The sequence below is a fragment of the Ctenopharyngodon idella genome, chromosome 3 (assembly GCF_019924925.1).
Source record: "Ctenopharyngodon idella isolate HZGC_01 chromosome 3, HZGC01, whole genome shotgun sequence".
Classification (NCBI taxonomy): domain Eukaryota; kingdom Metazoa; phylum Chordata; class Actinopteri; order Cypriniformes; family Xenocyprididae; genus Ctenopharyngodon; species Ctenopharyngodon idella.
In genome coordinates this window covers 21459417-21518150 of record NC_067222.1, presented here as the reverse complement: position 1 = coordinate 21518150, position 58734 = coordinate 21459417, and the positions used below count along the sequence as shown (strand labels likewise).

At 37.1% G+C, this 58734-nt stretch overlaps 4 protein-coding genes across 14 annotated transcripts; all 4 read left to right on the top strand.

Moving 5' to 3' along the window:
• The first annotated feature begins 4338 nt into the window (after window positions 1-4338).
• On the top strand, window positions 4339-14447 carry LOC127508461 (nuclear body protein SP140-like protein). 3 transcript variants are annotated; one of them, XM_051886429.1, is made up of 16 exons: window positions 4339-4620; window positions 5574-5747; window positions 7055-7229; window positions 7589-7789; window positions 8670-8789; window positions 8883-9016; window positions 9957-10013; window positions 10093-10141; window positions 10220-10435; window positions 10550-10689; window positions 10778-10846; window positions 12130-12257; window positions 12354-12462; window positions 12597-12671; window positions 12862-13005; window positions 13265-14447. In XM_051886429.1, the coding sequence occupies exons 2-16, from the start codon at window positions 5586-5588 to the stop codon at window positions 13343-13345; spliced, it is 1860 nt and encodes a 619-aa protein (XP_051742389.1). In that variant the 5' UTR covers window positions 4339-4620; window positions 5574-5585; the 3' UTR covers window positions 13346-14447. The 3 variants fall into 3 exon arrangements, with proteins under 3 accessions (XP_051742389.1, XP_051742390.1, XP_051742388.1); XM_051886430.1 differs by lacking the exon at window positions 4339-4620 and adding an exon at window positions 5222-5383 and having other exon boundaries at window positions 10226-10435; XM_051886428.1 differs by lacking the exon at window positions 4339-4620 and adding an exon at window positions 5222-5383.
• Window positions 14448-15462: 1015 nt separating this feature from the next.
• On the top strand, window positions 15463-24695 carry si:dkey-68o6.5 (uncharacterized). Of its 2 annotated transcripts, none has more exons than XM_051886453.1 (9): window positions 15463-15626; window positions 19634-19812; window positions 20071-20169; window positions 20378-20529; window positions 20647-20694; window positions 20906-21083; window positions 23172-23218; window positions 23712-23793; window positions 24167-24695. In XM_051886453.1, exons 2-9 carry the CDS (start codon window positions 19647-19649, stop codon window positions 24517-24519), a joined length of 1125 nt encoding a protein of 374 aa, XP_051742413.1. In that variant the 5' UTR covers window positions 15463-15626; window positions 19634-19646; the 3' UTR covers window positions 24520-24695. The 2 variants fall into 2 exon arrangements, with proteins under 2 accessions (XP_051742413.1, XP_051742414.1); XM_051886454.1 differs by lacking the exon at window positions 15463-15626 and adding an exon at window positions 16364-16524.
• A 421-nt stretch (window positions 24696-25116) lies between these two features.
• Window positions 25117-32799, top strand: LOC127508465 (nuclear body protein SP140-like protein). Of its 8 annotated transcripts, none has more exons than XM_051886438.1 (16): window positions 25117-25274; window positions 25739-25915; window positions 26104-26205; window positions 26341-26474; window positions 26721-26768; window positions 26934-26984; window positions 29469-29519; window positions 29613-29637; window positions 29715-29903; window positions 30459-30592; window positions 30686-30757; window positions 30865-30983; window positions 31064-31166; window positions 32019-32078; window positions 32179-32322; window positions 32442-32799. In XM_051886438.1, the coding sequence occupies exons 2-16, from the start codon at window positions 25762-25764 to the stop codon at window positions 32520-32522; spliced, it is 1467 nt and encodes a 488-aa protein (XP_051742398.1). In that variant the 5' UTR covers window positions 25117-25274; window positions 25739-25761; the 3' UTR covers window positions 32523-32799. The 8 variants fall into 8 exon arrangements, with proteins under 8 accessions (XP_051742398.1, XP_051742397.1, XP_051742395.1 ...); XM_051886437.1 differs by having other exon boundaries at window positions 29457-29519; window positions 30868-30983; window positions 31067-31166; XM_051886435.1 differs by having other exon boundaries at window positions 29457-29519; window positions 30868-30983.
• A 3796-nt stretch (window positions 32800-36595) lies between these two features.
• On the top strand, window positions 36596-55642 carry LOC127508482 (nuclear body protein SP140-like protein). Its single transcript, XM_051886479.1, has 16 exons — window positions 36596-36818; window positions 40151-40324; window positions 44284-44458; window positions 45517-45723; window positions 45823-45912; window positions 46585-46785; window positions 46885-46974; window positions 47062-47195; window positions 52130-52283; window positions 52404-52543; window positions 52632-52700; window positions 53014-53141; window positions 53240-53348; window positions 53484-53558; window positions 53763-53906; window positions 54123-55642. Exons 2-16 carry the CDS (start codon window positions 40163-40165, stop codon window positions 54201-54203), a joined length of 1959 nt encoding a protein of 652 aa, XP_051742439.1. The 5' UTR covers window positions 36596-36818; window positions 40151-40162; the 3' UTR covers window positions 54204-55642.
• Window positions 55643-58734: the final 3092 nt, after the last annotated feature.

The window sequence follows — 58734 nt, the reverse complement described above, 5'->3', positions numbered from 1 at the left end:
AACAACTTTTTATTTGTGGGAAGCAAGCCATTCTGCAATATTCTTCTGCACTCCAAAGCATTAAATTCTTTTTCACTGTTTTATTATATTACTACATAGCCTAACCATTTTTTAATAGTTTTAGTTAACAAATAACCTTGATTCTGTCACAAACTGTCATTTTAGTTTGCTTGTCATTATTTCCTATTATTTAAATAATAAGCTACTTCATTCTAAACATAGACTACTGTCCATTTTGATCAATGTAGTAGGTTATCCAGCTATTTCATGCTTACAGAAAATGTTCATACTATTATGCAGAAATCGTAATAGTCTGTTTCAAACAGAGCCTCACTTACTTTTTTCATACTTTTAGGGTGCACTATATTAATTAGTAACATCTTGGTAATCTGGTTTGTTTGCGCTTTAGGGTACTTGCGCATCTGTTGCGCAACTGGAGTTGACTTGTGTATGTGGAGATGCAAAAGCCACACGTAAATGATTTTACACTGGGGATCAGCCTCTCTGCGTACGGCAGCGAGCCTCTGAATTAATGATGCGATGGATCGTATCTGCGGCGGCGCTCCATACTTTGGGGATAAAAGCATGTCAAATCTGCTCCTGCCAGTTGGCCGGTGCTTTAAGGGCTGATTTCCCAGGTCTCTTCTTTTACAGCTGCTGTATGTTATGTAAAGGATCTTTTAAGATAAGCAGCGGTCTGGCTTTAGGCTGGTGCCATTCTGTGTATGGCAGTCTGATCATGTGCGTATGTTTTCTTAATTCCAGGATTTCTGACGTCAAGTGCCATTTGATGCAGTCATGTTTCTTTGAGACGGTGCCTGACGTCTCCGCTTTGGCTCTTATGGCTCTTATCGATCAGTTTTTAAATGGTTTGGAAAGAAGTGTCTTATGCTCACCAAGGCTGCATTTATTTGATCAAAAATACAGTAAAAACAGTAATTGTGAAATACTAGCCTATTACAGTTTAAAAGAACTTTTATTACTTTTATTAATGTATATATTTATTGATTTATTGTATTCATTTATTTAATCAAAAGTGACAGTAAAAACATTTATAATGTTTCAAAAAAGTTCTATTTCAAATAAATGCTGTTCTTTTGAACTTTCTATATGTCATCAAAGAATCCTGAATAAAAAATTTTTCCACAAAAATATTAAGTAGCACAACTGTTTTCAGCATTGATAATAAGAAGAAATGTTTCTTGAACATCAAATCAGCAGGCCTATATGATTTCTGAAGGATCATGGGACACTGAAGACAATGATGCTTGAAAGTTCAGCTTTGCATCACAGAAATAAATGACTTTTCTTTTTACTGTGTGTATGCAAATGAGATGTACATGAGAACTAACAGAGGTAATGTCTTGATGCCATGGCTTCGGAAGGCTTGTAATATAGTGCACACGGGAATGACTTGCATAAGGCACAAGACCACAAGTAATGTAAATAGGTCTACATACACTGGAAAATCTAATTAGTTAACCATAGCCTTAAAACATGCAAACCGAATGTTAGCAATGCAATTCGAAGAGAGTTACAGATCAAAGAGAGTGCACGTCACTCCTCTCCTCATAAAAATTGCACTGGTTGTCAATTGCTGCTTGCATAAAATTCAAGGTGATGTTTGTCTGCAGAACAATCACTGGCTCTGCACCCCCATATGCCTACCTCACTACTTCTACTTAGAAGTACCTCACTTTCACAGACCTTTACCTTGACTGTTTCCTGCTAGTGGAATGATCAGCCTAATTCCACCTGAGCAGCTGAAACTTTAGCCATTTTCAAGAAACGACTGAGGACGCATCTTTTTCATCAACACTTGACCTATTAATATTAACAATATAAAAAATTCTTGTGTACTGTGCTGACCTAGTCACAGCACTTGAATTTTGTTGCCCTATTGTTGGTTTGGTTGCTTCTATTGCTTTCCTCATTTGTAAGTGGCTTTGGATAAAAGTGTCTGCTAAATTATTAAATGTAAACGTAAAACAATTCTAACAGATCATAATTCTACATGAAAAGTAGACTAGTCAATGATCTAGTTAGAAGTTAGGTCACTTTTTAAAAGCAACCTTAATTCTCTTCATTTGAAACCACAAATAACTTTATCACTGCATCAGTTGGAAGAGAATTATTGTAATATAAATAAAGTTTCAAGTGTCCAACCAATTTGAACACTGATCACCATAATGGTGACTTCAAGCTAAATCGTTTAAGGAAACATTGTGAAAAACCGTGAAAATCAACATCAATTTATGACGTCAACTTTTGTGATGTTCTCTTAAAATTTTCAGTTGTATTTACAATTCAAAATTCAAGATAATTTTGGAAAATGAGTGAATGCAACTAAGGAGAAAGATAACTGCAGAAGAGGAAAATTAGTGAAAAGTCTATTAGGAACTGCCCCATCACAAAAAAATAATTTTTGCTTGATAAAATGGTACTCAAACCAATCAATTATTTTAACTTGTGTTTTCTGAGTATCAAAGTCATAGTATGTGAATAGTAAAGATTACTAGATTTTTACTTAAGTTAAGACATTGGGTAAAATTAACTAAAAATTGTTCATTGGAACCAACTGTTAAATTTTACAGTGATAAACACCACAATAGATAGAAAAACGCAGCACCTGCCAACAATGCAAGGTTTTGTTCACAGCTGCGTATACATAATTCAAGGTGTTTGTTTGCACATTTTATGACATTTATTACTGAGCCCACATACATCTGTCTGATCTGTCTTCAGACACTGTCTGATGAGTTGTGTCAAAAGTGGCAGATTACCAATTTCTTGAATTTTAAACTAGTGTCAGGGTGATTTTTAGTAGATGTATGAAGTCCTCTGGCAGAGTAACCACAGGTGCAGTTTGTGATGAATTTTAAGCCTTTATTCACTTTAGAATCAAATCAAAACATTTATCAATGCATGCAAACAAAGAGATTTTTATCTGTTCTTGTCACCTCAGAAAACTTATATATATGATGTCCTCTTTAAAGCTTGAAAGTTTTGGGGTCCTATTGACTTTCATAATATACTGACAAAAGCAGTTGTATTAATATTGTTTTCATTTTTTTCTTCTTCTTTTGTGTTCCGCAAGAAAGAAAGGCATACAGGATTGGAATGACATGAGGGTGATCACAGTCTTGGGTAAACTTTATCTGAGCTACTCAGACCAAGATTCTCCAAATGGAGACATGAACTAATTTTTGGAATTTGCATTAAAAATGATCCCAGATAAAGAGCTTTACACCTTATTGTGGGACAGAAGGTAATTGTTATTAAAGTCTTACCTCCTCTTTATTATAATTTAGTCTACTTATTGGGATTTGACATTTGTACCAATCTTTCTGAGACGTTTCAAATGTGAAAAATCACACAGAACATTGTATTTTCCATTTAACTATTCTGAGTTAAAGCTGAAGGGAGTGGGAAAGGACACATCTTCACATCTGTGGAGACAAATGTTTTCATGTTGACATGTGTTGTTGTTTCATGTGAGTTCAAAGTTCCTGAGGCAATTTCAGTTTAACGGAAAGTATTTTGGGCTTCTTTATAATTGCACTCTTCTTCATAGAATTCTTCTTTTGTGTTAGAAGAAAGAACTCATGCAGGTTTGGAAAGACACGAGGGTGAGTAACTACTCCTTCACCACACATAACAACACACTGTGGAGACTGACAGTGACTCAGATGTGCCACTTTTCTCTGCTTCATTTTTAATATTTTAGTTTGTCATTCTCCAAAACAGCCTTCTGGGTTCAATGAAAAGAGATGAACAAGTAAAGGTTGTGTGTTGTTAAAAGGAAATATTGACTTCCTGGGATGCAGGGGATTGCCTACAAAATAATGTAGGTATAATTTTGTATAAAAACTCTCAAGCATTACAGGATGGGAGTTTTATGACTTTATTTTACGGCTCTTATTAAATCATGAGGTTAATATAGGCTACCGACCTATTTGAGCTATTGTGTTGTTATAAAATGTACTGATAATAACACACGTAGTAGGTACAAGTGAAGGAAACATGACTTAAAAGTTAGCAAAAAAAATAACTTCTACAGCAACACTACAGTGTTAAACACCATCGAGGTAATGACGCCAAAATAATGCAGTAAACATTAACTAAACAACATAATATGCAACATAAACACTTCAATGTAGCCTACACAACTGATAACAATAATAAGAGAAACTAACTAGGAGTTCGCTTATTTCTATAAGCCTACATTTTTCAAGCTTTATTTTTACCAATAACTCACTGTGTATTTGGAAACATTTCTATTCTTGATAATTTGCGCCCTCTGGTGGACAAAAAGCAAGTTCCTATCAGCACAGACGCTTCAAAAACTAAAACTGTTAGGAAGAAGTTCAGTTAGACGATTAATAATGTACATCTAGTGATTAAGTCACAATTAGGTGTGAGTTTTACATGTACACGATGATGTTGAATCATCTAGGCTACTGTAAAGGGTAATCACTACTAATATTTGAGAGCTTTTATCATTAATTTGCAGGTGACCCATTCAGTGCAGGAAGCCTCAGGCAAGATTCTGGTTGTCGTGTGCATTGCTTCGGGCCCCTCCTTACTATTGACCTGCCCGACAGGTCAATAGTATCACAGGTAGGGTCATTTAAATATTTTAATCACGTTATCCAGACCAGTGCGATCATATATTCTTTCTCTAGGATGCTTTGTACGATATGCCTTATTCTCGAACAGTTTAGGCTGTTTGGCTCTACGATTTACTTAAGCTTACGACGCTTTTGGGAAACGCTACGCAACCCTGGTCTGGAGTGATGTCTGATTCGTGAACGAGTCGTTCTTTTGAATCGAAACAAAGAATTTGAGGATATGGCTGAAGGGGCAAAAAAAAAAGTTTAATGAAAAATGACCTGAATAACATATAGCAGAAATGTTATAAATAAAATGCACTGGAAATTTGTATTACAGTTAGTATATCAACAGATGTGGTTGATAAAACCATGTTTAGTTTTAATAAGATTTGTGCAAAAACTTTTTTTTCCATCCAAGTGAAAATTAATGTTATCGTTCGCATATGTAGTTAACAGAACTGTGACGCATGAAATTATATGAACATCCTTATTAATAACCAAATATACACGCCTTGGCGTTGTTTTATGAACAAAAGATTCTGTTCGAAAGAACCGATTATCTGAACTGTGTCGAACGTCCATTCCTGCGTTTTGAACTTTGAACGGGTTTAACGTTCGCTTTCCCTACATCACTTCCGCATACTGTAAGGTTTATGAGCCAGATTGTCCCATACAGGCGGGAGATTTGGAAACAACTGTTTCTGTTTCTGACCTGCTCGTGTTAAGTACAGAAATATACAAATCCCTCGTGACAGCTCGGCCGTCGACAGGTACGCAAGAGTCAAATATGCAAATGATGCGTTTTATGCCAGAAAAAATCTGTTCTGGCCTATTCTGTTGGAGAAGTGTGAGACATTGCTTCGTAATTATGTATTTGATAAAGAACTGTATCTGTTGTGTTGCTGTATTATTCTGCATGCTGTTGTAAAGTTGCTAAAAACACTTTATGTCGCACTGTAGATCTGTGAATTAATGGGAGTCAGCGGCCAAATGGACCCGTTAGACTTTCTAACGAATGAAGAGTTGCTACTTTTTCTTCGCCGAAAGAAGACAGAGATTTCGTGCATAGAACAACCGCACGCATTTCTCACTCAGCTGCGCGACCACGACCTGATGACGGAGAAAGTCTTTGAGGCAGGAACACGCCCACCCTACATACACTCCTTCTCTAACACACCCATGCATTAAAGGCTGGAAGTATCTCTTTTATAGTCATTCATGTTATTGCTAGCACTAGCAAAACGCTTCAGTACCATGGTTTTGTGGACATGATCATTTTTGGTCATGTATGGCAATAGCATGCTTTTTGGACATGGTACAATAATAGTATTGTTTCTGGACATTAAATCACGAATACCATGTTTTAAAGGCATGTACTATGGCAGTGCCTTGTTTTTGGTAATTGTACTATAATAATACTATGTTTTTGCACATAAAAGTTACTAGAAATGGTACTTTTTAGTAATTTTTTTACTGTTTAAAAATTTGGTGTCAGTAAGGTTGTTTTATTTTTATTTATTTTTTTAAGAAATTGATAATTGAATTCAGCAGAGAGCCATTAAATTGATCAAAAGTGACTGTAAAAATATTTATAATGTTACAATTTTGTATTGTATCACAGATTCCACAAAAATGACTATCTTCAGCAGTGATAGCTAATAATATTAAAGGGATAGTTCACCCAAAAATGACAATTCTGTCATCATTTACTCACCCTCAGGTTGATCCAAACCTGTATAAATTTCTTTGTTCTGTTGAACACAAAGGAAGATATTTTGAAGAATGTTTGTAACCAGGCTGCTTTGGGGCACCATTGACTTCCATAGTAGAAAAAAAAAATACTATGGAAGTCAATGGTGCCCCAAAAATGTTCAGTTTAACACATTCTTCAAAATATCTTCCTCTGTGTTCAGCAGAAGAAAGAAATGTATGCAGGTTTGGAACAACTTCAGGGCGAGTAAATAATGACAGAATTTTCATTTTTGGGTGAACTATCCCTTTAAGCATCAAATCATCATATTAGAGTGATTTCTGAAGGATCATGTGACACTGAAGACTGGAGTAATGATGCTGAAAATTCAGCTTTGCCGTCACAGGAATAAATTACATTTTAAAATATATTAAAATAGAAAACAGTTATTTAAAGTTGAAATATCTCACAGCTTTTACTGTATTTTTGATCAAATAAATACAGCCTTGGTGAGCATGAGACTTCTTTAAAAAAAATCTTACTGACCCCAAACTTTAGAACTGTAATGAATGTCAAAGTACCATGGTGTTACCGTCACTTTACAGTGGCACATCCACTGTAATTTGTCGAAAGCTGTTGTAAAAACACACTGCAGGTTTACCTAATTCATTTCATTATTGTGCAGATGTTATTTTAAGCACAGTGACATCTGACCTTACTTCTTTTTTCCTTTATGTCTTTCTCTCTGTAGAAGGTGAAAGGGATGCGCACCCGTGAGCAGAAGCAGAAGGGCGTCTATAATGTTCTGGACCGGCTGGAGAAAGAGATGCCCCAGTGTGTGCATCAGTTCTGGCGCTGTGTGTTCAAACATCATATCCTGCAGCTGTACCCGACGCTACAACTGCTCAGAAACAGCCTGCTGGACGGTCAGGGGTTTTCACTATTATCAGCTTAGAGCTTAGACCTGGAGGCTCATGCTGCATTATTACGCTATTATAGATCAAGAATGTGTTCATGTTTACAGCAGTGTTATTTTAGTATCATTGAGATACTTTTCATTAATATTTTGATATTTAATTTTATATTTTCCATTTTCATTTTGCTTACATTTTTAGTCATTTTTTTGTGTTTTTTTAATGTCTATATACAGTAGTTTTTATACATTTTTATTTTAGTTTTACATAAAATTAAACTAAATTAAAATGATAAATGTTGGCTTGGCAGCACAAAAGCAAACTAGTTTTTTGTGGTTTTAGTTTCAGTTTTAGTATCTTTTTATTCTCAGGCACCTTCGAATTCTATGAGAATTGTCTGGATGTTGAGACACAGACGGAGAAGGGTGAAGGAAAGGAGGAGAAAGGAAAGAAGAAGAAAAACACTAGAAAGAGAACTAAAGATGATAGAAGTGGTGAGGATAGTGATGATCCAGGTCCTTCCTCTGCATCCACACCCACTCGGAAGAAAACAGCCAAGAAACCCTCATTCTGTGAGTCCCTGAACTACAGCAGGTCCAAGTTCTCTCTCTGTTCACTGATGCTTGGTGTTAAATGATAATTAGCCCAATATTTACTCACCCTCAAGCCATCCTAGGTGTATATGACTTTCTTCTTTCTGATGAACATAATTGGAGATATTTTAATAAATATCCTGACGCATTCAAGCTTTATAATGGCAGTGAACGGGACCCACGAGTTTGAGCTGAAGAAAGTGCCTCCATCCACATCCATCCATCATAAATGCACTCCACACGGCTCCGGGGGGTTAATAAAGGCCTTCTGAAGTGAAGCGATGCATTTGTGTAAAAAAAAAAAATCCATATTTAAACAAGTTATGAAGTAAAATATCATTTAACTAACGGAAAAAACAAAACTGGCATCGCATCAGTTACACATTTTCTGTAAGTTGAATAGGGAAGGTGTAGGACGTAGCGTAAGCTTTGTGAATTGCGAGAGTTTTACACTTTCTTCGTAAGTTGAATACGGAAGGCGGTCTGGCAGAAGCTAGATATTTTACTTCATAACTTGTTTAAATATGGATATATTTTTTTTACACAAACGCATCGCTTCACTTCATCAGGTCTTTATTAACCCCTCGGAGCCATGTGGAGTACACGTTTATGATGGATGGATGTGAATGGAGACACTTTCTTCAGCTTTATACTCATTGGTATCACTCACTGCCATTATAAAGCTCGGATGCGTCAGGATATTTATTAATATTTGTCTGATTATGTTCATCAGAAAGAAGAAAGTCATATACACCTAGGATGGCTTGAGGGTGAGTAAAGCTTGAGCTAATTTTCATTTGAAAGTGAAGTAATCCTTTAATGCCTGTATGATCTGTGTCTTTTCCTCTCCTTTTCTCAGCAACTCCTGTGAAGAAAGGAGAAAAAGCGGAGATGTGGTTGTGGCCTATTTATAAAACTCAGCTGCCTGTAAACTGTGGGGACAAAGAGGGCACTCTCTATCGGGACAAACTGCCTAAAGGTTCACCATCTTTCATTTTTTGCTATAATATTACAGTATGCATTTATCATACTTTTCATGGGTCTGGATGCATGCTATCTTTCTCTCCTGTAGGAGAGAAGTGCATTTTGTCCCAGGGACACTGGTTCACCCCATCTGCTTTTGAGAAGTTTGGGGGAAAGGAAAGGTGCAAAAACTGGAAAGTCAGCATCCGCTGCAGAAACACACCGCTTAAGAAACTCATAGAGGTAAATAATGCAGACACAGAATGTGTTTTATTGTCTAAACCATTAACATTTTCAATAATGTTTTCATTTACATTTATATTTATTCATTTATTATATGTTTCATCATAAGTTGTCGTATGGGAAACGCACCCCTGGTAATTACAACAGACTGATATATTTAAGCCAATATATAATAGCAAAATGATCATGGCAACCCATATTATTTCTAGTTTGTCCTATACAAATAAATAGTTTATTAGCATTTCTTTATTGTTTTATTTTTACTCTATATTAAATTTTCTTTCACATATAGTATTAATATAATTTAAGATATAAAACGTTTTGGTTGTTATATTTATTAGCTAATATTTCCATGTTTATGCATCCCACAATATACAATAGATATGAATATAAATATACATGCACAAATTAACTTTTTAGCTGTGTTTTATTTTATTACTTCATCCAAACACCCACCATTGTTTTGAAGGATTTTTTTCTTAAGGTGCAATCACAAAATATCATTGTTCAGCGAATTTTTGCAGGCAAAAATCCAGCCATTTCAATAGGAATCCACATGATTGGGAATCTCACGTGAGGGTGAAAGATTTCCGTACGCAGATTTCGCATTGTGTTCAAGATGGTCATGTGAATTCACCATGTTGACATCGCTACACTAGTAATGGACAGTAAACATTTTTTGCCATGCGAAATTTTGTTAATGTGACCACACCTTTAGTGTGAGGGAAAATGCACCTTTTCCTGTTTGAAATAATATTAGGTTGTAAAATTGTAGCAACTTATAGCCTATACTAGGCATGTGCTTCTAATACAAAACAACAGAAGTACAGTACATAAGTTTAAAACATGCGAGGTAAATACTGTACGTAGCTACATTAAATACAGCAGACCCCTCAGATAAATGTGTGATCTGACATCACTTCCTTTCTCATTCTTTCAGGAGAACCATCTTCAGTGTCCACCGATGGAGAGGAGAAAGAGGAAATGTGCCCCAAAAGTACTTTATCTCTCTCTGTACGATGTCAGGTTTTGTTTTTTCTTTGACATTCACTAAGTGACTATGTTCCTTCCTGCAGAGCATGAAAGTGCTGTTTCCTGTCATCTCACCCGAGAGCTCCAGTACAGGTGAGCACCGATCATCCACGCTCATTCACATGCTCTCTGCTGTCTGTCTGAATGCAGCGATGTGTTTTATTCCTCAAGACTCAGAAACCAGCACTTCGGATGAGGAAAGTGATGCTGAAGATTTCGAGGAACAGAGAGGGAGAGGAGGAGGAACAGAGTTTAGAGGGAGGGTTGAGGATGAGGAGGAGGAAGAGGAAGAAGAGATGACAGATCTGTCAGTTTTCCAGGCTCCCTCTTTACCAGTCACCTGTGTTTCGCTTACTGGGACTCTATACAAAGACAGGTTTGCATCAGGTACGTTACTGCAGTGTGTGTACTGCAGCAGTCTGTGCTGAACTCAGTATGCAGTTTGTTTTGTCTGTATCAGAGGTTTGAGTGGGAAGTGTTTATGTTTACTTCATGTTGCAGGGAGTCGTGGGAAGTGTATAAGGACCGAGGAAAGCTGGTTCACTCCAGAGGAATTTGTGAAGCAGGAACCAACTCTCACTGATGGACACTGGAGAAAAGATATACTGTGCCATGGAAAAACTCTCAACTTTTTACTCAAGGTATCAAACTGGATAGAACATTGAATGATACAAAAGAGAAAAATCATGATTATTTATGTATTTGTTTATTTATTACTTTCATTTTTAGAAAGAGATCCTGCGCATCCATTCTCTTCTGTGTGAATGTGTGAAATGCAGTGATCAACCAGAAGACCTGGTAAGAAACATCTCCAAAACGGACAAGTCTGTACATAATCAGTCATCATAAAAATAATTAATGACATTAACATGGGGCCTGTTTACACCTGGTCACTTCATGCGTTTTTGCTGATCAGATAGCTATCTGATTTTTTTATAAAACTTTCCCTTTACACTTGGCCACATAAATGTGTCTCCGCAAAATGAATATAAATCCGAGCTTCAATTCCTGTGCTATAAGCAAATTTAACGTCAACTTACATTTTAGTTCACGTCAACGAAAGCAACAGATATGAGCTGCATTTTATCATCAGCTAATTTCAAGATCAAAGACCGCAATAGGAGAAAGAGCGGCATCAGCACTGATAAGACGTTTACATTTATTCATTTTGCAAACGCTTTTATCCAAAGCGACTTACAAGTGAGGAATACAGCAAGCGATTCATCGTGAAGAGGCAAATAAACACAAGAAGTGCGCACAATACAATGTTTCAGACATAAGCTAGAATAGGGAGGGATTAAAGGGAAGTGAAAGCATGTTTTTTTTTTTTTTTTTTATGACGAGGTTAAGTGCTCACGAAAGAGATGAGTTTTCAGCTGTCCTTTGAATGTTGCCAGGGATTCTGCATTCTGGATGAAGGTGGGGAGATCATTAGGGCTGCCCCTGACTTAAGATTTCTCTAGTCGACTAGTAGTCGTTCATTTCAGCTAGTAGTCGACTAATCGCACGTTTATGTTAATTGAATTACTTAAATATACTGGGGGATGGAATATATGCCTCGTGCTCAAGCGCATGCATAAAGCTTGCCGCAAAGCACTGGCAAAAGTAATGATTATGAATGTGTCGGAAAAAATATCAAGTTTATTTAGCCTAAGTTTATTATTATAAAATAACATTTTAATTGTTTATTAATGAACTAGTGCTTTCTTAGACAGTGTTAGATGAAGTTGACGATGCTGACTCGTCATCTCCGCAGTAATTCACCTATTGAGAGAAATGCACTTTTCATATGGATTACATTATAAGTATTTGTTTTCGATTTGAATTGGTTCGTTTAAAAGTAGATGTTTCAAGCTTTCTATAGATATATTTCCCATGTCTGTGAGGCAAGTACCCTATATGCTGACTTTCAGTTCATTTATGTGATGAGCTGCTGTTCAGGGAGACCAAGACAGCAAAAAAAAACACATCCTGTTTGTTTCATTATTGTCATAAAAACTGACACATCAGCGAAATGCCTTTGAGCTTATTTCTGTGGTAATGTTAACATGTTATATCATGTTGTGTCGTCCTATAACTAGATGGCACAGAAAAATGACGATGTTTGCTACGTGTGTCACTCTGTGGGAGATCTCGTGTGTTGTGACGAATGTCCACGAGCTTTTCATTCATACTGTCACCTACCAGCTGTGGACGAAGACTCACCTGGGTGAGAGAGAGAGAAACAACAAATACAATTATTAAATCAGCAAGTATGTGTGTTGTACATTCATCCTTCTGCGTATGTGTGTGTGTTTGTTTGTAGGGAATGGATTTGTACCTTTTGCGTGTTAAGAACCAGTCAGCAATGGCGTGACTCCAGTAGCATGACTGAACAAGAAGCTTTCAACGCTCCAGTTTCGCAATACAGATTGGTAAACAAACGCAGAAATTGGCACCTTAATATAGAAGATAACCACAAATATTTAAACTGCCTAGACTGCTCACTAGGTTTAGAAACAGAACAATTATTTATAGGCCTAATTTTTTGTGTGTTTGTCTTCTTTAGCACTGCCACTATCTCCTGTTATGTGTGTACAAGGAGGACACTCAGAGGGTGTTTGTAGAGGATCCACGCCAAACAGTAAGAGTGTCTCCTTATGTCAACCTGCACTCTTTTACATACACTTCAAAATTTCTTTTCTTCTCATGCCTTAAATTAATTTAATACAATTATTATTTGATTATAAATAGAATAATAGGGAATTCAGGTTGGTGAAATTTAAATTTAAAATGAATAAATAAAAGATTAACCAGATTTTTTTTACTTCCAGGTGTCCAGATACTCTCAGTTCATTTCTCAGCCAATGTGGCTGGACAGAATAAAGCTAAAGCTGGAAAGTGACGAGTATCAGACGGTTGAAGCGTTTGTCTCTGACTTTCAGCTCATTTTCAGCAATTGCAGCAGATTCAATAGGGTAAGATTCACTGAAACACACAGGACATAATTATTAAAGCACCAAAAAACAAACAAACAGATCAAACGCTCATTAAAATGTAGTTGTTCTGTAATGTCTTATGTATGGACAGATATATTTAACATTATTGATTTTTGTTTGATTAACATGATATTGTGATGATTAACATGATGCATGAAGAGAGGATGCTTGTTTTTTTTGTTGTTGTTGTTTTTTTTTGACATTTGTTTTATATTTTGTTCTCTTTTGCTCTCGAAAGGACAATGAGTTTGGGCAAATGGGTGCCAGGCTGAAGGAAATGTTTGAGAAGGAGTTCCAGAAAATCTTCACAATCCAGTAACAGCTTGATCTGTGTAGTTTTGAATATGCATTAGATGTCATTATAATGTATATAAGATGTATAATATTTCTTATCCCGCAGCCCTTCATAGGACAAGCAGGATAGAAATTGAATGGATGGAAAATTTAGTATATAACCGCAGGTATTATGGTATTATGTCATTCATATCATGGGTAACGGATGGGAGTTTAATTATGTCAGTACAAAAGATCTGCTACTATTAGCTTTTTCTCTTCCTCCTTAAGCCTGGTGCACACTGTGCGATTTATAATAGTCCTTTACGAATGTTGCTTGTCAGATTGTACGAACATGATCCTCATGTCACACTGTGGGATCTCAGCCGTCATTTATGTCAGACTGTACGACAGTAAAGACGCGTTAAAAAAAAAGTTTTACATCATCAACCCACACGCATTCGGTGACAGTGAGCTGCATTACACGCGGGACTGAAATGATGGCTAACAAAGAAATCCCTAGCGTTCATTTTGATCACAGCTTAGGACAATTTGATGTTTGTCGTAGGAGAAGTCACACTGCAGGACTGTGTGCCAAATCTTCTGACACTGCCAGAATTTCGTCGGAGGTAAAATTTGATCGCAGCATTAATCGGCTGTCTGTGAACATGTCAAATTAGCAATCAAAGACTACAGATTTTAGACTAGGATTATAGGAATCTTTTAGGATTCCTAAAATTTGTCTCAGACGACCAAATCGTGGACAAAATCGCACAGTGTGCACCTGCCTTTATACAGACCTTATTCACTGTCGGTGACCATGTACCTTAGGAAGTGTGCCAATTCTGTAATTGCATAAATAATGATCAGCAGGTTCACAATTAAGTCAAATATTTTTTATATATACATTTCAGTATTATGTGTGATTTTAATAATTTGCTGTTTGTTTGTTTTTTATAAATAATGTCTTTATGTAAAAAGTTGGAGAATGTTTTTTCATGTTTAGAAAGTCTGAACAAATTCTTACTTTATGAGTTAATGTGAAAAACATGTTGTCATGACTTATTGATCATATAATTTTTTACAGTGTAGGGTAAGATTCACTGAAATACAGAGAAGCACCAAAAAATAAACAAAAAAAGTACAAACTCTGTCCACAGATTTACTGATGACAGGCGTGATCTGGTGAGTTGAATTCATCAAAATGTATGTTATGTATAGGTTTCGCTAGACCCTTTTTACTGGGCCTGATACCTAAAAAAATATTGCCTAATGAGATAGAAAATAGGTTTTCCTATTTATTAAACATTACATTTACATTATATAAATTCAGTGCAGGGTAGTAACCGATAACATGTAATCTGGATTACGTAATCAGATTACAAAAATGTAGTACTTGTAATTAGATTATATTACCTTTTAGAATGCGCATAATCAGATTACAGTTACTTTTTATGGATTACATGATTACATATTATTCACAATGGCAGTAAATTATTCATAATTCTCCCTAATTCTTCTTTCTATTCTTTTATACTTTCCTTTCTAGTCAGAGTAGTAGCCTTGTGGGCAGTGCTTTGATAAATGCCGCAGCTGTGTACAATGCTACTATTTTGTACTATTTTAATAAGTAACATAGCCTACCCTTACTTTGTCTTGCGTACAGGTGTGCTGAATTCCTACCCCTGCCAAATTATTACCCCCCTCGTATTGGTAGGTTTAGGATTAGGTGTGGGGGAGGGGTTAGGATTAGGCAATCAGATAGCGACTTCAACGAAGTCATCAGTGGTCTTACCTGTAATTATATCCTTATTGTAACAAATGCTATAGTTAAACAATTACAAGAACTATGTTACTTTTAAGGCCGAGTACAAGTTAGAAAGAGCTTTAAAATATGGACCTTCTTGCATTGTTGACTAAACAATTGGTTTTGTTTAAGAATATTGCACTTTCTATGAATATATGATTACTGTACTCTATATTTCTATTACATTTGCATAATAAATCATCTGCTAGCTACAGCCATGGTAGGTCTCTGGCTAAATACTGATACCTAGTGATCAAAAGCAATAGCAAAAGTAGCCTAATAGGTCAGTATTATTAAATTGCAGACAAAGATTTTGTATGTTTGGTGCGGAATGGCTGCGGTAGGGGGCCCAACCTCATATTCTAGGACCTAAAATTGCTAGCGGCGCCCCTGCATCCTCTTCAGTAATACACGCCCCCCTCCCCGTGCTTCTCCTCCCACTCCCAGCCGGGATTCCTCTCGTGTGCAGCAGCAGTCAGACGACACTTCAGAATACTCCGCTGTAGCTGTGGAGTTTGAGGTAAATATCAAGCTCATGCTTGTTGCTGTATTAATGAGTAGTATTTGAATCTGTGTTTTGTTGAAAAGGGCATCCCGTTTTCCAAGTTTCATTTACTTGGCTATATTATACTTTATATTATACATTATACTTTTTCCCAAAACAAACAGTCCAAGATGCAAGATTCTGTTTCTGTTAAGGGTCGTTCACACAGAACGTATCTTTGCATTTCTCTGCGCTGCTTTTCCGTTGTTTTCCACGTAAGCACGTGGAAAGACGGGCGTCTCGCGTCTTTTGCAGCGTTTGGCTCATGACACGGTGTTGTAACATCACGGCGAACAAGTTAAAAGTTGTTCAACTTTCAAAACAACGCGCCTCGAGAAATTCCAAGGTAGTTTGATCAGACATTTCCGGTTCGACATATCCGTGTTTTTGGCGGGGCTCCCCTGGTAAAATTTGCCTTCCAGGGGCTAAATATCACGTTATTTGGGGTCGATTCAACCCGCGGCAACAGTGTAAAGGTAGCCCAATTCCGCGGGAAAACAGCAGACTTGGCAACACTGCCTGGCCTGTCCCCGACTGACACCGATTACCTGGTCGCATCGTTCTGTGCTGTGTTCGAAATGCCCACTATACCCTCATTCACTATTCACTAACTCTGTCATGAAAACTAGCATGTATAAACCTTAATTAAACAATTTAATAATCAAGCAAAACTGCATTTATATCTGTAGCCACACTGGGAAGTTGCGGGCGCCATCTTCTGGTCAGACGCGGGAATCCACGCCGCACGCGTCAGCGGCGCGTGAGCGTCGCGTTAGCAGCGCGTGAGCGTGAACTGCAGCTGCAGAGACGCACGAGTATTCACACTGGAAGCGTTTGTACAGCGTCACAGCAGCGGCTCCAAGCTGCATATAAAGTGAGCATTACTTTACAAAGACAGCTATAAATTTGTTTTTATAAGTTGGTCATTTATAAACTTGATAGTCTTGAAAGTTTGTTAACATGCAAGGTGTACAACACTCGCATATAAACGTTAAATAAAAATAAATAGCCTTGAGTTATCCATTGCTGCACACAAATGAGGTAAGCTTTGTGTTTTACATCATCTGACGCGTGAACATGTTTACAACACAGCAAACTCAGCGAGAAAAGCCAGCAAACTCGGGTTTGATTTGGGTATGCAAGAGCCTATATTGCTGTCTGTGTAATAACTAAAATAATGTTTATATATCATATTTTCTGGCTAGTTTAGTTTAGTTTTTTATAATACACCATACTTTAACCCAAACTGAATAATTAAAAACTAGTTTAAATGAGTAAATCTTCTATAAATAATTTTTAATATTAATTTTCTTTCCTGACATACTTCAATTCTTGTTAAAACACACTAGATATGCTTATTCTGTGCATTTTGAGCACTTTTTGTGTGAAATCATATTTATTTTGTCCATCAAAGGTGTACTTTCACTTTAATTGAGCGTTAGCAGCGCAGCAAAAATAGACCCAGCGCCGAAACGATCGCGGCACTGCTGCTTCTGCTCTGCTCCTGCAACGCGCTGCCGCGCAGCCTCTGCGTGCGGTGTGAATGCTCTCATCTGTTAACATGGGCGCCGAAAAAAATACGCGCTGCTTACGCTCTGCTGACGCGTGCGGTGTGAACCCGGCCTCATATTGCATTGTGGGTATTCTCTAGCCATTGAATGTACATCGGTTGTACACTCGTTTTTGCTGTGCATTAAATGGGATTGAACGAGTGCACTTGGTAACGTCAACTATGGTTTCGGACACCACTACAAATGGCTGTCTCCTCAAATAGTGCCCTATTTAAGGCTATCGGGTGCGATTTCAGACACAGCCCTCGATTTTGCACACACGAGTTTTAAAGTGTTAGTTTGAATGTAGTAACACACATTTGTGAATTTGTCAAATAGATGGGTAGTTGTGCACACTTTAATAATTAGCACCAGGCTCACTCATTGGTTGTTGTGTGTGGGTTGTGAAATGCTTGAAAACTGTGAAAAGAAAGTCTCAAAATCCAAATGAATCAAATGAAATTGACTGAGAAAAGACGTCAATGAATGCACACGTGTCACCTGATCCACAAAATGCACATCTTCTTTGTTGCATGCACAAATTATGATAACAGTAATACAAAAGAAAACATTTGTATTAAAAAAAAGTCTTATTTCTACAAAATATGAAATTTCTGTCATTAATTACTCACCCTCAATCGTTCCACACCAGTAAGACCTTCGTTCATGTTCGGAACACAAATAAAGATATTTTTGATGAAATCTGAAAGGTTTCTGTTCACCAAGAGAAAGCAACGTAATTACCACTTTCAAGGTCCAGAAAAGTAGTAAAGACATCGTTAAAATAGTCAACGTGACTACAGTGGTTCAACCTTAATGTTATGAAGCGACGAGAATACTTTGTCTAAAAAAATTAAACAAAAATAACAACTTTATTCAACAATTTCTTCTCTCCCCTGTCATTCTCCTATGCTGTTTACATTGTATACAGTGCGGGCTTCCGGGTTCTGTGACAGAACGCTGGCTCATTATTGGCCGGCGCTGTACACATGAGCGAGCAGCACGACGCATGTGTGTAATGCTGACACTGGAGTCGGCCGATAATGATTTGGCGTTCTGTTGCAAAACCCGGAAGCCCGCACTGTCTATACATCGTAAACAGCGTATAGGAGAATGACGGGGGAGAGAAAAAATTGTTGAATAAAGTTGTTAGGTTTTGAAACCCATGGCTTTTCCAGGTCTAGAAATTACACATTCATAACAAGGCTATCATTATATTCAGGTATATATTCAAGACTGTGAGAACCAAATATACACCGATCAGGCATAGCATTATGACCACCTTCCTAATGTTGTATTGGTCCCACTTTTGCTGCCAGAACAGTCCTGACACGTCGAGGCATGGACTCCTCTAGACGCCTGAAGGTCGTGCTGTGGTATCTGGCACCAAGATGTTAGCAGCAGATGCTTTAAGTCCTGTAAATTGCGAGGTGGGGCTTCCATGGATCTGACTTGTTTGTTCAGCACATCCCACGGATGCTCGATTGGATTGAGACCACTGTTCCTTCCTTGAACCACTTTTGATAGATACTGACCACTGCAGACCGGGAACACCCCACAAGAGCTAGTGATGTGACATTTGAACCGAGGCTTCGGAGCTTGTGCCGAGCATAAATGGGCGTGCCAGATGAAGCCTCGGTTCGAGGCTTGTGTTGGTAACGTAGAAATCACGTGACCAATGTCAAACGAAACCTCACTTTCTGTCCAATCACATGCGCAATTCACTTTGAGTGTCGGAAAGTTTGAACCCCCAGATCTTACTTTACGAGTATGTTTTCATTCAGACTTATTCAATTACATTTTTAAATACCCAGTCATAAGTAATATGAAGAATACAAAATATTTTTCTGGAAAATAAGATATTTGCCATATGCAATTCATATAGGCTATGTGTACATTATTTTTCTATTACATCATATTGATATTCATACTGACATTAAATGCTACAGTTTAATGGGTAAATGATTTTATCACAGAGAGAAATTCAATACACACAGCACACACACGCACTGTTAGGCTTTTATTTGAGCGTAACATTAAACTATCTATGGAATGTGTGGTGGCTGCTTCATCCGACGAAGCTTCTTTCACAGGGTTTTGGCTGCTTTATTTTTTACTAAACACCAGATGGCGCTGTTTTCGACACTCTCGAAGCTTTGAATCTTTTCACGGAACAATGAGGGGAAAGCCTCAGTGCTTCATGAGGCTTCATTTGCCCGTCACTAACAAGAGCTGCAGTTTTGGAGATGCTCTGACCCAGTCGTCTAGCCATCACAATTTGGCCCTTGACAAACTCAAATCCTTACGCTTGTCCATTTTTCCTGCTTCTAACACATTAACTTTGAGGACAAAATGTTCACTTGCTGCCTAATATATCCCACCCACTAACAACCAATTCTGAATATTCACGAATAAATGATGGCTGTGTTTTAGAGACCCACTGGACATGGATTTATTCAGAGATTCAGAGCTGGATTTGGGCGGGAATTCAGAATCTCACTGGCTGAGCGAGATGGAAAAAAGTAAAGGAAAACAAAGGGAAAAAAGAAAGATGAATCAAAAAAATGGTAACAAGAAGAAAAAATTCAGAAGTAAAAACTCTAGCCTTCCAGGTAAGCATAATCCAATGAGATACAGAATACCTATTTTAAACTTTGAATAAAGATGAAATAAGTTGAGGCTCATTCACAAATCCAATCAAGTGAAGTAAATATGACATAACATTTGCCTCTCATAGACCTAAAGAAGATCAATGTTGCATCAGTTACGAAGCAGACTAAGCCAGAATGTGAAGTGAAGGAAAACTGCTCAGAAACTGATTGTCATGGATCTGAAGAGTAATTTCGATCTTTTATTCTATTTCTTTTAAGACCTAAGAGAGGTTTTTCAAGAGGTCAGAGATAAGAAACAACTGGCTGTTCGTTGTGGGAAAATGGCAGGTTGTCTTCACAGAACAAAGTATGACATTGGTATGTTTTAGGAAGCTTTATTTTTTACATTATGAGATCAAATTCAATTGCATGTTTGTCGTCTGTTAAAAGTGAATAATACACCATATTTTTTAATATGTACCTGAATGCTAGTCTACTGTGATCCAATGTTTTAACAAACCTACATGTATTATTTCAAATATGCACACCTATTCACATGTTCTGTATCATGTTTCTCCGTCTTAAGGAGAGAATTGTATTTTATGTAGAGGGAAGTGGTATAGTCCCAGTCAGTTTGAGGTGATTGGAGGAAAGAGGCATAACAAGAAGTGGAAGTTTAGCATCTATTACATGCCATCAAACGGCTTTCAACAAGTGCAACTACTTGAACTCATAAAGGTATGTATTTATGTAGTCTGGATGTATGGATGGTATGAATTTGTTACATTTTATGAACGTATTTGAACCTCATTTTACTGGTCCTCATCTGATTTAAATTAACTCTGTTTTTCTTAGAGCGGGGTTCTTCCAGAGTTTGGACACCTGAGGGAGTCATTTAAACAGGTATATTGTTTATACAGTAACAAAACAAAAGTAATAAGCCCATAAGCCATTAAACAAACCATATTTATATTATGTTGTAGTTCAAACTCAACATTATTTATTTGTAATATGTGAATTTTTGACCTTGTTTGGTTTATAGATGACTTTTGACAATAATGACCCATTAAGGTGTGGCATGTTTTAATATCACTGCCACTTTATTTTACCATAGGTGACGCAGACCAACAAAGGCAGTGCAAACTCTGTGCAAAATATGATGAGGAGGAATGAATTAATGAATGCCTTAAAAGGTTTTCCAGAGTCCTGGAAAAGATTGTTTGCCAAGAGCATTTCAATACCTGTGTGTGGAATTGAAGAGAACACACTACAGAGGGAAACAATCCAGCCAGGTGAGTTTGGATTAGTATTGTACATTCCTTGTCTTTTACCACCCACTGCTACTTATACTAATGACAGAAATAAGTGCAGTTAGAGTAGCAAAATATATGGGAGAGCATTGCTATGGTGTGACTATATTGCATTGCAATAGGTAACGCTTCAATTTTAAAGGTAGGGAAGACAATTTTTTTTAATAAACACTTTTTGTTATTCTGGTTGAAACTCTCTTCACATCCTGATAGCAATTAATAACAGAAGTGGTCTAAATATAAAAAAATATATACATATATCATCTGTGGAAGTCTCGGGACCAAAAAATGTTCGTCCAATCATTGCATTCGGTCCGAATGCAATGATTGAACCACAAACAAACAGCAGCCACCTTTTACAGTTCCTCCTGTACAAAAACATTGAGCTTATGCTGCTTTCATGCCATGTTGTAACCATAGAGAAGGCAACCCGTGATGATCTACTCAGAGCTGTTCACTTCTTCATACTCGAATTTATGCGTGTCTATGTCAACAAGATCAACGCTGAAATGATTCTGAAGTTGTTTACGTTCATTATTATTGTAATGGTATGTGCTTTGAGACATGAGGTCATTTAACGCTGTCTCTTATGATGCCTAGCTGAATCTGCTCTGCTTGTCATGTGTTTAGGAGGAGGCGTGGCTTTGTAGAGGACTCTGAAGGGATGATATGATCTTATGCTTTTAAAGCTAGCTTGCTATTGCTAGCTGCTCCAAAATTGCCTACCCTACCTTTAATGCTGAATCAAAACTAGTTAGCACATACTTTATAACTGAAAGGGTTTAATAACAGTATTTGGTAATGGTTACACATGGATTGATTACAAAATAGATGTATAAGATAAAACATACAGTTAATTGTACCCAGCATGTATGTAAAATTTTACTTGAGGGAGAGAGACAAAGTCTAAGTTTATAAAGGAAAAGAGTGAAAGGCCCTGTTTACACCTGATATTAAGGTGCATTTAGTCAGTCGGATCACAAGTGGACGACGCGAAATACAGGTGTAAATGGGTTCTAAAACATTTTGACTTTGTCCACTTTCGACCACTTCCAGAGGTTAGTCAAAAACGCATTTGACTGGATTGCTTTCGTAGTGTAGATGCTCATGTGGTCGAATGCTTTCGAACAGCTACAAAAGGCCGCCTACTGACCTAATGCATAAACAATGGAAGCACACTAGCCAGACAGGATTTAAATTTTGTCGGCTGAAGACCCATGTTTGGTTGGAAGACAAAAATCGTACCAAGCACAATAATCTCTCTTACCATTCCAGATTTCTATTACGCTCACCGTGTTCATCCGGTCTTGCGGCTATCAGAGCAGAAACGAACCTCCAAATGTTTTCCGTCATCTCCTTTAATGTTCATATGTAAATTGTGTGAGCTTCTTTCATTCATTAGATCAAAAGATCTGAAAAAGTGGACAAAAGAGATGGATTAAAACACCAGGTGTAAACTGGTATGTGTCTCCCTTGTCTACTTGTGATCCAATCGACCAAAATGCATCTTGATACCAGGTGTAAACACTACAGGGCCAAAGAGAGATGTCATTGAGGAGTCTGGCTTATGGCCTTTAATCCAGTTTTCCAGGAAGGTAGAGATCAGGTAGAGAGAAAGAGCAAAGACCCAAGAAAAAGAGCCAAAGAAAACAAACCGAGCAACAGTTACAATCTTCATTGATTCTTTCCTTGATTGTGTGACTAAAAACCAAATGAGAGACATTCAAACTGACCACTCGGCAGATTACAGCTTCCCCCTGTGACAGTTACACACATCTTGGCCTGTAGTCCTTGATCACTGTCATCACTTCTGTTACTTTAGAGGCCAATTAACACTGCGCCAACAGACGGCAAAAAGACACTTCATCGGGTTTTGTCTGATCAGTCTTTTACCTTTGTCAGCGTTGGTTGGCTCTTGTTTTTGCCGATTGAACATGATGAATCAGCATTTGTTGGGCTGTGGAATGTCTGAAAGTTAAAGTGTCAATGTTTTATATTTATATTTTATGTGATCATCTGCGTTAACTGCCCCTAAAAATTATATGGCTTTTGTTTTTCTACCACAAACAGGCAGTTCTTCAGATGAATCCGAATCTGTTGCCGAAAGAGTAAAATTGGTGAGATTTGTATGTATTTACTGATATATTGAAAAACAATATTATTGTATATGTAATACATTGTAATATATTGTATATGAGTTTAGCATATAAATTATGGTGATGATGTATCATCTAAAATATTATTAGGAGATATAAATGGAAATATTTATATACATGTATTTAATAATAATAATAATAATTATTATTAATAATATTATTATTATTATTGAAGGGATGTCATAACAGCAGTAGACTCTGCGTAACAGCCTGTTGTTGAATCAACAACTATATAAATTATAATAATTCATCTATAAATAACAATAAGCAACAATATGGCACTAGGGTAATTCTGCTCAAATTTTGAGGTAGTCATTATATCCTAAATAACTAACTTTAACTTTACCATTTACTTTCTACCTCAGTTACTGAAATGTACCCAGTTATTTTGCCCACATATCTCCCATTAACAGACTTAAAACATAATTTAAATATTCTTTCTTTTTCACAACAGAAAAGGAGAGAATCTGTGATGTCAACTGAAGCTGTCAGTAAAAAGACCACAGAACCAGTAGGATCTACTTCCAGTGACATAGGTAAGTGAGCTCCTTATCTCCTTATATCATGATATATATTTTTTATATTATGAACTTTGATTCTTAAAATCCCCCTTTTTATTAGACTATGAAGGTCTGTGACTTTGGTCACTTTCACATCTCTTGTTTCTGCTTTTCATTAGAATAAGAATATTTAAGTATTGCCCAACTGCCTTGCTGTTTTTTTTACTTTAATGTATTTTCAAAGTTCAGACTTTGTCTAATCGATTTGTGTGTGCTACTCATCCTCATGGTTTATCTCAATCAGATGATTTAATTCGTGACTGATAATTAATTGTGTTTGTATTGTTACATGAATCATACCACAATGAAATGGTTTTAATTCACACTCTTTGTGCTTCCCCAAACCAAGATTCACCTGCACGTCCTGTTGATCCGTCAGAACCTGGAGTCTCTCCTGTCGTAGAGGAGGCCGTCCAGACCACAGATGACCCAACCGGAGCAGCACAGCTCAGCTTCAGCGCTGCCCCTGCTGAATGGCAGAACCCTATTACTTCTGAAGAGACTCAGGAAACAAGGCAGCTGCAGTTATATGAATTTCTGGCAAAACAGTTTAATACCATCAACAACACCCTGCAATCAATTGATTTGTCTTTAAAGAAGCTGGTGGAAAAGCAGTCACATGACACACTGCCTCAATACATCAGTGTAACTCCTGCTGTTATAGAAAATCCTCTGATTCACTCCTTAGTCAAGCAAGAGTAAGTCACGGATGTTGTAACGACTTGATTGGGATTGTGATGGAAATGATGGTTTGAGATTAGACAAAAGCAGGTGAAGTAGAACTGATAATTAAACATGTATATATCTTAGCTAGGTAACTAATACACCCTTTTCTTTTAATGTGCAAGAGCCAAGAAAATAAACATCTCTTTTGATAATCATTTGCTGTTTTTTGTCACATATAACAACATGAAAACACAGAAGACAAAAGTTTTTTTTCTGTCACTGCTTGATGCGAATGCACTAGGTAAAAGTCTCTGTTCATTTATCATTTTGTTTATTCTTCTCTCTGTTTATGGTCTGTAAACTTTCAAACTTTCTTTTCAAAAACTTAAAGCTTTTCCAAATCGTTGTTCAAATTTTGTCATGACAACCATTGCTTTTCTAATTAATTAGTTATTAGTAGAAGTTATTTTTTATTTAATTTTAATTCTACTAAAATTTAGATTCGTTCATTCTGCATGCTGACTCAATTCAAACTCAGCAACTGACTTGGAATTTAAAGAAATTTGCAATTCAGTTTTGAATGATGCACAGGTGTTTGTTTTCACTTTAATTTCATTTTATTCGTGTTGTTCCCCTTAGCAAGAAATCAGGTGGAATAAAAGGCAGACCTACTGAAAGGTGTGGTTAGGTGAAGCATGGAAACTGAAAAGAGATTAGACAGTGTGTAAGTCATTGCGCGTGCGTGTGTGTGGGAGAGAGAGAGAGAAATACGGAAAGTCGTGGAAAGCAAGGTGAGTACATTAATGTAATTAGTAGTAATTCCATTTTTAATGTTGTAAGTATTTTCTGGTCTGATGGTTTCTCTTTTTTTTTTTTTTACTTTGTCACTCAATTTCCAAAACAAGAGTCCAGGAAGCAACTTTTAGTTTCGTTTCATCGTCAAGACTCGCTTTGAACATTCATTAGATCTCAATCTCATTATAATCTGTAAGGTCTAATATTTCTTATATGACTTGGGCAACTTTTCTGCAAAAAAACAGTATAGAGGATTCCGTCGTAGGCTACATTAAAATAATGTACCATACATCGTGATTTTAAAAGACAATAAATGTAATCTTACTGTTAAAGTAGTGTACAATTACTACAGATAACTAAAAGCAATTTATTATGATGCAGATTTCTTTTAACAAGACAATACATTTTATGAACAAAATCAACGATTTCCTCTATTAAAACATGTAAAATCAATGTTAAGTGTGTTTCAGAGAACCACAGGACATGGAAAGAGAGTCGATCACAGACGCTGAGTCTGAATCAGAATCAGAATCCGAATGGGATCCAGAGAGCAGCACAGAATACGACAGTCTGAGTGAGAACGACAGAGAAAAGAAAGGAAAACGAGGGGGGAAAAGGAAGATGAGGAAACGAATGTGTAAGTAAACAGGACCAACTTCCTTATGGACCAACATGATCCAAGCCAAAAGTACCAAAAGAAAGAGCCAAATTAAGCTTTCCAAAATACATTACATTACTAAACAATTAGATGAACCGAGGAGAGATCAATTAAAAAGATGGGTGATGTGAAGCTCATTCATGCCTGACATCTGCCCTGTATTTCAGACTCCAGCCAGAGTTTGAGACAAACAATTGAAAACAAACTCGAACTTCCCGTCACATGTGGAGCTAAAGATGGTGTCCTTTATGTGGAGAAATATAATGACCGTAAGTGCAGACACTAAAAGAAAGCAATTATGAGTCCCTTGTTGAAGGCAAACATTATTCTGGATGTTCAGAACACCCAGATGGCATTCCAGTATAGTGGTTGAATAAACTGTAGCTGAACTTCTCTGTCTTCAGTGCAGGCGTGCATCTTCAGTGAAGGCCAGTGGTTCAAGCCTAGTGACTTTGAGAGATTTGGAGGAAAGGCAAGGAGCAAAAAGTGGAGGAACAGCATCTTTTACAATGACATTCCACTCCAGGAACTCATAAAGGTGCATAAGAACAGCTTCATTACTAACAGTTTGAACTAATGCACACCTAAGTTCAGTTGTAATTACCATTTAGTCATTGTTAATATGCCCATGATTTATTATTATTATTTTTTTTTTTTTTTAGCAAATTATTAGTAAATCCAAATGTTTAAGTGTCAATTCATTTGAAACATTAATAACACATATCAGTGTGTTGATTATAAGTTGAGCATATCTTCTATCTTTGTCTTTCCTTTCTGTTAATAGGATGGATTTCTTTCACCCTTTAAGAAATGTGGAGTTCAGAATAAACAGGTATGGATGTTTTGGCATCTGGAACTCCCTGTCTTGATGCAAAGAGGAGAAGACTTTTTTCACAACTCTAGCACAAAACTAACCACAAAGTGTGATACATATATGTTTTGAAATAACAGATATTATATCCTGTATATATTTTCACTTAATGTCTGTCTGCTGCAGAATGACTCTCCTGAATCCTCACCAGTTACTGACCGGCTCAGAAAAAGGAAGGTTAGATGCTGATATATATATATATATATATATATATATATATATATATATATATATATATATATATATTTTTTAATACAGTCATGTGAAAAAAAAAAAAAAAAAAAAGTACACCCTTTTGAAAAATTCTCTGGTCGTTAGCAGGTCTTAAAATTAGGCAAATACAACCTCAGGTGAATAACACCACATGACATATTACACCGTTATTATTTATTTAACTTAAAATCAAACCAAAATGGAGAAGCCATGTGTGACAAACTAAGTATACCTTATGATTCAGTTGCTTGTAGAACCACCTTTATCAGCAATAACTTGAAGTAATCGTTTTCTGACTTTAACAGTCTCATATCATTGTGAATGAATTTTTGCTCCATCATCTTTACAGCATTGCTTCAATTCATTGAGGTTTGAGCGCATCTGTTTATGTACAGCTCTCTTAAGATCACGCCACAGCATTTCATTTGGGTTGACTTTGACTGGGCCATTGCAACACCTTGATTCTTTTCTTTTCTCAGTCATTTTCTTGTAGATTTGCTGGTGTTCTTGAGATCATTGTCCTGTTGCATGACCCAGTTTCGGCCAAGCTTTAACTGTTGATCAGATGGCCTCACATTTGACTCTAGAATACTTTGGTATGAAGAGGAGTTCATGGTCGACTCAGTGTGCTTGACATTTAGTATCATGTGTTTGTGCTGATATGCTGTGTTTAGTTTTCACCAAACTTGGTGCTGTGCATTATGGCCGAACATCTCCACTTTGGTCTCCTGTCCAAAGGACATTGTTCCAGAACATGTTAACTGAGGCCTCTAGAGTCTGAGATGTAGTTTTTGCACTTTCTTTGAGCAGTGCACCGTCTAACCGTATAATCTTCCTCACTGTAGAATGATAGACTTCAAATTGTTTGTACATTGCCTTATAACCTTTCCCAGACTGATGGGCAGCAATGCCTCCTTACCATTGTGTTAACACACACCTGAATGCTCTAGACCAGCAAACTGCCCAAACTTTTGCTTTATAGAGGTGATCACACTTGCTAATGATCAGTTAATCAAATGCCTTTGATTAGCAGCACTTACTGCTACTTACCCTCTTATCGAAAGACGCAAGGTTGTACTTAGGGTGCGTCTCAATCAGCTCCCTAGTTCAGTAGTCACGGCACTGATTAGGGCCACACGAAGTTTGGAGGTCTGTAGCTATTGACTTTGCAGAAAGTTGGCGACTTCTACGCACTGTGCGCCTCAGCATGCACTGACCCCACTCTGTGATTTTACGTGGCCTACCACTTTGTGGCTGAGTTGATGTTGTTCCCAATTGCTTCCACTTTATGATACCACTAACAGCTGACTGTGGAATATTTAGTAGTGAGGAAATTCCATGAATGGACTTATTGCACAGGTGGCAACCTATCACGGTACCAGACTTGAATACACTGAGGTCCTGAGAGCGACCCATTCTTTCACAAATGTTTGTAGAAGCAGTCTGCATGCCTAGGTGCTTGATTTTATACACCTGTGGCCATGGAAGTGATTGGAACACCTGAATTCAATGATTTGGAGGGGTGTCCCAATACACCCCAATTTTTCAGGGGCGTCTTCTCCAAGGAGGCAAGGGAAACAGTGCCTCCTCAAAAAAACTGGATGAGAAAATAACACTGTCAAACAGCGACACCCGCAGGTGAAGTTGCAGCGGGGAGTCCATGTCTCTTGTGCCTCCCTTCAGCTCATAGAAACAAAGCAGAGACCCCAAAATTGCGGTGGCTTTAGTGGGGGGTAATTGAGAATGAATGGGGGATGTCACGTGAGAGGAGGCAGTGCCTCCATCTCGCTATGATTGGATATGATCGGTTACGATCGGACATGATTGGTTTGTGCGATAAATCCGGGCTCTTGTTTTCGTGTGCGTTCTCATCGAATCGGCCTGAATGAAGACAGTGATGGCGTTAATGGGAAGACTAATTAAAAAGTAAACAACTGTCACTTAGATGTCACCGCTTTATCTCATGTCAAAATCAAACTTGAAATGGCCTGAAAACATGATGACTGTGGGGGTTTTTAGTGAGCAATCAGCGTGGTGAAATTAAAGGTACATCTTTGTGTCTGAGTGGCCAGTGTGTACAAGCTTGATGACTGCTGAAAATAAATTGACTATTAAAAAGAAAAGCTGAATATTAGTTTATAAAATATTATATATTGTTTAAATTGTTACTGCCTTCAGTTATTATTTTTAAATAAATGTAAAATGTGTAAAAACACTAACTTGATAATTTATACTTGGTTTTAATAAATGGAACATCACGTAGTGTAAAATACAAAATAGAATTTTATTTGGTCTCTCTTTTTATGTAATGTTAACTTAACCAGGGAAATTGTGTAACAGGGACATAAATGAGGACGTTGTCTCCTCATTTTAAAACACCACCGCACACCACTAATATATATATATATATATATTTCCATTTCCTCTAAATGTCAGTATGTTGCACAGATTGACTCTCCTGAATCCTCACCTGTTACTGACAGGCTCAGAAAAAGAAAGGTTAGTTCCTGATATGTTGACTTTACATTGAGGGAATTTTACAGCTGTACTCATGTTCCACATCTCTGACATGCATCTTTTCTATTTTCACAGTGCAGGAGACAGCTGTTCGACTCTGGTCAGTATAGTAATGATCCAAACCCATATGTATGTATGTATTTCAGTGTTTCCTGAGTGTTTGTGCATTTGTTGTAGAATCCGAGGAGTCGATTAATGGCAGTGAAGATGGTGACGGTGACAGCAATGATGGCAATGAAGTTTTTGATCTTGATGATGATGATGATGATGATGATGTTATTGACATGAGCAAATTTGAAGGTTCAACCCTCCCTGTTACCTGTGGTTCTGACTCTGGCATCCTACACAAATATCGCTTTGCCAATGGTGTGTGAGTGGGCACATTTTTAAAATTAATTTCTAAATATATTAATATATTGTGTGATGGTCAAATATGTTTTATATTTAGCGGCTCCAAAAAGTATCTGGAAACTTCAGGCACACCTAAAAATGTCTGATTGTCATTGCATTAGATACAAATAACAAACCAAGTGTCATTTATTCAAAAGAACGATATACCACAAATATACTTTGAGAAACAAATCCCACAAAAATAGTTTGTTTATATTTAAGTGAAAAGCAAAAGACATGTACTTCAGACAATAACAAATGTTTAGGTAAAAACATGTCCATAGTTACTACATCTATGGTAGATTGTGTATATATATACACTAAAAAAATCACCAAGATGCCAGCTGATTAAAAGTCTCTGAGCTAAGTAAGTGAAGACGATTTCTGGCTGCATTTAATTGCAGGTGCCACTGGTTTGATATTTTGTGTCTATTGCAATGACATTCAGACATTTTAGGGATGATGCATAACTCTTAGAGACTGTTAAACTATGGTCCAGACTCAAAGTATGGTTCAATGTTGTTATCCCAGGGCATCGTGGGAGATGCATAAGAACAGAAAACTTCTGGCTCACACCCGAGGATTTCATCAGACTGAACAAACCAGATGGAACATGGAGGAAAGACATTGTGACCTATGGGATACCTCTAGGGAAACTTATAATGGTAAAAAATGAGTCATTGTGTCAGAAAGTTCACATTTAAAGCTCTTTGAAATAATTTGACTATTAAAACACTGTGTTCTCACGTTCTTTCCAGAAAAGAGTTTTGGAACCGCATATGATAAATTGTGATTGTGAGATTTGTGAGATTGAACAAGATCAATACCTAGTAAGACATCATCACTTACAATTACAGCCACGTCAGAACGTCAACATGACCACCAAACATTTCAGAATTGTTTAAATGTTTAATTTCTTTATGAACTCTTGTCCCAGCAGAATGATGACGTGTGTTTCGTGTGTGACTCTGGGGGAGATCTTGTGTGTTGTGACGAATGTCCACGAGCTTTTCATTCACACTGTCATCTACCAGCTGCAGACGGAGACTCACTTGGGTGAGAGAGAGAGAAATCATGCTGGTTTAGACAAACTAAACAGCTGACTTTGTGTAATATTGTGTGTTTTGTCTGTACAGAAGCAAGTGGAGCTGCACATTCTGTGTGATGAAGAAAACAGAAGATTCCAGTCAAAAGACCCAACAGGAAGTTTTGAGCAGTCCAGTTTCTCAGTACACACTGGTAAAGTCATATATATCACACACTCCACTCTTCCACCAAGGCACTAGCAAGGTCTCACTGTAATGACCCTTCACAATAGATAATGCTTTACAATGAACTCTGTTAGAGAGCTACATATGGAAATTTATCTGTTATACATTACAAAATACATTATTCACCTGTTGAGTAATAAAAATGCCATCTCCGTTTTGCTTTAACAACATTTCAGATTCAGGTGATTCCCTGGAGGTTGGAGATTCAGCTGCTATAAGTCAACCTTTCTCGCCCGTTGTGACAACTAACCTATGCCACTGTATAATTTAAATTTAGTTAATTTCAAACAAAAGAAAGTTACACAGTGTACCTTTAAGTTATTGTAAATGTAACCTAAATTGTCTTCCGCCTGTAAACTGTTATTGTCTTAAGGACTGTTCCACAGGTGCATGTGCAAAAATAGTTTATGTTTCGTCGAACAAGTATGAACGTTGATCATTTGGCATTTACACCTTCATCCAGTTTGACTCCTGTGTGATCGTTTAGAGATCTGATCACACATATCCTGGCAAAATGCAAATCGCCACTTACATATTACATAAGATTGCATTAACTGAAACAAGTCTGAAAACAGTGCTGTGTTTGGTGAGAGAAATGAGAAAAACAAGATTCCAAGTGTAATCCAGTGAAATAATTCAATAATTTTGTTGATCCGGTGAACAAACCATCATAGTGCAGTTTCAGAAGCAGAAAAAAAAAAAAAGAGCATAACCTCATTACATATTACTTGTGTAGCTGAAGCTTTTACACCTTCATTAGATAATGCACACACACTACACTGTTTTACAGTCTGTTTTTCTCTGTATTTGATTGTTTCAGCACTGTCAGTACCTGCTGTTACACCTGCTACATGAGAGCATGACTGACCCCTGCACTAATGTAAATCTCATCTTTAGCAGCTTCATCTTCCTCTTTGTCATTATTTAAAGCTCTTCTATGTGGTGTACATGTATGTGACGTCTGCACTGCTGGTGTTCAGGTTTCAGGATACAGTAAAAACATTTATGGTCCCATGATGCTGGGCAGAGTGAAGCTGAACCTGGAGAATAACGATTATCAAACAGTGCAAGAGTTTGTCTCCGATATTGAACAGATTTTTAACAACTGTTGCACCTCCAGCGGAGTGAGTTTTATTCAAACTTTATGCAACTTTTTCCCTGTGTTGCAAGAATCTTAACTGTTTACCATCTCATTTTATATACTAAATTCTGCCTTTTCTCCCCCTCTCTCTTTTCTCTGTAGGATAATGACTCCAGTAAAATGAACTCTCGGCTGAAGGAAGCATTCAAGAAGGAGTTTAAAACTGTCTTTAAGCTCTTATAACATCATGCTGTGGGTTGATTGTCAATGTGTCAAAAAGTTAATATCAGTTTTTTAAATTAAAAGCAACAAGAGGACATTCATTTTAATAACTGATAGTTGATGATTTGAATGACAGCAACCATGGTCAACCTCCAGTCATTTAGCCTGTCCATGTCAATGTTCCTTAAAGGGGTGGTTCACTGTTTTTTTTTTCTAGGCTTGATTGAGTTTATGGGGCGCAGTTTAACATGTCTTAATGCTTTGTTTAAAAAAAAATAAATAAATAAAATAAACGCTGTATTTTTCATATATTTTACCTTTATTCTACACCGCTGTTTTCATTGTCATTTGAATGGCCGGTTTGACTTCCTGATTCTATAATACCACTCCCTCCGAATTACGCAATGTGCTCAGATTGGTTAGCTGGCCCAGTGTATTGTGATTCGCTAAAGCATCTGGAAACGCCACGCCCCCTACCATTATTTAGTTGTTGCATGTGCTTCGGTGGAAATGTAAATTCGTCTATGACGTCTATATTGCCGTATCAAATTGAGCCCAAATCAGACCCAGATAGCAGTGATGAAGAGGGTCAAGCAGAACCTCTGCAAGCACGGTTTTTAAAGGACGTTTATGAATGGTAAGTATTTTCGGTTGTATTTGTGTCAGTGTTCAGATATGCTGTCACTTGTAAATGTTACTGCTGTTTATATTAGCTTTCAATATACGGTTTTATCCTGATTAAAGCTTTACTGTAGCTGAATACATGACTGAGTAGTAGCATTTTTGTAAAGGTATCGTTTAATTTATAGCATGAACAACTGTTTGTCTATGAACATAGAAGTTTGTTGGTGTTTGTTGAAGTATGCAATAGAATTTAGCTAACGGGCTAGTGAAGCAAAAACGCGTTGGTCTTTGTTTACGTCCTTGATGCAAGCAAAAAATAGCAACAACTATACATTTAAAAGACATGTACAAACAATAAAACACAGTTTGGGGCCCATAAACAGCAGCTTCTGCTTTTAAAGTGGGAACTGCTTCATTTTTCAGTAATAGCCTTTATACAAATCCAGCATTGAACTCGTGTAGATTCTGGAAACTGTCTACTGTGTAGACAATATCACTGATTATAATGGGTTCTGTTATCTTTTGACGCGTCCGGTGTAGACAACTCTTCCGCTATGCCGCACGACATGGCCTCGCCCGCTTTGTTGCGTGTTCCCGTGGGCAGGGTTTATGTTAATTGCAGGTTTTATGATGTTACCAACCCGGGAAGAAGCTTGTTGTAGTCCAAACCGGTCATAATTGAAGGCATTAAACTGCCATAAGATTAAAAGACAATATCTCCTTTTGCATTGAACTTTCAGCGCTGTAACTTTGCAGATACTGTTTATGCTCAAGCAGCAACATTACACACTAACTAAAGTTAAAAAAGTGAAATCACATTGAACCACCCCTTTAAAGGTGAAGTGTGTCATTTTTGTGGCCTTAGCACAAAGTAAATTTCCTGGATAGTCAAGTGGGTTTCCTAAACAGTCATTACATTTATTTTTTATTGTTCATCTTCCACAGCCCTGCTCCAAACTCACAGTATTGGTTGAAGTTCTTTGACCACTCAAATAAACACTGTACTGTTTTAAAAGCACTTCAGTGCCGGCTATTTGAACTCTTTTGGAAATTAAACTAAAATGCTTTATTTATAGTTGACTCTACATAGCCTATTAAGCTGGGATTGGAGAACAAATTTCAATGTCAAAAAAAGTACACATAATATGTACAATGTAAATGAATACAATTGTAAGTGATCAGGTGGGAATTGGGAAGGCAGATTTACTCAAAGGTGTGGTTTAGGTGGAGCAAGCAAAAGGAAAGGAGACTAGACCGTGTTTTTGTGTACATACTTAATATTTTCTTTTCTGTCACTGTGTGCTTGAGGCAAATACAACACAACTTCAGACTTTCTTTTCAAAACTTAAGGCTTCTCTAAGCCAACATTCAGTTTGTCTTGACAACTATTGCTTTTCTAGTTAAAAGTTATATGAATTTCTTTGAATTCCTGTTTATTTTAATTTTACTTTCTTACATTTAGCATTCATAATATGAATTAAAATTTAACTCAATTTAAATTCATAAATTGATAATACATCTGCAACTGTATTGTGTAAAATTGTGTATTATATGTCTGTACCTTTTGGTTATTTATTGTGTATATATTGTGCAGTGGCGTGCACAGACCTCCACGGGGGCGAAATCACGTTCCGGGGGGCGGGAGAAATGGGAACGCTTGGGGCAATGGCTGATCGTGAAAGTGAAAGTGCCCTTTGCGGTCGCATCGCCCCCGCGTTCCTATTTCCTATTTTTTTTTTTTTTTTTTTAATCGTGGGGGACCCCCCGCCCCCACGGAGGTCTGTGCACGCCACTTATGCATGCTGCGTTCACGCCACCTCGTTTTTACCGGAATCTAGAGATGACAACACGTGACGTTATATTCGGAGCGCGTCCTCGCACTATATACTATATACGTCCTCGCACTGGGAATTATGCGTTTCTATGGTATGGAAGCACACGTGTAGCAATATTTAATTTAAAATGCAATATGTAAACTGCCAATGCATTTCTGTATTTAAATTTACATTTTCCATACCATATATGCAATGTTTGGAGCAAAATTATCATTCAAATTCAATAATATAATTTACATTAGCTATTTCCTTTAAATTATAATTTAAACATATACTTTAACGCTTTATAAGTTGCAAATTGAAATGAAAATGTATTACAGAAATTATTATATATGTTTAAAATGTTCAAGCAAAAATTGTAATGGACTACAGATACAGATGGACTACACGTCGTTTTATTAATATAAATTATGCGTTAAACAATAATCAGAACGATAAAAAGAGAAAATCATACAACCACTGATAGAGCAAGCAATAATCTCGGACAGCTTGTCTAAGATTATTTTTATGAGTAAGTAACCTGTTGTAAAGCACCGCTCACTCGACGCGTCTGTTTCAGCACTTCTACAGACACGCGAGCGCGCATTTTCATTTTAATTTTGCAACTTATAGAGCGTTAAAATATAGCCTATATTTAAATTATATTTTAAAACTAGTGTAGGAAATAGCAAATGTAAATTATATAATTGAATTTGAATGATCAGTTTGCTCCAAACATTGCACATACAATATGGAAAATGTAAATTTAAATACAGAAATGCATTGCCATTTTGCATATTACATTTTAAATTGAATATTGCTACACGTGCTTTCATACATACTATGGCACCACTATCAACACCTAATGCTGCCTTAACGTGCTATCGGAAATTTGATAATTCCCACTTCTGAAGTCGTGGTTATACGAGCTCAGCGCATTCAAGTTTCGAAATGGGAGGGCGTTCATGTGCAATTTTTTACCTAGGACTAGTTCTGTGCGTACCCTGAGATAAAATCCTGCAGGCGCCCCTGGTTTCGTGTGTACGCAGATATTTCTTGAGACGAGAAAAAATAAATAAATAAATAAATAAATAAAAAGATCGGATAGGGAAAGCTCTGGTTTCGTGTGGATGTAGCCTAAGGTTGCACTATGATTCTTTAGCCTGGCGTCGGTTCACCCTCCGCCTATGCTGTTTGATCAGCCCTTTCATTCTAACGGTCTTTCTTCGTAGTTATATGTGTTTAAAAATTAAGTGGTGCAACACAACTCGATTTAAAATAAAACCCAGATCAACAAATCCTTGATTGGTGTTAAACTTGGCTTAATTTATAATGGTGCAACCCACCCTAGTGTTTCTCACGTTAGCTTTTTAAAAAATCTTCCCGCTGTTTTTAGTGATTGAAATCACTGCAGGTGCTCTATATGGATCACAAGTGCCCAAAACTTGCATCTTGTTCACATATTTTTGTTTTTAAGATGGAAAATTGACAGGCTTGTGCTGCAGTTACATGACTGTTTTGCCCTCCAGGGCTCCGCGACAGTCACGTGACTGAAAACTATGAATAAGAAAGATCATTCTCGTCATTATTTGCCTTGCTTCCACCGGCTACAAGCGACAAGTACCGCCTACTTCAGGTAGTAAACGACAGCCGACGTCCGTTTTTACTGACAGGTGTCGGCTGCCAGCTGCCGAATTTTTTTTCTTCGCTGTACCAACATTCGCTTTCCCAACATCACTTCCGTATAATTTACGAGTTTAAGAGCCTAATTGTCCCATACAGGCGGGAGATTTGGAAACAGCTCTTTGTTTCTGTACTGCTCGTGTTAAGTAGGATACAGAAATATACAGATCCTTCCAGGCAGATCGTCCATCGTCAGGTATGCAAGAGTCAGTTATGCGAAATGTTGCGTTTAATGCCAGCCAAAATCTGTACATAACATTTCTGTTAAAGAAGTGTGAGACATCTTAATTACGTATTTGATACAGAAGTGTATGTTGTCCCTGGTGAAAAAAAAAAAAGTATGCCAAGTACACTTGCAGCCAGACTAATTATCAGTATACTTAAAGTGTGTTAATGATTAGTTAACTTGAAGTGTGCTATTTTGAAACAACTAATTTTGTGTTAAGTATATTTTAGTTGTAATTAAGTTGTGTTTAAGCATAACTTGAAGTATATTTAGTGTACTTTTGTGTGCTAAATTGGAACAACTTCAAATATACTTAGTAGCTACACTTTAAGTATATGCCTGTGTAGGGACTAATTGCTTGATTAATGATATTAAAGTGTACTTTATTTGTGTTGTAAGTATATTTTATTTGTGTTATAAATATACTTTGTGTTATAAGTATACTTTATTTGTGTCATAAGTATACTTTATTTGTGATTTAAGTACATTACAAATTAATTACGAGTGTCTTCTGAACACACAAGCAATATACTATGAATAGGCTATATTATTTTACATGTAATAGTATAGGCTACTGTGTACTCTGTTACCTTTGGCTTATTCCAAATACTAAAAATTACACAATTTGTAGTCAATAACAATAGACTTTGTTATTACTTAGCTATACTTTGTACAATATATAGTAGCTAGTCAACATTTGAAGTGGATCAAAACCTTTCATCAAAGTTGTCCTAAAACCTTCTTCTTAGGACTTTGATAAACTTTTTTACTGACCCTCTATAGACAAATAAACAGAGCTGGATAGATAACTTATGAATTGTAATCAGTTACTGATTACAAATTACATGACAAAATTTGTAATCAGTAATATAATCTCTTAGATTACACATTTTTGGTAACATAATCTGACTACTTTTGGATTACATTTAGATTACTTTTGTGCTAACCCTTATTTGATGTCACATATATTGTAGGATAATCTTGTACTATTTTGACAGATACAAAGAAAAAAATATATTTCAAAAAAATATATTCTATTCACCAACAAGAGCCTCAACAGATTCTTTTTAAAGTGCAATGTATGGACAGTCAATACTTCAAAATACTAACACTAATGTACCTGTTAGTGTTTGCTGATAATAACACTTAATAAAAGAAAATCACATCTTACGATTTTAAAACATATTTACTTAAAATTAAGTAAATTTAGAAAACAGCAACATTACAAAAACAAATATTGTTGTTTTTGTTGATTTCTGTGCACAATTACACACCCCTCCCCCTCACCGCCGGAAAAACTCAGAATCACGAACGTATATAAGCGGCAGGTTTATTATGAAAAAATATAAACGTTAATCAATGAATTGTGAACAATTTACTGCCATTGTGTAAATTATGTAATCATGTAATCCATAAAAAAGTAACTGTAGTCTGATTATGAGTATTTTAAAAAGTAGTTTACTCTAATTACACGTACTTGATCTTTGGAATCTGATTATGTAATCCAGATTACATGTAATCCGTTACTACCCAGCTCTGCAAATAAATTACACATTATATTCCATTTTCTGATGAGCTGCTCATTATTACACTTGCGTCTGATGGCCGCTTACACATCAGAGGTGGTTGACTGCAGAAACTCGTGAAGAACAGCATCTGTTAACATAATATAGATATAAGGTCAGACAAGCATGTTCAACTTTTTATTCACGTTTACAATAGTCTGTCTTAATCCTACATTGAAACATGCTATTTTTGAAAAGTAAATGTGGATTAGCAGTGGGGAACTGTATCAGTACTCTATGTCGATATTGTTTCCTGTATATTGTCAAGCATATACAGACTCTTTGTGAATTAATATCGTACAGAATACGGGGCGATTTGACCAATCATATGAACGGGGCGTTTTGGTGCTGCATACATGTGCCATAAACCACCACGCACAAACTCAAAAAAGAGATATCAAGCCGAAACCTCGTTCTCCGATTGTTAAAGCAAAACTAAGCATCGACAGTTTTCGTTTGTGAGATTGAGAAGAATTTAGAAATCGGAAATAACTGGTAGACTACATTACCTCCAAATAGCAGGACTTTTTCTCCGGTTCTTTCCGGGATCGCGAAGGCCATTTTGTTCATATAGCCATCATATTGTCGTCGCCATCAAGGTAAGGCTGCGATGTCACTTGATTGAACTGGTCCGAATTCCCAAGATTGAGCGATGTATTTTGCTTTCAATGTTTTATTAAATAAATAATGCATTGCGACGTTGTACTTCATCTGCAAGCCTCCTGTGAGTGAGCGAGGGGGATTCAGACGAGTCACGTGACGTCTGCAGCTCTGTTGGCTAAAGGCAGTAAGCAACAAAACATACTTCACTACAATACACTACAACTTCAGGATATTAATTTATTTATTTTTTAAATATACTTTCAGTGCATTGTTACAATGACTATTTTGAGCATACAGTTTAAAATATATTTTAAAGTAATGTTCAAATAAGTACACTTAAAAAAATACACAGAACGTTCATTTTAAGTATATTTTTCTAAAATATATTTTTAGAAAATATACTGGATTACAATTATTTTAAAGTATGTTAAAAGTTGTGAAAATAGGTAAAAGCATAAATATATATCGTGTCGTAGCCTTGTCGTAAACATTTAGGATAGAAAAGCTCAACAGTCAGCAAAACCAGGTAAGTTCATAAATTCATAGGGTATGTCAGGTTTTTATGATTGGCAAACTTAGTTGGACAATTTCATTTAAAAACCTGATGACTGTAACGTTATAACTATAGTCAACTGTTGTTAGCTAACGTTTTACATAATGTTATATTAATATGCAAATTAAACACAAACAAACAGATCCAACTCTGAAATGGCAGTTAATTACAATAGTTGATTAACGTTACGATCTTCTACAGGTGTTATTCCAAGTTCTGAATAACGTTACATGCCAAGAATTGCATGCACCTCCAAGTACAAGTTTGAAAACGATATAATTTTCTTTGTGGGGTTCATTAATGGTGATAAGTAATTCGGCAGAACAGGTGTTGTAGGCTACCTGCAGAGATCTCCATCCATCTCTTTTCTCAGCATAATTGACTGTTACCTCCCGCGAGGTGCATGCAGAACTCGGCATAACACTGTTAGCGGTTTCGCACCCTGGCCTGAATGCGCGCGCATCCAGTTTTGTTTATACAAGAAACCCGTCTATAAAGTATACTTTTTTTTCACCAGGGGTATTGTATTATTCTGCATGCTGTTGTCAAGTTGCTAAAAAGTGCTTTATGTCACACTGTAGATCTGTGAATTAATGGCAGTCAGCGGCCAAATTGACCCGTTAGACTTTCTAACGAATGAAGAGTTGCAACTTTTTCTCCACCGCAAGAAGACAGAGATTTCCTGCATAGAACAACCGCACGCATTTCTCACTCAGCTGCGCGACCACGACCTGATGCCGGAGGAACTTTTTGAGGCAGGAACACGCCCACCCTATACATACTTTTTGTAACCCAACTACTATGCATCAAAGGCTAGAAGTATCTCTTTTATAGTCATTCATGTTATTGCTAGCACTAGCAAAACGTTCCAGTTCCATGGTTTTGTGGACGTGATAATTTTTGGTCATGTATGGTAATTGCTTGCTTTTTGGACATGGTACAAGTAGGGGAGACCGGGGGCAATTGTAAAAAATTTGGTAATGTCGTTATTACTCACATTACTCATACATTGAACGTTGGTATGCTGCCTGTTATTATTTTTTTAATTAAAAAATAATAATAATCTGTAATAATAATAATAATAATATGTTTTACGTTATTGGATAATTTATTTCTTCTTTATCTATCTATCTATCTATCTATCTATCTATCTATCTATCTATCTATCAAACTAAATCTATCAATCTATCTATACTTCATAACTTTATGAAATTTATGTATAATCATTCATCAAATTCTAACATAACTGAGTGATTCTAAAAAGAAAGAAATTATGTTAAAAATTTAAATCGCCAGTAGGCGGCAGCGATTCGCTGTTTTAATGAGTGAGCCACTTAAATCGTTTGTTCAGCCAATTCGTTCAAAAGTCAGATTCATTTAGGAAGAAAACAAACACCGGTGTGAATACTTTTGTCATCGATAATTACAGACACTATTGAAAAATGAACTAAGCAATTAATTAACTCCCCTTGCTGTTTTCCTTGGTCTGAACCTCGGCATACTGTGAAGAGAGAGAGAGAGTGTACAGGGCCTACTCAGTAAAATGGATCTCCAGATTGAGAGGCAAAAGCACTTTTCTTAAATTATTGGAAAAAATAATCTATTTTGATGTCCTTACTAAGCTGGACACTATTTTGATGGTGTCGGGGGCAATTGTAATGCAGTGTGACTGTACCACCCCGTGACAAGCTACCCTGCTAGCTAGAAACAACGTAGCTAATGTTTGACAAAGATATGAAATGTTAGACAACAGAATGGTCATCAAAACAAGACAGATTTAAATTCATAGATATTAATGGTTAAGACAGTATAAGGAAAATACTGTAGATGAAAAAAATTACTTTTATACCTCAAAAAATTATTTTTTGCAGAAAAACTTTAACAAGTATGATTTAGAAGCTTGTCCTTTGGCATGCAGAGAGCGATCTCCACAGAGCACATGCAAAATGAGTTTCATGGTTCTGTCTCATTTCTGATTGGTGTAATTTGAGATGTTACAATTGCCCCTGGTCTCCCCCTACTGTTTCACTGTTTCTGGACATTCAGCCATAAAACCATGTTTTAAAGGCACGTATAATGGCATTACTGTTTTGGTCATTGTTCCGCAATACTGTTTTTGCACATGCACATGAACAGTATGTACATACATATGTACTGTACCATAACAAAAGTTTGGGGTCAGTAAGTTTTTTTTTAAAGAAATTAATATTTTAATTAAGCAAAGAGCCATTAAATTGATCAAAAGTGACAGTAAAAACATTTGTTACAATTTTTTTTTTTTTTTTTCAGATGAAATAAGAAATCCATATCTCAGATTCCACAAAAATAGCTATCTTCAACATTGATAGCTAATAAATAATAATAATAATAAATGTTTCTTAAGCATCAAAACAGCATCTTAGAATGATTTCTGAAGGATCATGTGACACAGAAGACTGGAGTAATGATGCTGAAAATTCAGCTTTACCATCACAGGAATAAATTACATTTACCATACAGTATATTATAAAAAACAGTTATTTTAAACTGATCTCAGAACGTTACTGTTTTTACTGTATTTTTGTTCAAATAAATGCAGCCTTGGTGAGCATAAGAGACTTCTTTCAAAAAATTAAAATAATACAAAAAATCTTACTGTACCCAAACTTTTGAACTGTAATGAATATCATCACTTTAACATCACTTTACAGTGGTACATCCATTATAATTTTTAAAAGCAGTGACGTCTGACCATACTTCTATTTTCCTTAATGTTTTGCTAGGCCCTGTTTACACCTGGTATTAGGATGCGTTTTGGTCGATTGGATCACAAGTGGATGAGATACACTTAAATGTCTACACCTGGGTAGGGTTGCACCAGCCGTTCATAAGTTCTTTCTTAAATTGGAACGTAAAGTCCACACTAGCGGCTTAGTAACTACTAGCTAGTTTGTAACTAACTCTGGACTTTATTCGGTTGCACCATTTGTTCTTAAGGCAGAACATAGTAGCTTGTAAGGTCTCCGTAAAGTAATGCGTAGTTGCATAATATGACGTTTACCCTCAGTTATCCTTCAAATACGTGAGCAGAAGTTGTTGCAATGCCATGAATTTCAGTTTATCCTTCATTCTGACTTATTTTGCCTCACGTAGCTAACGGTACAATAGCCTACTACTTAATTGTGAATATGTTTTTATATGTAAATAACATTCAGAAACTGTATTTGAAACGAAATTAATAAAGATCAATAAATAAATACTGATACAAAAAACATAAGAAATGATATTTATTGATTATGACTGATTTTATTTTACATGCACAACACGGATTGATGGGACCGATGCACACAGCGGCATGCTGTTTAGGACGGGTTCGTGTTGAAGAGAGGCTAACAAAGTAATCTTTTCACATAATGTTCTCTCTCTTAAAATGTAAGCGAGTGTGAATGTCAGCAGCATCATATATGCCTAAAGAATGAAATCTGTGAGGTAAAACAAGAGCTTATTGATGCACTTCAGTCAGTCTGCTATTTTATTCCAACCGCTACTCCTGATAGGAGGCTTCTGTAAATATGTAGTGTATACGTAGAGTTACGCTTCAACTAAGTTTACAGGTGCAACACAAAAATATTTAGTAGTGCGTAAGTTGTAACTTAGTGCCCATTTATGTCAAAACTAGACTACGTTGTAACTTACGCACAGCTGGTGCAACCAGCCCCTGGTGTTTTAATCCGTCTCTTTTGTCCACTTTCAATCACTTCTGTTCTGATTTCTTTGATTTCATAGACCCTCCCGGTCTATGGCCAGGTAAATGTATTGGCTTCTTCAGAAGTTTTGATTTAATAGGAAAAATTACCATGCGCAATTTACATATGAACGTGACCGGAGACTACGGTAAGGGTTACATACAGAGAGCATCAGCTTTCATTTCTGGCTGCTCTGACAGCCGCGAGACCGCGCTGAACACGGTAAGTAGAAAACAGAAATGTTTAGAGAACATTGTGCTTAGTATGTATTTCATCTTCAAACCAAACTTATCTATCTGGCTAGCACACTTCCCGTAAAGCTGAAAGTATACTTCGTTGCCCAGTCGAACACACAGCCTTGTAAAGTATACTTCATTTAAGTCGTACGTGTACACAGGCGTTCGACGCATGCGCAGTTTTGAGCAATCTCTCACCATGAGTTACAACCCATGTAAATATCTTTGTATTCTTTCTTGCTAGAGTTGTACAAACGAGGGTACTTTCTAACCTCTTCGCATAATCTCGTCTATGTAGGCCTCCATTGTTGCTGTAGCTTGCATGTGTTCCGGACTGTTTTGTTTATGCAGCTTTTCTTCAAATACCTTGTGAATCGATGCCCCCAGGGCATGGTTGCCGCCTTGTGGATAAACTAATTATTGAAAAAAATATTAAATGCACATATGTGACCTGCGCATACAAAGCAGTTTACACTGACTTTTGCGTACACGTAAAAAGTGAAGTATACTTTGGCCTTAATGTTTATTGTGTCAGTAGGCGGAGAGTAGGCTGTCTTTAGCAGCTGTTCGAACACATTCTGCAATCCGTTTGAATGCGTTTTCGACTACCTCCGGAAGTGGTCAAAAGTGGACAAGCTCAAAACATTTTACACCCCATTTACACCTGTATTTAGCGTTGTCCACTTGTGATCCGATCGACCACAATGCATCTTAACACAAGGTGTAAAACAGGGCCTCTGTTTTTGTCTGTAGAAGGTGAAAGGGATGCGCTATCGTGAGGAGAAGCAGGAGCGCGTCTATGATGTTCTGGACCGGCTGGAGAAAGAGAAATCTCAGTGCATGCATCAGTTCTGGCGTTGTGTGTTTGAAGATCATATCCTGCAGCTGTACCCAACGCTACAACGGCTCAGAAACAGCCTGCTGGACGGTCAGGGGTTTTCACTATAATCAGCTTAGAGCTTAGACCTAGAGCAGGGATAGGTAACTTGGAGGGCTTGGAAGACTATATTGTGTAGGTGCGGGGCATTTTGTCTGCTGTACACAACAGACCGCTGCACTGAGACGGGGCTGTTTATCATGAGAGTGCGGGGAATTTCGTCAAAATTCTTTCTTTCATTGCTGCCGTTCGGCGTCGTGGGCAATGGGGGAATGTCGTCATCCCTGTGATACTGGGAGGCCATAATAGGCACCGACTGCGCTGCTCTGAGGCAGGGCAAGTAACGCAGAATTGTCCTGAAAGGGTTGGGTGAGAGGAATACGGACGCTTAGTTATCACCGGGGTCCATAAGATCCACCACTGTTATTGAGGGCAGACGGACTCACGCAGCGCTGCTCCTGAAAGGGCATCATCCAGGCAGAAGCACCGTGGTCCGGAGGCACTTTTCTGATGACCGTCCCCTGAATGAGCATACATCAAAGGCGAGCTGTAGATGGCTTCTTGTAGCTGAAGGAAAAGATTTTGAGGCAGTGGTGTTCAGCGCCGCCCTATAGTGTGGGGGAGCCCGCCTTTATTTTGCACACTTGAACGCTATTGGCTGGCATAAGGCTTTAGTAGATTTGAGGAAGGAGGGGAAAACCCCATAGCGCCATCTTTTGGTGACGCAGTGTCAAGAGACCGACTCAAAAGGGAACCGAAGTTGTCTATCCCTGACCTGGAGGCTCATGCTGCATTATTACGCTATTATTGATCAAGAATGTGTTCATGTTTACAACAGTGTTATTTTAGTATCATTGAGATACTTTTCATTAATATTTTGATATTTATTTTTATATTTACCATTTTCATTTTAGTTTTTAGTAATTTTCTTGAATGTTTTTGTCATTTTTAATAGTTGTTTTTTTTAAATGTCTATATACATTTCTTAGTTTTAGTTCTTTTAGTACATCAAGTTAAACTAAATTAAAATGACAAATGTTGCCTCGACAAAAAAGCAAAGTAACCTTTTTATTTTTTTAGTTTCAGTTTTAGTATCTTTTTATTCTCAGGCATCTTCAATGAGTTCTATGAGAATTCTCCGGATGTTGTCTTATCACGGACAGATAAGAGTAAAGGAAAGGGGGAGAAAGAAAAGGAGTGGAAAAACACTAGAAAGAGAAATAAAGATGATGAAAATGGTGAGGATAGTGATGATCCGGGTCCTTCCTCTGCTTCCACACCCACTCAGGAGAAACCTGCCAAGAAACCCTCATTCTGTGAGTCCCTGAACTACAGCAGGTCCAAGTTCTCACTCTGTTCACTGATGTTTGGTGTTTAATGCCTGTATGATCTGTGTCTTCTTCTATCTTTCTCAGCATCTCCTGTGAAGAAAGGAGACACACATGAGCTGCCTATAAACTGTGGGGATAAAGAGGGCACTCTCTATTGGGACGAACTGACTAAAGGTTCACCATCTTTGGCCCAGTTTCACAGACAGGGCTTAGACTAAGTCAGGATTAGGCCTTAGTTCAATTAGAATATTTAAGTAGCTTTTATAAACGTACCCTAGAAGAAAGCATTACTGGTGTGCATCTTGAGACAAAACAATGACACTGGCATATTTTAAGATATGTCAGTGCAAGTTTCTTTCATTTGAAACAGCTCAAACATGCATTTTAGCCTAGGACTAGCTTAAGCCTTGTCTGTGAAACCGGGGGTTTAATTTTTTGCTATAATTTATTACAGTATGCATTTATCATACTTTTTATGGGTCTAGATGCATGCTATGTTTCTCTCCTGTAGGGGATAAGTGCATTTTGTCCCAGAGACTGTGGTTCACCCCATCTGCTTTTGAGAAGTTTGGGGGGGTTGTAAAACTGTAGCAACTTATAGACTATATGTGCTTCTAATACAAAGCAACTGATGTACACCACATATTTTAGTATCGGCCATCTAAGTTTAAAACGTGAGGTAAATATGTAGTTACATTAAATACAGCAGACCCCTCAGATACATGTGTGATCTGACATAACTATCCTTCTCATTCTTTCTAATGAAAAATGTTTCCTCGGCAAAAAAAAAAAAAAAGTAGACTTTTTAGTGGTTTTAGTTTCAGTTTTAGTATCTTTTATTCTCAGGCACCTTCGAATTCTATGAGAATTCTGCGGATGTTGAGACACAGACGGAGAAGAGTGAAGGAAAGGAGGAGAAAGGAAAGGAGAGGGCAAACACTAGAAAGAGAACTAAAGATAATGAAAATGGTGAGGATAGTGATGATCCGGGTCCTTCCTCTGCTTCCACACCCACTCAGGAGAAACCTGCCAAGAAACCCTCATTCTGTGAGTCCCTGAACTACAGCAGGTCCAAGTTCTCTTTCTGTTCACTGATGTTTGGTGTTTAATGCCTGTATGATCTGTGTCTTCTTCTATCTTTCTCAGCATCTCCTGTGAAGAAAGGAGACACGCAGGAGCTGCCTGTAAACTGTGGGGATAAAGAGGGCACTCTCTATCAGGACAAACTGTCTAAAGGTTCACCATCTTTAATTTTTTGCTATAATTTATTACAGTATGCATTTATCATACTTTTTATGGGTCTGGATGCATGCTATCTTGTAGGGGAGAAGTGCATTTTGTCCCAGGGACACTGGTTCACCCCATCTGCTTTTGAGAAGTTTGGGGGAAAGGAAAGGTTAAAAAACTGGAAATTCAGCATCCGCTACCAAAACACACCGCTTAAGAAACTCATAGAGGTAAATAATGCAGACACAAAATGTGTTTTATTGTCTAAACCATTAACATTGTCAATAGTGCATTTGTTTACATTTATATTTATATTTTTTAATTTATCATACATTTCATAATACAATAAAAGTTGTCGTAAGGGAAACACACCCCTGGTAATTAAAACAGACCGATATATTTAAGCCAATATATAATAGCAAAATGATCATGGGACCCCATATTATTTCTCTTTTGTAATACATATAAATTGTTTATTAGCATTTCTTTGTTCTTTTATTTTATATTATATAAAATTTTCTTTCATATATAGTATTTATATAATTTAAGATATAAGCAATTTCGGTTGTTATATTTATTAGCTAATATTTCCATGTTTATGTATCCCACAATATACAATATATATACATAAATATACACATAAATATACATAAAATATACATAAATATAAAAATATACATAAACATAAATATAATGTCATGCACAAATTAACTTTTTAGTGGCATTTTTTTATCACTTCATCCATACACTAGGGTTGTTGAAATTTATAATTCCTATGATGCATCGCGATGCGGATGTGGACGATTCTGCATCGATGCAGTAATAGACTATAATTGATGTGTGTGTGTGTGTGTGTGTGTGAGAGAGAGAGAGAGAGAGAGAGCATGTGCATGCGAGTGTGTGCGAGCGTGTGAGTGTGTGTGTGTGTGTGTGTGAGCATTATTGTAACTATTCGCACAGGATTAGTATCATCTGTGGACCTTCAGTCATTTGTAATAATATTGGAGGTTGTCTATGATCTTAATCCCGTGCCAATCGGCCATGTCTGTAATTTCGTCCCCTTGGAATTATAAGGTTCTATCTGACATTTTTGTCAAAATTGAATAATTCACATATTCTTATTCTGTGACAACTTATTTACATTCTGTGATGTTTTTTTTTTTTTTATGTTGTTTACATTTTGTCACTTTTTTATTTAGAAAACAAAAGGTTATATCTACACAGTTGAATGGAATGCAAAAACTTTGAAGTTCAATATCTCAAAACTGCTCAGAATGCAGATAGAACCTTATAATTCCAAGGGGACGATTTGTAAAGTAAATATTTCGCCGAACACCGAGGTCCTGTGATAATATTAGTCCTGTGCGAATCAGCATCTCTGTGATTTGGCGGGGTCATATAGGCCTATCATTTTTTCAAGGTTTTTGTTTCCTGTGTGTCTTTTTATCCATCTTTGGCAAAGAACGGAGAAACCATTGTTGGAGTGTTTTGTTAGTATTTTGGGTGCTGGGTCATATCGCTATACACCATAAAACTATACAATTTTCAGAAAGAGAAAGATGAAAACTTTAGTCTCGAGTATGCACACAGTGAACTTGGAGCCCGAGTCTGCGGAGTAGTGAGCACGAAGTGGAGCTGCAATATCAAGGTCCTGCCCACACTCCCGCAAAATCGGTTAATAACAACACATTATGTCGGTCTAAAGTATGCTATTTCCTGTTGCCAACAGGTGGCGCAATGACTAACTGAATATTTGCATGTAGATGTCTTCAGGCCAGGACTCTTATCATGTGAAGTTTGAGGAATTTTGTCAGGCCGCCATGGACACGCCCTTCAGGGAAAACTCAAGATCTTCACAATTTAATGTCGCAAAGGCCTTTAGATTAGACTGTCCAAATATGATGTTTATCTGATAAAATCTCTTGGAGGAGTTTGTTAAATTACAACGTCTGGAAATGGCAAAAACTGCAAAAAATTTGCAGAGAACATTCAAAATATCTCACTTCCTGTTGGGTTTTCAGATTTTGCACCCAGGGACTTTTTTGTAGGTATTGGGCTGTTACATGTGTCTTCTGAATTTTGTACTTGTACGTGAAACGTAGTGCAAAGGGCACTTAATTGAAATTTTGTAGGTGGCACTATCAAGCCATTTTGCCACACCTAATTCTGAAACCCATATCAGACGTAAATTTTTCACCACTTCTGACACATGTGCAAAGTTCCTTGAGTTTGAGCATGTTTAGGCCCTCAAAAATGCGATTCATTTCGGAGAAAAAGAATAATAGACCGAGCAATTACAGTAGGGTCCTCACACCATCGGTGCTCGGGCCCTAATGATTAGATGGTGTAGTGATTTTACTTTTTGCCCATCCAAGGATGCTAAGTAAAAAAGGGATTGGCACTCACGTCACTGCTGATGTTGTGATTTTTGGATCACACGTCTCTTAAGGTGTGGTTATGAGTACATCAGATGACCACTTCCCTCCTCTACTAGTTCAGGGCACCAGTCAAGGTGTTTTACCTGGGTGGTATGAGAACACTCCTAACAGGAGGCTGTTCAATCATTTAAAATTAATTTAAAGTGGTCAGCTGATTTATCTGAAAGATTGGGGAGATTGCTAACTTGTAGAGCCTCTTCTGTATTATCAGCACAAGGAAGACACACAAGTGTAATAAAATAAAATTTATTAACAAAAAATAAACAAGAATAACTAACACAACTACTAAATGAATACCATGAATGATAAAGGAATAAAGTTCATAAGATACATAAAATACAAGTGTTTAAGTTGGGTGTGGCTATAGAAGAGTTATGTTATCTAATGGAAAGATAAACTGCTTCTCTGAAAATAATATTATGCACCAAACAAATAAGCGAAAGATTATTTGTTATTAACTAACATCAGCTATATTACATCTAATGTGAATTAGAAAATCATATACTGATAATATACAAAAATGCCAAGGTCTCTGGAAAGAGGTTTGGTTAAGTGATATTTACGTTCCACGTGGTTGAGTCCAATGATGGTGATGTGGCAGCCGTGGCGTGACGAGGCTCAGGCATGGCAGCCATCTTGACTGAGGGCTCAGGCGTGGCAGCCATCTCTGGATGCTGGTCAGGGGCTGGAGCCATCTCTGGACCGGTTGGAGTGGATGCATGCGTGGCCCAAACACATAAAATGGCCGTGGCCATAACGGTCAGCGCTGCATTCTCTGGAGATTCTGTTAGGGTAGCCATCTTGGGACGAGGCTCTGGAATGGTGGCCATCTTGGGACGAGGCTCTGGAATTGCAGGCATGACGAGAACAGTCTGTAACTGGGCAGGCATGACGAGAACAGTCTGTAACTGGGCAGGCATGACGTGAACAGTCTATGGCTTGGAAGACATCATATGAACAGGCATTGACCTTGCTGGCATAACGTGAACAGTCTTTGTCTGGACAGGCATGACATGAACAGAAACTGACCTGACTGGCATGGAGTGAACAGGACTTGGTGTGGCAGTCGTGGCGTGAACAGGCCCTGGCATGGTGTGAACAACTCCAGACATGACAGGCTTCTTATTCACAATTCCTACAGTAAATGAGGATCCACTAAGCAGAAGGGCATGATCTATGTATTTCTCTAGTGTCCAGTGGATTTTTCCCCCTGGCATCTTTGAACGAATGGGTTCATTTAACCCATTATGAAAAATGTCCTTTAAGGCTACATCATTAAACCCCACCTTGCAAGGAAGTCCACAAAATTTCTCCACGATTTCTCCAAATTTCTCCTTTCTGCTTCCCATAGTGACGCTTGCGCTGCGTTTGCATACTTTATCACAGCTGAAGTGAAATAAATGCAATATTTGACTAATACACCCATGTTTCAGAGACATTTTCATTCAATACTTTATGTACTGCTTACAGCTTCTGTTTTTACAAGAATAAAGTTCAAAATAACCATATACTATATAAAAACTAATGTAGTGGGGTCTACATTTTTTGTTGATAAACATGACATAATATAACATCGCGACTACATGAAAAGAGCTTTAACTGTTATAAAAATACAGATCGGCGCTGCATCAAGTCGAACTAGCCTGATGACAACATAAGACATGAGACTAGGGAAGCACATGACAACATGGAGCACATGGCAAACTTGAAAAATAAACCATGAAACATGAACATGAAACATAACACGAAAACGACATTACACAAGCGTAAAGCTTGAGCTATTAGATTTTAACCTGGTGAAATGTAAATGACATCATATCCGGGAGTTAAGTCAGTAAATTCGAGTAAAATCACAGGCCTGGGGGGGGGGGGATAATTTCTAAATAACATGAGGTCCCCAGATAATACTAATCCCGTGTGAATAGGGTTTTAAGTACACTACTTGAGAGTTTCATGCGCATTTGGTATTTAATAGTGTTTATTAGTTGCTCCTGTCGTATGCTGTGTTCAGACATAAGTTTTGTTTGATGTTTGCTACATTCAGGAAGTGGGATTTCTTGGAGGGAGTTCATATATCTGACTGCTTGTATTCATTGTATTCAACTATTGATTCTGACAACGGAATGAATCAACACTGAATTTACTTAAGATGGATAATGACACCATTTTCTTTAAGAGCTGCTGTGCAGCCAAAATTATATACCAGTTATCACTGTAAAGCTGCTTTGACACAATCTGTATTGTAAAAAGCGCTATATAAATAAAGGTGACTTGACTTGACATTGACGAAAATGTAGTCACGTGCAGTAATATTGAAAACTGAGTATGCAACACATTGTGGAATTGAATCGAATCATTTACATCGTAATCGAATTGAATCATGAGACCAGTGACGATTCAAACCCCTACCATACACCCACCATTGTGGAAAGAAGGATTTCTTTCTTAAGGTGCAGTCACAAATTATCTTTTTTTTTGGCCTGCAAAATTTTGTTAATGTGACCGCACCTTTAGTGTGAGGGAAAATGCACCTTTGTCCTGTTTGAACTAATATTAGGTTGTAAAACTGTAGCAACTTATAGCCTATACTAGGCATGTGCTTCTAATACAAAGCAACAGAAGTACAGTACGTAAGTGAGGTAAGTACTGTATGTAGCTAAATTAAATACAGCAGACCCCTCAGATAAATGTGTGATCTGACATCACTTCCCTTCTCATTGTTTCAGGAGGAGCATATTCAGTCTCCACCAATGGAGAGGAGAAAGAGGATATGTGCCCCAAAAGAAGAGATGACAGATCTGTCAGTTTTCCAGGCTCTCTCTTTACCAGTCACCTGTGTTTCGCTTACTGGGACTCTATACAAAGACAGGTTTGCATCAGGTACGTTACTGCAGTGTGTGTACTGCAGCAGTCTGTGCAGAACTCAGTATGCATTTTGTTTTGTCTGTATCAAATGTATCAAATATTGTTTTGTCTGTTTATGTTTACTTCATGTTGCAGGGAGTTGTGGGAAATGTATACGGACCGAGGAAAGCTGGTTCACTCCAGAGGAATTTGTGAAGCAGGAACCAACTCTCACTGATGGACACTGGAGAAAAGATATACTGTGCCATGGAAAAACTCTCAACTTTTTACTCGAGGTATCAAACTGGATAGAACATTGAATGATGCAAAAGAGAAAAATCATGATTATTTATGTATTTGTTTGTTTATTACTTTCATTTTTAGGAAGAGATCCTGCGCATCCATTCTCTTCTGTGTGAATGTGTGAAATGCAGTGATCAACCAGAAGACCTGGTAAGAAACATCTCCAAAACTGACATGTCTGTACTTCATAATCAATCATCATAAAAATAATTAATAACATTAATTATTTTTATGACACATTACAAAAAGTATTGCAATTGCTGAGAATTTGGAAAGTAATTATGTAAAATAATGTAAAATAAACAAACAAAAATCTAACATTAGCTTAGTTTTCTTTATCCAAAATGTAATTTCTTTTTTATTTTCACTTTTGTGGTAAAAAATGACACATCAGCAAAATGCCTTTGAGCTTATTTCTGTGGTAATGAACATGTTATATCAAGTTGTGTCGTCCTATAACTAGATGGCACAGAAAAATGACGACGTGTGTTTCGTGTGTGACTCTGGGGGAGATCTTGTGTGTTGTGACGAATGTCCACGAGCTTTTCATTCACACTGTCACCTACCAGCTGTGGACGGAGACTCACCTGGGTGAGAGAGAGAGAAACAACAAATACAATTATTAAATCAGCAAGTATGTGTGTTGTACATTCATCCTTCTGTGTATGTGTGTGTGTGTTTGTTTGTAGGGAATGGATTTGTACCTTTTGCGTGTTAAGAACCAGTCAGCAATGGCGTGACTCCAGTAGCATGACTGAACAAGAAGCTTTCAACGCTCCAGTGTCGCAATACAGATTGGTAAACAAACACAGAAACTGGCACCTTAATATAGAAGATAACCACAAATATTTAAACTGCTCACTAGTTTTAGAAACTGAACAATTATTTATGGGCCTAATTTTGTGTGTGTGTGTGTGTGTTGTTTGTCTTTAGCACTGCCACTATCTCCTGTTATGTGTGTACAAGGAGGACACTCAGAGGGTGTTTGTAGAGGATCCACGCCAAACAGTAAGAGTGTCTCTTTATTTCAACCTGCACTTTTTTACAGCCACTTCAAAATTTAATTTATTTTCTTCGCACGCCTTAAATTAATTTAATTTAATCATAATTTGATTATAAAAATAATAATAGGGAATTCAGGTTGGTGAAATTTACATTTAAAATGAATGAATAAATAAAAGATTAACCAGAATTTTTTGTTTTTACTTCCAGGTGTCCAGATACTCTCAGTTCATTTCTCAGCCAATGTGGCTGGACAGAATAAAGCTAAAGCTGGAAAGTGACGAGTATCAGACGGTTGAAGCGTTTGTCTCTGACTTTCAGCTCATTTTCAGCAATTGCAGAACATTCAATAGAGTAAGATTCGCTGAAACACACAGGACATAATTATTAGAGTGTAAAAAAAAAAAAAAAATCAATGTCATATGTGGTCAGATATCTTTGACATTATTGATGATTTTTTTATTTTTTTTTTAGCATGATATTGTGATGATTGACATGACAAGAAGATGCTTGTTTTTTGACTGTGTTTTGACATTTGTTTTATATTTTGTTCTCTTTTGCTCTCTAAAGGACAATAAGTTTGGGAAAATGGGTGCCAGGCTGAAGGAAATGTTTGAGAAGGAGTTCCAGAAAATCTTCACAATCCAATAACAGCCAAAAATCACAAAAATCTAACCTTTCATTCAAAAAATTTTAAATGTGGGGAAAATCTCTTTATGAAATAACTGTTTTTCTCCAAAACACGTTGGCCACAATTATTGGCACCATTGTATTAAATATTTTTTTCAACCTTCTTTTTGCCAAGATAACAGCTCTGAGTCGTCTTCTATAATGCCTGATGAGTTTGGAGAACACCTGACAAGAGATCAGAGACCATTCCTTCATACAGAATCTCTACAGATCCTTCAGATTCCCAGCTCCATGTTGGTGCTTCTTCTCTTCAGTTCACTCCACTCCTTTTCTTTAGGGTTCAGGTCAGGGAACTGGGACGACCATGGCAGAAGCTTCATTTTGTGCTCAGTGACTCATTTTTGTATTGGTTTTGATGTTTGTTTTGGATTATTGTCCTGATGGAAGATCCAACAACGGCCCATTATAATATTTCTAGCAGAGTTTTTATTTTTTATCTGTTGGTATTTGATAGAATCCATGATACCATGTATCTGAACAAGATGTCCAGGACCTCCAGCAGAAAAATAGGTCCACAGCATTAAAGATCCAGCAGTATATTTAACCGTGGGCATGGGGTACTTTTTATCCATGTGTGCACCAAACCCATCTGGTGGGTTTGCTGCCAAAAAGCTCTTTTTTTAGTTTCATCTGACCATAGAAGCCGGTCCCAATTGAAGTTCCAGTCATGTCTGACAACTGAATATGCTGGAGATTGTTTCTGGATGAGAGCAGAGGATTTGCCCTGATAGTGGAAATGGGGATTTTCAATACTTTAGCTATTTTCTTACAGCCACTTTTTATTTTGTGAAGCTCAACGATCTTTTGCTGCACATCAGAACTATATTTTTTGGTTTTACTCATTGTGATGAATGATTAAGGAACTCTGGCCTTTGTGTTTCCTCATATTTATACAACAGGAAGTCATGGCTGGACAATTTCATGCTCCTAGTCACCCTGGCATGCTAAAAAATGTAAAAATTAATGGGAATATATACTTTAGAGATATTTTACTCATAAAAAATTCTAGGGGTGCCAATAATTGTGGCCAATGTGTTTTGGAGAAAAACAAAATTTCAATTCATTTATTCTTTTTTTTTTCTCTCTAAGAAAATGTGTCATCAAAGTGTGTCTTTGAACTTCTGAGGGTTGTGGTCTGTAGCTGGCTTCTGCTTGCTGCTTGCTTGTATGCTCTCTCTCTCCAAAAGATCTTCCAGCCCAAGAGCTCTAAAGGCCCTCTTTTTATATACTTACTATTGACACACATTATCTCTACATTTAAAAATGTTGCTTCTACTTGTGTTAACATTTCCCACATGCATTTAATCGTTACATTGCTTGCATCAGTTGCTTTATTTACTTGCGTCAACACTTTTTCATGTTTGCATCAAAGTCATTAGCAATACACACATTTTATTGTACATTTTCTCAGATTTCTACTTTGTTAGACATTTAATTCCTAACTGTCTTCTTTTTTGGCAGTTACACATACTGTAACAATGCTTCTGTCCCCCAGAACCCATGTTCACCCACATACCTAATGCAACATACGTCATCTTTACAGGATGTGGTATACATTTGAGTGCACTGTGTTTGTGTGTGTGTGCGTGCGTGCGTTCGTTCATAACGCCGTTTCTAGCCTTTTTGGCACACTAGGTGAGATCCCTATTGCCCCAAATTTGAGCATATGTTTACTATTTTCCATAGCTTTACAAGTGGACACGCCTAGACTTAATTGCTGCAAAAGTGTCAATAATGTCATCATAGGACATCTGCCTGGAAACATCCCTGTTTATGCTCATACAATCAGACATGGCATTGCCACATACCATTTTAAACCCTTTTGAAACTATTCTATATAACTAAAGCTGTAAACAAGAAGTAAACACATACAGATAGGACTGGGGCTTGCCTCTGATGCTTCTCTTCCTACAGTAGCATGTGCCTTGTGATTCTCCAAAAATTTGTTGAGTACACCTGTCATGATTGTTTGAATATAAAACTCTCCAGCATAAACAAACAGATTCTCATAATCTTGCTACACACCCAAATCACTGTCTGTGACTTCAACTGCACTATTACAGCATAAAGAAATGCATTGATGTTTTTAAGTTATTTCTTGATATGCACGGAATTCATGTAAAACTAATTTTTATTTCTATTTTTGTTTTTCTGTTGAAACTATGTTCGTTTGGCAGGTCCACGCTGGTTGTCAAACTTCATAACACTATCACTTGGTCAATTTACACTAAACAGCCATCTCTGATAATGATTTTTTTATTCAACTTTACTATGCTATAATATTCCGCTGCTGAAATGAGCATGACGTGGTAAATCCGTCCCGTGCTAATATGCAGTGTCATGTTTTGCTCGTGATGATGGAGCGACTAGCTTGTAGTAGAACAGAACAATTAACCACTTAGTAACATACCTGTATATTTCGCTTTCTTTTTCTCATCCTCTTTTTTATCTTTACGATACTGAGCCCCTGATGGCTTTGACCTTTTCATGATGATGAAACTAAAACATTTAATCCAGGTAAGCACGGATGACGACGTCCCCTGCCGCCTTCTACATCTCATTTCTCTATTCTCTTCCTAACAGCAGCGGCCACTATCACCAGGGAGACTTGTCACTCAGATAATCGCAAGTTATCATAATGCCTCGAAATGGCAAACGTACGAAACAATAATAATAATAATAAAATATATATATCAAAAAATCTCTTGGTGCGGCGGGGGCTCTCACTGGCGCCCCCCAGCTGTTTGCGCCCTAGTCGACCGCCTAGTTTGCCTATGCCTAGAAACGGCGCTGATTGTGCATATGTACCGGGAATTTAGATTTTTATAAAAATATATGCTCTTCATATGGTGTGGAGGGGAATTGCTGTGACACAGCGATCCTCTCATATAACAAAGTTATAACACTTAAAAATAATAACTTGTAAATCTTGTAACTGTACATTGCTATTATTGTTACAGTGGTGCTTAGGAGCCGTTGTTTACACATTACATCTGCATTTTACTAGAACACCCTCACTAATTTCAGAAGCACATTCAGTGATTTGATAATGGAACCGAGCCTGTGGACTAGAAAAGTGCGTTCTTCTTCCGACACTCAGTTATTATACTGCAGAGGCGGTCCGGTCTGTGGATTCACGCCGATCAGCCTTTTACACTTAAAATTGAAACAATTGTGAATTACAGTTCGTCTTAGATACTTTTAAAGGATCCAATCGAGGTAAGATGAACTTTTATTATGAGCCGAGGGGGAGATTATTTTTTAATTGTGTGTGCATTACATCAGTATGCGAGCTGCGACACTTGTCAATTAGGGTGTCAAAACTATTTTTTAGGATGGCAGTTGCCAGCCCGTGCCGGTGTTGTGTAATATTCGGTTCCTGTGGAAAAACTGTTCCAGTGGGTGGAGTATACGTGAATATTCATGACATTTCCCCTGTTGTGGGCGTGGCCTTGAGACAACACGCAGATGAATGGAACTGAAAATATTAGTGCTTAAATCAAACTCGTTTAATGGATTATTTCGAAACGGTAATGAAGATTCAATGTTAAGCATTAACTGCAATAGTTGACATTTTCAAAACAATGAATATATTATGATAAATCGCCTGTGCTGTTTTGCTTGATTGATTACAGACATTCGGATTTAGGTAAGGACACAGCAGAGCAAACAATGAACGAACAACCAGTTCTAATCTGGGATAGTACAGTTTATTACTTGTGCCCTATTAAAATATTTATAAGCTAGCCTGTTGTAAGTCATCCTTTCATGTTTATTTCGCATATATCCAGTGTTTCTGTTAGCTACTTAAACTACATACCTGAGGAGAATGTTTTATTAATCTTGCAGTCATAATAAACTTTGCAATTTGTACTTTATTATATAATACAGTTCATTAACCTTTAAAGCATTGTTCTGATGGCCCAGTCTTTCTTATATAGGCCAGCAGTTACCTCAAGAATATTATTCTATTATTTTTCAGAAGCTTCATTTTGCTTTTGTGATGCATATCATCATGATGTAAAGTTACTGTCTGTTTCAGACTGGATGTGAGTGCTGAAGTCACTGGTAGCTCTGGCAGTGTGTGATCTGGACATACATGGAGGCTGTTCTCATTGAGTGCCGAGACCCTGTTTTAATAATCTCAGACAGCAGATATTCACTTAATTTTGCTTTGTTAGAGTTGATGAAAAGCATACAACTGTAAAAACAATCCAAATAAAACACTAAAAAATATGACATATTTAATTTGTTTACATGCATGTCACATTAACCAACATCAGAGAACAGTGAACATGAAAGTGTGTTGTTGAATTATTGAAATATTAACTTTATTAATCTCAGGGGGACTTCAAGTAAATATTTTAGTTCAACAGAGTTTGCCTGACAAAAACCTTTGGGAATCCCTGCCCTACAATGTTGAAGATCAGAAATGGTATAATTGTATGTATACTTGTAAAATGAGAAGAAATACTTTTGAATAATATTTTCA

What these genes read in the sequence shown, in the direction of transcription:
- LOC127508461 (XM_051886429.1), top strand. Translation starts at nt 5,586, where the DNA reads ATGGGAGTCAGCGGCCAAATGGACCCGTTAGACTTTCTAACGAATGAA. An exon ending in GTGGACGAAGACTCACCTGG is followed by an intron (nt 12,258 to 12,353) that starts GTGAGAGAGAGA and finishes GTTTGTTTGTAG; the next exon opens with GGAATGGATTTGTACCTTTT. An exon ending in CAGTTTCGCAATACAGATTG is followed by an intron (nt 12,463 to 12,596) that starts GTAAACAAACGC and finishes TGTCTTCTTTAG; the next exon opens with CACTGCCACTATCTCCTGTT.
- si:dkey-68o6.5 (XM_051886453.1), top strand. Translation starts at nt 19,647, where the DNA reads ATGGATTTATTCAGAGATTCAGAGCTGGATTTGGGCGGGAATTCAGAA. An exon ending in TGAGGGAGTCATTTAAACAG is followed by an intron (nt 20,695 to 20,905) that starts GTATATTGTTTA and finishes ATTTTACCATAG; the next exon opens with GTGACGCAGACCAACAAAGG. An exon ending in GAGGGAAACAATCCAGCCAG is followed by an intron (nt 21,084 to 23,171) that starts GTGAGTTTGGAT and finishes TACCACAAACAG; the next exon opens with GCAGTTCTTCAGATGAATCC.
- LOC127508465 (XM_051886434.1), top strand. Translation starts at nt 25,762, where the DNA reads ATGGAAAGAGAGTCGATCACAGACGCTGAGTCTGAATCAGAATCAGAA. An exon ending in GTGGAGTTCAGAATAAACAG is followed by an intron (nt 26,769 to 26,933) that starts GTATGGATGTTT and finishes TGTCTGCTGCAG; the next exon opens with AATGACTCTCCTGAATCCTC. An exon ending in ACTGTTGCACCTCCAGCGGA is followed by an intron (nt 32,323 to 32,441) that starts GTGAGTTTTATT and finishes TTTTCTCTGTAG; the next exon opens with GATAATGACTCCAGTAAAAT.
- LOC127508482 (XM_051886479.1), top strand. Translation starts at nt 40,163, where the DNA reads ATGGCAGTCAGCGGCCAAATTGACCCGTTAGACTTTCTAACGAATGAA. An exon ending in TCAGGACAAACTGTCTAAAG is followed by an intron (nt 46,975 to 47,061) that starts GTTCACCATCTT and finishes GCTATCTTGTAG; the next exon opens with GGGAGAAGTGCATTTTGTCC. An exon ending in CAAAGACAGGTTTGCATCAG is followed by an intron (nt 52,284 to 52,403) that starts GTACGTTACTGC and finishes TTCATGTTGCAG; the next exon opens with GGAGTTGTGGGAAATGTATA.